The sequence below is a fragment of the Schistocerca americana genome, chromosome 4, assembly GCF_021461395.2.
Source record: "Schistocerca americana isolate TAMUIC-IGC-003095 chromosome 4, iqSchAmer2.1, whole genome shotgun sequence".
NCBI lineage: Eukaryota > Metazoa > Arthropoda > Insecta > Orthoptera > Acrididae > Schistocerca > Schistocerca americana.
The window spans coordinates 250,073,620-250,141,765 of record NC_060122.1 but is presented as its reverse complement, the minus strand read 5'-3'; the positions used below and the strand labels follow the sequence as shown (position 1 = coordinate 250,141,765).

At 42.1% G+C, this 68,146-nt stretch overlaps 1 protein-coding gene across 1 annotated transcript; it reads right to left on the bottom strand.

Moving 5' to 3' along the window:
* Window positions 1-7,952: 7,952 nt before the first annotated feature.
* LOC124613385 (sporozoite surface protein 2-like) lies at window positions 7,953-48,927 on the bottom strand. The gene is made up of 3 exons (XM_047142088.1): window positions 48,832-48,927; window positions 17,344-17,832; window positions 7,953-8,768 (listed from the first exon to the last, which is right to left on the bottom strand). Exons 1-3 carry the CDS (start codon window positions 48,925-48,927, stop codon window positions 7,953-7,955), a joined length of 1,401 nt encoding a protein of 466 aa, XP_046998044.1.
* Between the last annotated feature and the right edge of the window lie 19,219 nt (window positions 48,928-68,146).

Below are 68,146 nucleotides of genomic sequence, written 5' to 3'. Positions count from 1 at the left end.
GGAAATGGACAAAGAAAGGGAAAAGCAGAGATGGATGGTAACAAGGGAGAAAAGGAGGTTAGGACATATATTCCATTTCCACACATTTTAGCAATGTGTGCTTTTTCTTTTCTTCCTTTTCCATTTAAGCAGATTGGGCCACAGCAAAGCATGGCTGGGTACAGCTAGTATGTAATACCAGAATATGCACAAGTCCTACACATGGAATGAAAGGGTGCAAAGCTCACTCAATTAGAAACATTAGAAATTAAATAACAAGTGTGCATTCCTCACATTTACTACTGAATGAGGAAACCGTTCAATTATTCACCCCTTTCAGACAATGTTACAACCTCAACATAGGACAAGAACCTTGGTGCCATCATTCATAAATAGATAATGACAAAAGTTCCCACTCCTGTGCAAGTATGTCTATGCCCATTTACGTTTATTCATACTTGTTGTAAATGGAGTCCTAATGAATGTTCTAGAACACAAACATAGCTGTCTCAGTTGTCAACAGAAGTAACTTTTACAGTTTGAGGAAGAAGCAACAGATTAAATATGGTAGTTGATGTGTTTATCTCCATCTTTGGGAGCACTGTTTTCTAGAAAATGGATATATAACCAGAAACCTAGGTCATATAATAGTAGTGAGGTTTGTGAACAAGCGAAAAAAAGTGCTTCATTTATACGAGGTGTATGTCACTAACTTTTTCAACTCATCAGGAAATTTATTATACAGTTTTATTACCTGATAGAAAATGTCATTTTGAGCTTCTTTTTTTTTCTTTTTTTTCTTTTCTGCAAATTTAAATCCTGATTGGCTCTTGTTCCATGATTATGTATTTATGCACAGCAGTATTAGTAAAATGATTAGTAATATTTTCCCTGATATATAATACAGTTAATAGATGTACTCACCTGCTGAGTAAGGATACCAATTTTTTGTAACAGTTCCTTAAGGTAGGGCTGACTACTGCTTCTGGTTATTACTCTTAATTCCCCTATTCTGCACTTAAAAATTTTACCCATTTTTTGTGCCTCAGATCTCCAGAAAAGAATACTGTAACTAGTAAATGAGTGTATGTAGTATTAGGACATCAGCTGTTGCAAACTAATGCTAGAACTGTAAGAGCAAAAGATTATGATGACTTACTTCTTAACTGCATCTTTGTGTGTTCAGTCCATGTTAGTTGACAATCAATAACGCCCCAAAAATTTGGTACATGTTACACAGTCTATAAATTTTTCATCTGTGTGTAATGTGACAGAATTGTGTTCACTCTTTGCACTAATGTGCATACTGTTTGTTTTCTTTATGTCCAATATTAATTTACTACATCCTGTGCAATTGTAGCTATCCCTGTGAATTTCATTAACTTTCTCTAATAGGAGCTTTGGTGTTTTAACAGTGACTGTGATGTTGCTGTCATCAGCAAGGAGAAATTTTTATCTGTATCTGATATTGTCTGTAAAATTATTTATATATATTATGAATAGAGTTGGAGCAAATGTACTACACTGAGGGACACCTATATGCTTGTAACCTGGCAAATGCTTTACTAAAAAATTTTCATCAGATGTTTGAAGTCACTCTGTGCAAGACTGGAAATACTCATTTGCTATTCCCATTACACATAGTGTTTCTAGCATGTTTAACAGTATATTATGATAAACAGTGGTGTCAAAAGCCTTGGACAATGCTACAGATGTGTCTGTAAAACAGTCATCCTTGCCAAGAGTTTCACGTAACATTTTTGTGAAACCTGTAGTGATTGATATTATACTTCTCCTCTTTGGAAATTTAACTGTGCTTCATTATAAGGTTTTATCTATTCATGTCATTTATGAATCTGGCCTGTTGATTTCAATACTCTTTGCATTACTTTCCTTTAGGAAGAGCTCAACTTGTGCATGCTCTAGATACTCTGGTGAAATATCTGAACTACAGGGCTCATTTGCTTCAATTGTTAATGGGAGCTGTTTGCTCTCTATGCATGCCTTTAGAACAGAGACTTTAACTTCACATATATCTGCCAACTTCTTATTTTTTAATTTCTGTGTAGTCTTCCTGACTTCCAAACTCTTTTGTAGGAAGCAGCATCATTGTACCATGTAAGCCATTGTGGATGCTACACGTGTTTTAAAAAGATTTTGTTGCAGCTTCACTACAACGCCAGAGAAATAATCATTTACAAAATTTGCCAATCCATGAATGAGTTCCATTACTCTACGACTATCTTTGGTTTGTATGTTATTATAGTTGTGTCTGCATTTCCCAGATTCTTGTTTTATGTCATCCCACACTACTTTGGTTTGATTTGGCATTATTGTTTGGCAGAAAGCAGTAATCTCCTACATATTTTTCTGTATCTTTGATAATAACCAAGGAACTGTGGATTAATGTAGTGACTTTGTAGAGAACTGAGAAATTTAAGTGTCTGGGAGGACTTTCTAAAACCTGCAGCTGTAAGTCTGTTTTCTTTAGCTTCTGCTGCAGAAGTGGCTACTTTTCAAAAAGCCTCCTCATAAATTAATTTAGACAGTGTGCAAAATTAAAGAACTTAACACCTACAATGTTTTCGATATATACTTCATTCCAGGTTTTAGTTGCTAGTGCCCTATGAAAAGTATGTATTTTACATTCAAAGATAATCTTTTTGTAGGCCTGCTGTTTTGCAGGTTTTATCAAGGGTGCCATTATCTTAATTATTTGACAGTAATGATCAGAATGGCCAAGGTCTCTTATAAATACTTTACAGTTTTCCCTGTGCTATCTGGTCTAAAACTGACACTGAACTTTTGATATCCTAGTAGCAGTGCTTACCATTTGTGACACACCAAAAGTGTTCAGAAGGCTTAGGATGTTATTGCTGATTTCACCCATACATTAATATACAGGATGACCAAAAAGTCATGTTAACATATGAAAATGCACTAATTCACTGAATAATGTTAGTAGAGAGGTGATAATTGATACAATGCCTGTAATGACGTAAGGTTTTACTGAAACTAAAAACAAGTGTAAAAACTGACGAACATATGGTACTGGACAGCAACAGATCAGTGACACTGAATGAGAATTGTTTTTTATGAGCTATAGTGAAAGAGGGAGTCACATGCACCAGCAATAATGTCATGTAGACTTTGCCAGAAAAGGCATGGTTACCAAAGCTTTATCATCAGAAAAGAATCAATCACTTAAGCTTAATATTAGCAAAAGAAGGGTATTCCAGTGTGTAAAGCTCATGCAATGAGGATCACTGTGAAAAAAATTATCGCAAATTCTGAAGCCATGGAATGTTCAGAAGAGCAGCCTTATAGTGGACAATGGCACAGAAGTGCTACTGCTACTTGGACAGTTCTGGAAGGAATGGAGACTTTAGCAGGCTCATGCCTACATGGCAAGGTAGTGTTCCTGAAGTCACATATCACACCACCACTTTTGCACTACTGTTTAGAGATCACTAAGGTGTATCCTCAAAGTCCTGTTTCCTCATAAACTATTATCCATCAGTTCTGTGATGCAGAGAACATATGCTGTGTGAGCACTTCAAAAAATGGGGGAAAAGGACAATTGGTTGCCTGACGTGTTGTGGACCTATGAAGCCCATTTGACCCTAACTTCACCCTTGCTATTTGGAGCATGCTATTTTTTAACGAGGTACACTCCTGGAAATTGAAATAAGAACACCGTGAATTCATTGTCCCAGGAAGGGGAAACTTTATTGACACATTCCTGGGGTCAGATACATCACATGATCACACTGACAGAACCACAGGCACATAGACACAGGCAACGGAGCATGCACAATGTCGGTACTAGTACAGGGTATATCCACCTTTCGCAGCAATGCAGGCTGCTATTCTCCCATGGAGACGATCGTAGAGATGCTGGATGTAGTCCTGTGGAACGGCTTGCCATGCCATTTCCACCTGGCGCCTCAGTTGGACCAGCGTTCGTGCTGGACGTGCAGACCGCGTGAGACGACGCTTCATCCAGTCCCAAACATGCTCAATGGGGGACAGATCCGGAGATATTGCTGGCCAGGGTAGTTGACTTACACCTTCTAGAGCACGTTGGGTGGCACGGGATACATGCGGACGTGCATTGTCCTGTTGGAACAGCAAGTTCCCTTGCCGGTCTAGGAATGGTAGAACGATGGGTTCGATGACGGTTTGGATGTACTGTGCACTATTCAGTGTCCCCTCGACGATCACCAGTGATGTACGGCCAGTGTAGGAGATCGCTCCCCACACCATGATGCCGGGTGTTGGCCCTGTGTGCCTCGGTCGTATGCAGTCCTGATTGTAGCGCTCACCTGCACGGCGCCAAACACGCATACGACCATCATTGGCACCAAGGCAGAAGCGACTCTCATCGCTGAAGACGACACGTCTCCATTCGTCCCTCCATTCACGCCTGTCGCGACACCACTGGAGGCGGGCTGCACGATGTTGGGGCGTGAGCGGAAGACGGCCTAACGGTGTGCGGGACCGTAGCCCAGCTTCATGGAGACGGTTGCGAATGGTCCTCGCCGATACCCCAGGAGCAACAGTGTCCCTAATTTGCTGGGAAGTGGCGGTGCGGTCCCCTACGGCACTGCGTAGGATCCTACGGTCTTGGCGTGCATCCGTGCGTCGCTGCGGTCCGGTCCCAGGTCGACGGGCACGTGCACCTTCCGCCGACCACTGGCGACAACATCGATGTACTGTGGAGACCTCACGCCCCACGTGTTGAGCAATTCGGCGGTACGTCCACCCGGCCTCCCGCATGCCCACTATACGCCCTCGCTCAAAGTCCGTCAACTGCACATACGGTTCACGTCCACGCCGTCGCGGCATGCTACCAGATGTACCCTGTTTAAGAAATATCACAGTGTAACATTTAAACAAATACACTCTTGCCGCTTTCAGCCACCCCCATGAACCCACTCATGGTCCTAAGCTATACATAGTACAACAGTTCCTAAGAGCGAAATCTGCATCATACTTTCACAAGCAGATTTTATCACACGTATTTATTTTCAACTTTTTCTTTTCTGCCAATACAATATCTTTTATTACTTGATTAAGGAAGTATACATTAGGTAGTGCTAATACGGTGAGAGGAACTACAAAAAACTTTACCTATAGGCATTTAATATCAAGTTATTACGTTTATAAATTTTTGTTTGTAATGTGTAATATGTCGTGGACTATGGTTCGTGATGTGGTCAAACACATGGAGTTACGCAGTTTAAAATCTGCTAAACCTGAACGCTGGTGAGACGTTGTCAATTTCATGGGGGAAAAACACCTGTATTGAACCAAACATTGAAATAACTTTAGTGACTTGTCATTGTGCAGTCGAAGATATTGGTCTTAAGGTGACGTTTTATCACTGTCTTTTAAACACTGTAAGTAGGCTTTATAGGTTTTTTTTTTATTGGTAACGCCACGTAGCGCTCTGTTTGAAAATCACTGGCTGTGCTGTGTGCAGTCTGTGGCTGGTTTGGATTGTTGTTGGCTATTGTAGTGTTGGGCAGTTGGCTGTTAACAGTGCGTAGCGTTGCGCAGTTGGAGGTGAGCCGCCAGCAGTGGTGGATGTGGGGAGAGAGATGGCGGAATTTTGAGAGCGGACGATCTGGACGTGTGTCAATCAGAAAGAGTAAATTTGTAATATTGGATGTCATGGACTGATATATATATATATATATATATATATATATATATATATATATATATATTATGACTTTTGAACACTATTAAGGTAAATACATTGTTTGCTCTCTATCAAAATCTTTCATTTGCTAACTATGCCTATCAGTAGTTAGTGCCTTCAGTAGTTTGAATCTTTTATTTAGCTGGCAGTAGTGGCGCTCGCTGTATTGAGTAGTTGGAGTAACGAAGATTTTTTTGTGAGGTAAGTGATTTGTGAAACGTATAGGTTAATTTAGTCAGGGTCATTCTCTTATAGGGATTATTGAAAGTTAGACTGCGTTGCGCTAAAAATATCGAGTGTCAGTTTAGTGATGATCAGAATAAGTAAAGAGAGAAATGTCTGAGTACGTTTAGTTTTGCTCAACTGTTGGAAAATCAAATAACGTAAGGGGTTTACCAGCGCAGTAATTCACTAATTTTTCGAAGGGGACGTTTCATAACACCTGGACTAGACAAACAGGTTGTTGAACTGGGTGCCACATTGTATGTCTATCACGTCAAGTTGGAAGTAATGAGGTACATCAAAAGCCAAAAGCGGAAACGATCTGACAGATAAATTTAAATCAGTCTTCAGTTGCGAAATTTCTTTGCGAAATTGTGATGAAAAGTTTGAATTATTAAAACGTAGACATTTATGTCAGGTCCGCAAATGACTACCTCGACTTATGGAAAATGTTCCAGGCCATGAATCGAAAGCTGTTGTTTTCCCAAGGACTTCTTTTTGTTTGTTGGCATCAGTCTGTTAATCTCACGTTAATAAATGATTCTTCCACTGCATTAAGGCATTTCATGAATTCAAATAATACGTGATGACCACAAAACATTTTGCCACTACTTTACTTACCTTAGCCTCAGTTTTTGTCCTAATGGCTCCCTTCAGTTAAGTCACCATTCACCGCCGTTCGTTATGTTAGTAGGCAGTTTAGGTTTTTATGTTGGTAACGCCACGTAGCGCTCCGTATGAAAATCACTGACTGTGCTGTGTGCAGTCTGTGGCTGGTTTGCAATGTTGGAATTTTTGCTATTGTAGTGTAGGGCAGTTGTATGTGAACAACGCATAGCGTTGTCCAGTTGGAGGTGAGCCGCATAAGACTGGATGTCATGAACTTCGCTATTAAGGTAAATACATTGTTTGTTCTCTATCAAAATCTTTCATTTGCTAGCTATGCCTATCAGTAGTTAGAACCTTCAGTAGTTAGAAACCTTTATTTAGCTGGCAGTATTGGCACTCGCTGTGTTGCAGTAGTTCGAGTAACGAAGATTTTTGTGAGGTAAGTGATTCATGAAAGGTGTAGTTTATTGTTGTTAGTCAGGGCCATTCTTTTGTCTGAGTACGTTCAGTTTTGCTCAGCTGTTTGAAAATCAAATTACGTAAGAGTTTTTCCAGCAGCGTCATTCATAAATTTTTCTAAGGTGAGGTTTCAGTCAGAAGACAAGTGCATCGTATCGACTTTCTGGTTGGTGTCATAATGTTCTAGTAAGTGTTTTTCCAGCCTATAGTAGTGCGATGGAATATTAAAGCACTTTTCATGGTCTTTAAACGGTACAAAAAGTAAGGCAATTCCCATTCGGCACTGAACGATGTGGCATCTCCACATTTCATTTTTAGACAAGTGCATAGATGCCGCAGTATTCCTGAAGTAGAACGTAAATGAAATTTAACGTAAGCAGTATTGTCAGAAAACTGATTGGCGTCTGAGAAGGCGAATGTTTTGCTCTTCATCCTCAGCCCCAGTCACTGCTGTGCCCGGGAGCACATTCGGAGCACTCGCGCTCGTAGAGCGCTGTTTGGCAGGCCTTCACTAATACCTTAAACTGTATTCAAGTAAAAGGTGAGGTGTATAATAAAATATTTACACAAGCATTGTTTAAACGGCATAAAGTTAAAATTATTTATGTGGTACATTACACAACATTTCTGAAAATATTCAATGTGTCACACAGTTCAAAATATTCTACATAGAACGTAGTAATTTTTGAAGTCACTAAATCATGGACGAACATGGTCAATAGAGTGTAATGGTCAGGTATACTGGCTTGAGGGTGTAGAATGGACGCAGGGAGCTAATGAACTTGGTCCTTCGTAAGAATTGTGGCTACAGGCCTCAATATGGGATGTGGAGCGATGATGGCAAAGGTATATTTATAATATTATAATGGAAGGACATTAACTTTGAATTAGGATATTTAGAGATTAATAAGTCACTGGGATAGGGGACGATTGATCTTACATTTTAATCTGAAAAAACTAGTCATACATCAGGACTTCAACTGATGGGCCTTAAGTTTGGATCTGAAGGTAGAGGCTGGGCATTGAGATCTGAGGGTATTGGACGAAGATTAGGGTCAGATGGTATAGGTCTAAGATTGGGATCTGAAAGTATCGGTTTTAGGTTTGGATCTGAAGGGATCGGACGGACATTGGGATTTGATGGTAAGGGATGGAGGTTAGGGTCAGAGGGTATAGGTCTAAGGTTGGGATCTGCAGGTATGGGTTTTAAATTCGGATCTGACGGTATGGGGCGGAGGTTAGGGTCAGTAGGTATAGGTCTAAGATTGGCATCTGAAGGAATAGGTTTTAAATTTGGATCTGATGGGAGTGGCTGGACATTGGGATCTGAGGGTATGGGATGCAAGCTAGGGTCAGAGGGTATAGGCCTAATATTTGGATCTGAAGGTATCGGTTTTAAGTTTGGGGGACTTGAGGGTATGGGATGAAGGTTAGGGTCAGAGGGTATAGGTCTCAGATTGGGATTGTATGGAAGGGGTCGTAAGTTTGGTGCTATAGGAACCGATCTAGCACTCCTGTCTAAGATTACAGATGGGTGATATGAACTGGAGCGCGAAGTTTTGACAATATGGTTGATGAAATGGGGAGCTATATCATCACTTGCTCCCCGGAAATCTTGTTGATTGATGTGCTTAGAAATGTAATAGTCTTCATGTATTTTTTCACTGTGCCGTCTGAAGTCCGAATCACTTCCAATGGCAAAGTCGCTTGGCTCTGAAACTCCGTGGCGATCACCTTCATTATATTGTGCACGCACTATAGTGACATAGAATGCGAACACCTCTGCGATTATCTGGAATGACAGAAATATTTGTTAGTCTTTGTTAATGCCCACAAGTATGTTAGCAAAGTTTCTGTTTAGCTTTAAACAAAGTTCTAGGAACAAATTACACGTTTTCTAGCTGACAACCACAATAGCTCCATGAGTGAATATGACTCCGTGGCAAAGTTGTAGCTGTATGCGGTGCTGGTGTAAAGGTTAGATTGTCACTAACTGCGCAAAAAAAATTATGCAACGTTATTAGAAACGCATGAACAAACACTTGCGAAACGATTATATTCTGCTCTTAAACATGGCTGGAAACACGCATTACATCGCTGCGATACTACTGTTTTCTAATCCAAATGAGAAACTGTGAAGATATTTACTAACGTTATGTAGTCATCAGATATGCGGGACGTTAATTTATTATTGTTACAATAGCTCAACAATTTCGAGGAAAAATCAAAAGCAACTTTAAGCTCGTATCTGGAGTTTTGCGTCAACCACTGAACTCGCCTGTGAAAACTACAGACAGGAGCAGAGAAAGTTTAATTCAATCTTTCACTCTTTAACAGTCAGAAGGAGTTTAACGACCAAACATATTTAGAACGTAAAGGTCAGATTCATATATTGTAACTGTTCAGTGCATATCGTAACTCATTTTATTTTGGAAAGGAATATTTGATGGAAATATAGTTCGATTGTAGGTGAATACTCAGTCAATATCGAGGCACATGTATACGTAGCAAAATAGTTACAAAGTGCGAAGTGCCTCCATGGCCGTCGACCAAATTTATAAGCATATAATGACGGCTCACAAAATGTACACTGCTCACTCACATTCCAGTGTAACGTTACGTGATGTACAATGGGACTGTCTGTACACATCTTGTCCACTGCTGGATTAACTAAGTGATTTGTCTGAGTTTGTAACAGAAATCTTGGGCCTGGGGCTAATGGAGCAGTATATTTCGAGATAACGAATTTGAAAGCATTCACTGTACCATAAAAGAGGGTCGCGATTGTACGGGTGGCGTTCAGTACGTAACGAAACACATTTTTCTTTTAGGCGGCCAATTTCGGTTGAAAAAACGCAGAACTTATTTTGGGACTTTGTGTAATATTTCCCCTTCAGCCCCTATAGTTTCATGAAGTTTCGATGGGTGACGGCGCTATACGTAGCCTTCGAAATGCTTTTTTAATGGAAGTGCCTTCCAAGCAAAGAGCTGTCATTGAGTTTCATTTGGTGGTAAACCATAGAATTACAGATATTCATAGGCGCTTGCAGGATGTCTACGGAGACCTGGCAGTGAAGCACGGTGAGTCGGCGTGCAAGGCGTCTGTCATTATCTCAACAATGGACCGGTACTCGTCATCTCCCTTACAACCCGGATTTCGCACCTTCCAACTTGTATCTGTTTGACCCAATGGAGTATGCACTTCGCGTGAAGCAGTACATGGATGATGGGGAGGTTATTGATTCAGCAAGATGTTGGCACAGAGGTCGACCAGCAGAGTGATACATACAGGCCCTCCAGGAAAGATGACGTAACGCCACCGAATTGAACGCAGATTATATTGAAAAATGGAGTTTCGTAGCCAAAAGACTGGGAATAACACAGTGTAATGGCTTCCTCAATAAAACCAACCTACTTTCAGAAAAAATGTGTTGCTTTAGTTAATGAACGCCCCTCGAACAATGACGGTACTGTGACGCTGTAGAGCTACACGTACTTCTGACGTTCGAATAGAACGTCGGCTACTATAGGACATGAAGGCTAACTGTCTTCCTACATTGGAACATACCACAGCCCAAGTAACATATGGAACAACCTCAGTTGGATCCAGGATAACAAGTAAGCAAAAGGGGTCTTCGAAGTATGCGCTATGGATTCATGCTGATGACAGTAAAGAAACATTACTATTTTAAATTATTATGCGAAAATATCTGATGGAGAGAGGTCTAGCGTATGCTCTAGTGGCCTCCACTAGGATTATTCGTTCATTTTATGAGTACACCTCTCTTTTGTTTACGAAGCCGTTCTCGGAGTTCACTTTCGGCATCAAATAGTGATTATCTGTCTTGGAAAGGATAGGCAATCATAGGAAGGTATTACAGTTTGCAACATCCATAGAATTGTCTTCGTGTGATTGGACGAACAAGCTCAAGAATTCAAACGGTTTTCCTGGGTGTAAAATGCCTCGGAATGTAACCTTAAAGAATATCATGATATCTGTAAGAACTCTCCGCGATGCATTATTTAACAGCTGAGGAACACACTCCAAACAGCGTGGATTTTGATACTCGTATTTGTGTCCATCTATAAGCACCTGACTACGTCACTTCATGATCTATCAATAACTCCTCAGGGTACTAAAACGAAGTTAGAGTTTAACGTCCCAACGACGAGGGGATTGTTGGAGACATAGCACAAACGCATTGGAGAAGAATGGGGAAGGAAATTAGCCATTTCCTTTCGAAAGGAAATATCCCGGCATCTCCCTTAAGAGCACTGATTAGTGTAGCTTTCTATTTGTGAACTGTTACACAAAACAAGTTTTCTTCATTTCTATTCAACGTAGAGGCAAATGCTTTGTACAAAACGTCACGAGCTGTATTTACATAGTGCAGAAAGGACGAAAAATGGTGTAGGCTAGTTCAAATTGACCTCACGCATTCTATTTATAACTTTAACTGGAATTATTATTTTTTTGTAGTGCAAGAGTCGATTTCGCTGCACTTTACAAGAGATACTTCCATGTAATGTAATAAAAAAATAATCACCAATGAAATGAGGGCAACCTTTACTATTTATTTATGTCCGTAATGCCAAAAGATTGGAATACGTATCACATGTAAAAAGTCTCCAAAGGTTTGGAACTTTTTCAGTATTTTCCACTTTTGAAATATTTAAGGAAAACTGTTCTGCCCATTATAAAGTAAGTCGCTGGGTTAAGTAGAACACAAATTAAAGTGTGCTTGAAGTATTGCAAATCAAAGCTATGGGAAACTGAAGAAGCTATGTACAAGAGTTCAAACAATTCAAATAGCATCAGAACAGTCCAGCACCTTCAGCTACTTCAACCTAATGCACGGTGTCTTCCTTTTTTATCTTTCATCTTCTCGCTCCTGCGTTCAACCTTTATTTATTATTTGTAGAGAAAATCTCTGCTGATCTCCGTATCAGCAGTGTTATCGTCAACACTATTCCCGATCCATAACTCCTAACCCCCATCCCCCTGTTGTTTCTGCGCCACCAAAACGTTTTACATCACTCAGATTTTGAAAAAAATTGTTATTGGTCGTCTTCACTGCTTTTTGCGTAAGTTGCTCTATTCAAAAATGCCTTGTGAAAACCATATCCTTTCTCGGAACATTTCGGGCAAAATGTATGCCGTGATTGGTGTTTGTTGAAAGTTAAAAAAACTGCTTATATTGCTCTTACCAGTATTGCCAAACCTCAAGTAACACTGGAACAAATCACTCTCATTATCTGGAGTTATTCACGGCCGGTTAACGATTGCCACTCATTAATCTTCTACCTTAATCCCAACTATTTTGGCGCGTTTTCACAACATTTAAATTCGAAATTTCTTTCTATGCATATACTTTTGCTTCCCTCACCTCCACGAATCCTTTTGAGTCTCTGTCATCAAACCAGAAATAATAATTCAGATCTTTGAAAAACTTTAAAAACATATTTACCTTCCATTTCACCTCTTCAAACCATAAAACTTATGGAACCATTAAATAAATGGCTCGCAACTTCATAAGATAAAACTTTCAATGAAAACTTGAAAACGGATAACTACAAACACACATGTCTGAAGTCTGAGTCTCAAGTAGAATAATTTTGTCATGGGTGACTTTCCCAAGAATACCCGTTAAGTAAAACAGGGTGTCCTGCTGCGTGAAGAAGTCCGTAGCTGCCTGCTGTACGTCCTCGTCAAACAGGAATCGTCGACCTTTCAAGGCCTTTTTTATGGAGCCAAAGGCGTGATTATGGCATGGGGAGAGATTAGGACTATAGCGCTGGTGTTCGAGTGTCTCACACCTCAGTTGGCCTAACTTCTGCGTTACGACATTTGCGATGTGGGGCAGTGAGTTGGCATTAAGTAGCAGCACTCCTTGTTACTCACCATCCCACAATGGCGGTTTTCGGCAGACATGCAGCCCCTACCCCGTACACATTCTTCATCATCCGATAGATATCTACCCGTGTTTGTCCTTCGGCAACCAAGAAAAGAATAACATAACGTTGGTCGTGTTTGGACCTATTTGGTAATAATGACACCATAGTACACGTTTTCGCATTTATCGCACGCACCTTGGAAAGAACCGAATACCACACTGATCCCTTGCATACATGTTGATGCATATAAACCCCCATCCGAATCACGCTACGTTCCATACACACTGCAGTAACGCCCTCAAACGGAAACTTTTTTTCGCCCTTTGTTTGATATTGTCTTAAATTTCATTTCCCTTGTAGAGGCCCTATACTGTATATCTTCTTCCCACCTTTCAGCATTCCCTTCTTTGCATAGCACTGGCTTGCCATCTGAGCTCATGAGATTCATAAAGTTGCTTCTGTTTTCGCCAGTTTTCCTATAGGCAGCATCTATCTCTCGTCTAGTTATGTGTGATTCTACAGCCTTTCATTTATCTTCTAGATCTTCCCGCTTAATCTTTTCGCATTGTCTTTCAATCTCATTTTTTACACTCTCTTTATTCCCTTTTGCTTCATTTGCTACCATTTTCGTCAGTTAAATTCAGTATCTCACGTGTTATCCAAAGTTTTCTACTGTCTCGTCTTTTCACCTATGTAATTCTTTGATGCCATCCCTATTTCATCTCTCAAAGCTACCCAGTCGTTTTTTGTTGTCTTCCTTTCCCCTGTTTCTGTCAAACGTTGCCTAATGCTCCTTCTGATACCGTTAACAACCTGTGGTTCTTTCAACTTAGCCACGTACCATCTCTTTAATTTCCCACCTTTCTGCAAATTTCTCAATTTTACACTGCAGTTCATTACCGATAAATTATGGCTGGAGTCCGCTGAAAGAGTGGTTCAGTGTGGGGTGGCGGAGGGGTGAAATGGACTGCAACAGTCGTCGTGGGGCTGTGGACCACTGTGGCTGCGGCGGGGACGGAGCCTCTCCGTCGTTTCTAGGCACCCGGTTATCATACAATACATACAATACAATGATTGGAGTCCAGTTCTGCCCCTGAAAGTGTTTTACAGTTTAAAATCTGGTTCTGAAATCTCCATCATTCCATTATATATTCCTGAAACGGTTCGATGTCCTCAAGTGTCTTCCACTTACACGACCTTTTACATAATTCTTAAACCTTAGCGTTGATCCGTTTATGCTCTGTGCCGAATTCTAAAGGCAACTACGTCTTTCATCCCTTCCCCCTCCGCAGTCCTTGGTCCATGTTCTCCTACATTTCTTCCATCTATTCCTTTTCCCTACCGAATTCCAGCCACTTATCACAGCTAGCTGAGCAATTTCCTTTGTCTTATCGTACGATGTGTAACTTTCTTAATCATCTGCAGAACTAGCACCCATATAAACTTGTACTTCTGTGGTGGCTGTTGGCTTGATGACTGTCTTGGCTGCAATGATGCATTCGGTATGCTGTTCATAGTAGCTAATCGGCACTTCTGTTTTCTTATTTATTTTTACGCCTACTTGAGACTTAGGTACACTTGTCCGATTTTGTGTTGATATCTTTGTACTAAAATGACCAGAAGTCCCGATCTTCCAGCTGCTGCACTTTACTCTTACTATATCTAGCTTCAACTTCCCGTTCTCCTTTTTAAATCCTCTAACCTACCTGCCTTATTAAGAGAGCTAATATCCTACGTTCCGACCCATCGAATTCCTTGGCTTTTTAAAAAATGTTCAAATGTGTGTGAAATCTTATGGGACTTAACTGCTAAGGTCATCAGTCCCTAAGCTTACACACTACTTAACCTAAATTATCCTAAGGACAAACACACACACACCCATGCCCGAGGGAGGACTCGAACCTCCGCCGGGACTAGCCGCACAATTCATGACTGCAGCGCCGAGACCGCTCGGCTAACCCCGCTCGGCCCTTGGCTTTTCCTGAGGAAGACATCCTTATGAATAGTCCCAGTCCAGAGATCCAAATGAGAAGTCACTACCTCTAGAATACTTTGCGCAAGAGGATGCCATCATCATTTAACCGTAAGTGCAGCAGCCTGTCCTTGGGAGAATAAAGTCAGGCCCATAATTTTGCCTTGCTTTCAGCCTTTCGCATTACAACAAGACAATGTTGGCTGATGTTGCAAGGTCAGATCAATCATTTTGACTTTTGCCCCGGCAACTACTGAAAAGGCTGCTGCCCCTCTTCGGGAACCACGAATTAGTGCTGCCTCTTCACAGACACTCCTTCGCTGTGGTTGCACCAATGACATGGCTATCGGTATCTTTTAATCAGCATAGCTCATTTAGGTAATATTTTCAAATAATGCTTCATTTTTATTATACCTGCCCTACAAATCACAACATTTCCTAAAGGTATGTAGAAAAATTCCAACAGACGTTGTTTTTCTGAGGGTGGAGGGGGAGCAGGAGGTGCAGCCTTGGGAGTTCTGCAAAGGGCACAGGATCACGACAGTACGGCTCTGTTGAATGCTGAGGGTTATAAACGTCTGCCCCTGTGGTGGAGTAAAAACCTTGATCCATCGCATGAACAGCACTTTAACCAGTTCTCACTGACCAGTTGAAACACTGGTCACTGGTTACACCAGCTGATTCGTTTTCGGTGTTGGACCCATATGAGGCGGAGATGAACCCAATCACCATTTCAATGTGAGAAATAGATTTATTTATTTAATCGTATGGCTGGGGCCCCCCGTCGGGCAGACCGTTCGCCAGGTGCCGGTCTTTCAATTTGACGCCACGTCGTCGACCTGCAGTCGATGAGGATGATAAGATGACAACACCCAGTCCTTGGGCGGAGAAAATTGAGAAAGAGATGTGTGTTCGTTATTGCTATATCGTATTCTCGATTATCGCTGTATAGAGTGGTCCCCTGTTGAACGAAACAGCTTTGCAGCAACTCGTGACACTTGGCCAGCAGAACGCCAAAAAATTACTTTATTTCCCTTATGCAACTGAGTAGTTGGTAATTCGTCATGATACAGATGTAGGCCCCCGATATAGACTATGTGTGTGTGTGTGTGTGTGTGTGTGTGTGTGTGTGAGAGGAAGAGAAAGAGAGAGCATGAGAAGACAGCCAATTACTCGAAAACGACCTCTATCCGTCAGGTAGTTTCATAGGTTGCAAGTAATCAACTATAGAACGGTTTGGGGGACCTAAGTACTTGTAGTCTCAAAAAGAAGTCACTTTATCTACTATTTCGTCAGTATTTTGTTAATTGCTACAACACTTTATTACTGTGCTTCACTTTTTCAATAAAAACCAATTTTCTTCTGGGATCATTTATTAATCCCAGGATTACAACACTCCTAGCAAAAACTATTAAGTTAGTGCGAATATTAAATGTGTAGCCTACGGCTTACCTAAACTATGCTTCTAGGGATCCAGGATTTTATATTCACATTTTCTTTGTTCTCGTATCTGCTTAGTTAATGGGTCACTACATGGGTGTCCATACTTAACAAATGCTAACAAAATTCTGTGACAAATAATTAGCAATTGTATATAAAAAATAAAAAGCTTGTTCCAGCAAACAAGGAGGCATTACTTTATTACAGCATACTAATCAAGTAACTTTTCAGGCAACAGAAACCGTCCTGGAAAACTTTTGCAGATACTGTAACTTGTCAACAAGAAATTAAACAGGAAACTAGAAATTTCATTGTGTTTAGTAATGAGTATTGTATTAAGACTTTTGTATAACACACGAGACGATGAGTTCAGCGATTAAATGCATATAACATGAAAAATTGACGACTTACAGTGTGACTGATGTAACATATATCTGATGATTACTGTCCTTTACCAAAACTGTCCACGAAGAAAAGTAAAAGTGCTACCCAGCCTGACAGTAAACAGTATTTTACATTATGTATGAACAAACTATGTTCAGAGCTGTTTACACTGAGGTACAACATATAATGGGATCGATCTGTCCTGAGTTTCAGTGTGTTTTCATTACTACTATTGCGTGACTGGTAGCTTTCAACCATATTTTATGGAGAGGTTCCATATTCGTTCCATCAGGATGCCTTTCAAATAGTTTATATTAGCTCTAAAGTAGAATGCGTGTATTGAGTGGGGAAAGGAAAAGGGAGAAACTATAATAATTTGATAAGCAGGTTTTGTAGTATTGTTTCATTTAATTATAAAATACAGTATGGCTGCTATGAGATTTGAGTATAATTTACCCTTTTGAGCTTCTAGTTTGATTACAGTAACCACTGTGAGACAAACATTCAGACTAAGTGATTTTGCAAAATATTTATTATGTTATTGTACATAATGAAAGTTACAGTTAATTGACATAATATGCATTGTTTAGTCGCAGGCAGGCGAAGAAAGTCAATGATGGGCTAACTGCTGCCTGCCAGATCATTCACCAATTGGTCGCAAGAGGCCAGAGTTTACATTTCCAGGTCTGGTGGAGCCTGGGTCTCCTACACTGGCTGGTCTGTTGTATTCTGGGTCCTTGATTGGCCTCGTGAAGCCTGGGTCCCCTACTCTGCGTGGTCTGTTGTATTCTGGATCCTTGACAGGCCTGGTGAAACCTGGGTCCCCAATGCTGGCTGGGTCCTTGACAGGCCTGGTGAAACCTGGGTCCCCAATACTGGCTGGGTCCTTGACAGGCCTGGTGAAGCCTGGATCTCCTACACTGGCTGGTCTGTCATAGTTTGGATCTTTAACAGGCCTGGTGAAATCTGGGTCCCCAATACTGGCTGGTCTGTTGTATTCTGGGTCCTTGACAGGCCTGGTGAAACCTGGATCTCCTACACTGGCTGGTCTGTCATAGTTTGGATCTTTGACAGGCTTGCTAAATCCGGGGTCTAGATGTCGTTTACCTCCTCCAAACTGTGCGTTTGAGGTGGTGGCAAACCATGCCACCGTCGCTATAACCATCTGAAACAACAGATGAAATACTGTAGGTGCTATATTAAACTAATTTTCCATTTAGTATGAAGGTTCTAAAATAAGAAACAAATAATGCAGGTATTACCTTTCTACTGTCTTGATATACTGTATCCATCTGGAGACTATGGATTCAGTAACATAATTTTTGAAGAGATTGGGGAAAAAACTGAATTTACGAATAAATTCTTTCAATGATACCACAATCAGAGCTAAAATTTTAGCTATCGACGTGATTCAAATTTGAAGAGAAAATATAGCAAAAAATGAAGTTTTTAGCAACATACAGAAATTTCTGTGTCTCTCTATATACAATGAAGGTAACGACCTTAACTGAACGAATCTGGTAGTAGATCGTATGATCACTTTACTTCTGGATATTCCTTCCACTAGAAATGAATGTTTCGTTAACAACCAGAAAAAGCGTAGTGTAGTAGACCGACATATTAACTTTCAAGCTAAATTTAAGTACGCTGCAGTAGTAACATGGGAAATTGCGAAGACTATTATGTTAGCTTTAATTAAATTTCAGCTGCTGTGCTGTTTAATAATCAGTAAAAGGCCAGCCACATACAAGCCAACCATGTTTAAAAAGCCTGATAACTGAAATGTTCTACATAATTTGGCTGGAATACCTGCGCTCTTTTATGACTAGTGAACCTCTGGGGTTACGTCGCTAGCGCGCGTTAGAGCGTACGTTATTGGTACACAGCAAATCCTATTTCGATTACGGCTACTATTAGAGAATTTTGCTTCGAGAGAGAATCGATAAGGAAAGAGGAGAAAGGGGAGAAGGGAGTAATTAATTCGCCACTTTATGACATGCGAGGAAAGATTATTAGCGCTTCCCCGTATTGCAGGTTGACGTGAATAGCAGGGAGAGCAAATGGCTCCTTGCTGCCGTCGAATGATGCTTTAGGCAGGTGATGAAGCTTCCACAGTTTAAATATCTCAGTGCAGCCATTAAGAAAATGAAACTGAAACAATAGTAAACTGCCAAAAGATGAAACCTGCATATCGACTCAGCTAAAATATCTACAACAAGAGCTGTAGCTTCAGGCACAAAATTAACACATTACAAAACAGAAATTAATTCAGAATGCCTCTATGGATTAGAAACACTTACTCTAAAAAGGGAAACAGACATTGAAAACAGTGAGAAAAAAGAACGAAAAATCGTAAGAAAAATTCTAGGTCCAAAACTTATAGACGAAACATACCCGCTGAGAAGCCGTTAGAAAATAAAAAAATACACAAATATCCATAGAGACATTTGAAACGCAGGCTAAGATCACAAAAATGAACCCAGACTAACTTACAAATGGCCTATTTTCAAATGGTTCAAATGGCCCTAAGCACTACGAGACTTAACATCTGAGGTCGACGTACCATAGACTTAGAACTACTTAAACCTAACTAACCTAAGGACATCACACATATCCATGCCCAAGGAAGGACTCGAACCTGCGACCGTAGCAGCAGCGCGGTTCCGGACTGAAGTGCCTAGAACCGCTCGGTCACATCCGCCGGCAATGGTCTATTTTGTTTTTGCAGTAGAAGCAAAGCCACAACGGGATGAAGTGGGTCGGCGAGATCAAAACTGATCTACAATTGCGAAGAATTACCCCAGAAGACGGCCAAACGGTGAAATCTTCAGGCCCAGAATTCACACGTGACAAGTTACCGAGAGGAAAATCCAAAGTAAAAGACTTGGTCTGAAGAGAGAAAGGGAGCACACAGGAAGAGAACGAAAGAAATATGTCACCAAAGAAGGCAATGACTAACTCTTAGTACTTTGCGTAGTCATAATGGGCTTACTCGCTAATAAAAATAAACAATCTGTGCACTGTATCGTTTGAACTGCAGAAAGAAAAGAATAAGCTGTGTAAACTGTGCACTCTGCTTTTATGCGTCGATGAACTAACACAGTTTTTCCCCGTGTGATAGCAACAAACCGATGGGTCACTGGTGAAAAAATGCGTGAGCACGATATTAGGTTTGATCATTTGCTTTCATGTGAATAAGCCTTGAAATGCTTCGTATCAGCCAATTACTGATCTGGAGCTGTGTTACAAGTGCCACGGAGTAATACGTAGTACATAAGAATATATTCCAGAAACACGTCAGTGCCGCGTATTTCAAAATCCAGCACATTCTTGAACTGCAGTTTCTCTACATCAAGCTTACGACGACAGCTACAACTGCACAGGATCTTTATTTTTGCCTGCTGCAAATACATAACACATATCGAAATCCTGCAACAAAGTGAGGTGTAAACAATGCAGAGATTCTTGAAAGACTGCTAAATCAGATCACACCCTCAGATTCAAAAGTAATACAGTGCCTGTTTTCTCTTTAAAATGAAATGTTGTTCCAATCGTGAAACTGAAATTTGCCATTCTACGACAATATTGTCATTGCAGCAAAATGGTTCAAATGGCTCTGAGCACTATGGGACTTAACATCTATGGTCATCAGTCCCCTAGAACTTAGAACTACTTAAACCTAACTAACCTAAGGACAGCACACAACACCCAGCCATCACGAGGCAGAGAAAATCTCTGACCCCGCATTGCAGCAATACCATCATACAAATACATTGAAGAACCAAAGAAACTGGTGCACTTGCCTAATATCGTGTAGAGCCCCAGAGAGCATGCAAAAGTGCCGCAATTTCTAAAGCTGTGCTGGAGGGAACTGACACCACGAATCCTGCCGAACTGTCCTTAAATCCGTAGCAGTACGAGGGGGTGAAGATCTCTTCTGAACAGCACGTTACAAAGCATCACAGTTATACTCAATAATGTTAATGTCTGGGGAGTTTGGTGGCCAAAGGAAGTGTTTAAACTCAGAAGAATGTTTCTGGAGCCACTCTGCAGCAATTCTGGACATGTGGGATGTCGCATTGTCCTGCTGGAATTTCCCAAGTCCGCCGGAATGCACAATGCACATGAATGGATGCAGGTGATTAGACAGAATGCTTACGTACGTGTCACCTGTCAGGGTCGTATCTAGACGTATGAGGGGTCCCATATCACTTCAACTGCACACATCTCACACCATAACAGAGCCTCCATCAGCTTGAACAATCACCTGCAGACGTGCTGTGTCCATGGGTTCATGAGGTGGTCTCCACACCAGTACACTCCCACTCTCGATACAATTTGAAGCGAGACTCGTCCAACCAGGCAATATGTTTCCAGTCATCAACAGTCCAATGTCGGTGTTGACGGGCCCAGGCGAGGTGTAAAGCTTTGTGTCGTGCAGTCATCAAGGGTACACGAGTGGGCCTTCGGCTCCGAAAGCCCATATCGGTGATGTTTCGTTGACACTTGTCGATGGCCCAGCATTGAAATCAGCAGAAATTTGTGGAAGAGTTGCTTTTCTGTCATGTTAAATGATTCTCCTTAGTTGTTCCGTTGTTGTAGGATCTTTTTCCGGCCGCAGCGATGTCGGAGATTTGATGTTACACCGGATTCCTCATATTCACGCTACACTCGTGATATGGTCGCAGCGGAAAATCTCTATTTCTCGTTTCCTCGTAAATTCTGTGTGCCATCGCTCGTGCGCCGACTGTAACACCACGTTAAAAGTCACTTAAATCTTGCTAACCTGCCATTGTAGCAGCAGTAACCGATATAACAACTGAGCCAGACACTTGTCTTACATAGGCGTGGCCGACCGCAGCGCCTTATTCTGCCTGTTTACATATCTCTATATTTGAATACGCATGACAATACGAGTTTCTTTGCCACTTCAGTGTATAATTTGCTCCACATCCCTCCCTATATTTCTTCTAGTTTTTAGTAAAATAATAGATATACATGCTTACAGTAACCGTAAATTGACGGTTACACCTACTAATCAGTTCACTCTATAAAAGAAAATCTTGAAACGAGTCACAGGAAGAGCTTATTGCACTAGTTAGAACAACGTAAGGAAATGATTCTATCAGTTGTTAGTTGGTGTTTTATTGAGGGACTTTGGGTATGCCTTTGAGTCAGCAGACTTTATCTTAAGCATTGTTTTGTTGGTCTTCATTCACAAGTTGAACATCTTCGTTAATCGAATCAAAAGAAGCGGTTCGATATCCTGGTGTAGCGTAGCGCTAAGGTGTAATTTAAGATCGTTCATCTACATGCACAAAGTGGAAACATAAACACATTCCATTATTATGAGTAATACTCCTACACTGAACCTTGAGGTACAAATGACGTCATGTTTCTCTATAGAGCCTTTCGCGTCCCCTCCGTTATACTGGAAAGCACAGTGAAAAATGATTCAAATTACTTGTCATCTGTGATAGAGACACCTTAAATTTCCAGTTTTTCGGTCAGCGTATCAAGAAGGATCGACGTAGTCTATCTTCAGCCAGTTTAACGCTGTCGGACACATTGATAAGTGCAGTTGTGACACTATAGTGGCCCGACAGCTTGATATATGACTGTGAAATATCTCATTTGTCAATCAGTATCATGTCAGCTCGCTGTGAAATATGTATTCCGCTATGTTTGACAACGCTGGAAAATGACACTTTGATATATAGTGTATGAGACAGCGATGTTATAGTAGAATCCTTAAAAAGTAGGAGTGGTGTTCAGTAAGTAACGCATCGCAACGTAGCGTTATTGTCGGCCAGTTTCGGTTGAAAAAAATGCGTAAGTTGTTGTGGGACATAGTGGAAAATTCGCACTTCAGCGCCTACAGTTTCGTAAAGTTTCGATAAGTGGCGGCGCTATATGTAGCCTTCAGACTGTTGTCTGTAACAGAGGTGCGTCCCAAGCAGAGAGCTGTCATTGAGTTTCTTTTGGTGGAAAACCAGAGAATCGCAGATATTCATTGGCGCTTGCAGAATGTCTGCGGAGACCTGCGGCGAGGTGTCTGTCATCATCACAACAAGGTTGCACAAACCTGTCCTGTCTCCAGCGTGCTGGCTGGCCGCATACAGCTGACTCCTGCAATATTGATACATATGGACACGTCTACATCTACATCTACATAGATACTCCGCAATCCACAATACGGTGCCTGGCGGGGGGTACCTCGTACCACAACTAGCATCTTCTCTCCCTGTTCCACTCCCAAACAGAACGAGGGGAAAATAACTGCCTGTATGCCTCTGTACGAGCCCTAATCTCTCTTATCTTTGTGATCTTTCCGCGAAATAGAAGTTGACGGCAGTAAAACTGTACTGCAGTCAGCCTCAAATGCTGGTTCTCTAAATTTCCTCAGTAGCGATTCACGAAAAGAACGCCTCCTTTCCTCCAAAGACTCCCACCCGAGTTCCTGAAGCATTTACGAAACACTCGCGTGATGATCAAACCTACCAGTAACAAATCTAGCAGCCCGCCTCTGAATTGCTTCTATGTCCTCCCTCAATCCGACCTGATAGGGATCCCAAACGCTCGAGTAGTACTCAAGAATAGGTCGTATTAATGTTTTATAAGCGGTCTCCTTTAATTTCGTCGAGGTGATCGACGGATCACATCAGACACCTCACTGCTCAGCTGGATGTCTCTATTGGTAGTGTTGACGCACTTGTCTACCAGTTGGCGCACTCAAAGGCGTGTACCCGCTGGGTTCAAAAATGGTTCAAATGGCTTTGAGCACTATGGGACTTAACATCTGAGGTAATCAGTCCCCTTGAACTTAGAACTACTTAAACCTAACTAACCTAAGGAATGAGCAAGAGGGGAAAGAAACATTATCACGGATGGTATGAATGCTAGAGTGAGGAGTGCAAGAGATGGGCACGAGGGTATCTTAGGCTTACATGTACAGAGTCCACGTAGCCCAGAAGATGATACACCTTGAAGTCTGTATGAGAAACGGCTCTGTGGTAAGGAGCATTTGGTAACAAAACCAAAAAGCCTAAACATCACACAAGGTCTGGATGGCATGCAAAAAGTGTATCTCTTATAGACTGTATTTTGATTGAAAAATAACTGCAAAATAGACTCTTAGAATGGATGTTTACGTGCTGTCTAATGTTTCCTTGGAAAGCGATCAAAACAGCCCACTATCTGCTTCAGGTTCAATAAGATAAAAGAAGTGAGTAGGGGACAGGAGAAAAACCTCAGGACATGCAAACTGAAGGTCAGTGATAAAGTAGTGAAATTCTTATAATAACTGAGATCTGCAGGCGAATCAGCGGCGCAAGAAAATGGAAGAAATCTCCACAATGGAATGAGAGAGCAATACTGGCAGTCCTGAACAAGAGCAACACGTTTAGAAAATTCTGGCGAGACCGGACTGACTACAATAAGGAATTACACGGAATCAATAAGAATCAGGCAAGACTAGTTATTATGCAAGAACGAGAGAAATAGTTTAACAAATGGAGTGACGAATTGAGAGAGGGCGTTCACGTTCAAAATGTTCAAACGTGTGTGAAATCTTATGGGACTTAACTGCTAAGGCCATCAGTCCCTAAGCTTACACACTACTTAACCTAAATTATCCTAAGGACAAACATACACACCCATGCCCGAGGGAGGACTCGAACCTCCGCCGGGACCAGCCACACAGTCCAGGGACGTTCATGAAAATGATTAAATTCCATAAGAAATGATGAAAAATGGGAAAAAAGATTAGGGACCATCTAATTACCTAACGGACAATAATGGAAACCTCATTACAGATGATAATACGATTAAAGAAACTTGGAAGTATTACTTTGACACACACTAACCTATCGCATTAATGTGACCGCCTGTCCAAAGCCTGAATAATCACATTTAGCAGCACGGACCACTGCTACCCTTGCATGAAGACAGTCAGTGAGGGTCTAGATGGACCGATAGTGATGCTTGGCCACTCCGATCCCATGCCACCACCAACTGCGCTGGAGTTCTCTGTTGAGGACTCATGGCGCGGAGAGGTAGATCGAGGTGGTTCCATAAATTCTCGACTGGTTGAAAACTGGGAAATTTGGTGGCCAGAGGAGTGCGGTGAACTCGTCCTGGTGCTCTTCGAATAAATCAACTAACATTTTAATATTTTGTCTACAAGTTTACCGTGTGTAATTAGAAACCTTAAAACTAATACCACCCTGCGCAGAAATCGCTCTTTAACTTCCACTTTTTATCTGAATGGATAACTGGAACATAAAGTCAGCCCATGTTCATTCTTATGTGCATTATAATACGATTTGTCCCGAGATCTCATTCTCATAACCATATTACGAACTTATACCCATAGCTTTACATACATAAATCTCCAAAATAATATACATTATATAATTTTCCTACGTAATACTATATCCCCAAAACGTGATTTATACTTTGCACGTAAGCCCATGTTCTATCTCCACAACCAGCTAATATTTTTATTAGGTGTGACGGCCTCTATGCAACAGATTTTGTGCGAAGAATAATTACAAATAAACTACGCATATTACATTAGAAACGAATCCAGAATACTATAAGTAACACATTTAAACAACCCCTTGAAATTTCGCCTCCAAACTTAGCGTACAGTACAATCTTTCCTCTCTTTCGCAAGTAACCAAGTTAACTGTGTTCTGCTGACCTCCGCGCATCAAGGGTCGTGTGGCCAATATTCACTTCCTTCTTGCACTAAATTATGCATCCATACTTTATTAAATAAATCTTAAATTTACAAAATTCCCCCGTACGCAAAACTGAAATAACCCCCAAAATTCTTAAAACTACACATGAAATATATTTATTTACACACTTATAATCATACGCATGCCGTTCTTCTTTTACCAGCTGCAGTTCTGCCACTGTAGCCTCTTGTATCTCCTGAATCTCACTTTTTTGCGTTTTTTCGCCTGCTCTCATTCGAACCCACTTTCCTCGTTCAACAAAGAAATATTACGTTTACCGTCAAAATTTGTGACTTCTGTTGGGACACCGCTTTTTGGTTGGAAAAACGCACAGTTTCTTTCTTAATCAACATCGATCACTTCACTTACAGGATCAACATTTTAAAATTCACCGTCTCGAAACATTCTTCCTCATAAGATCATTTTTATCGTCCCTTCCTTTTCTTCCATATTTATGGTACACATTATAACTTCAGTTCAAACCTGAAATTCATTATCACCATCAAACAATTCATTAAACACTTCCTCCACCCCAGTTTCGACTTTCCTCTGTTCAAGACCTCTTGCTACTCGAACTTTATATTACTGTTGTGCCCACCAGTGAGGCAGTAACGACTTCAATATTTGGCCATAGCATCTCCAGCTCAAAAAATGGCTCAAATGGCTCTGAGCACTATGGGACTCAACTGCCGTGGTCATAAGTCCCCTAGAACTTAGAACTACTTAAACCTAACTAACCTAAGGACAGCACACAACACCCAGCCATCACGAGGCAGAGAAAATCCCTGACCCCGCCGGGAATCGAACCCGGGAACCCGGGCGTGGGAAGCGAGAACGCTACCGCACGACCACGAGATGCGGGCAATCTCCAGCCATTTATAGATTAGTCGCCTTCTTTCTTGGCGTACCATTCAGTATAAACATCATCCCCTGAAACAAATACTTTCCCCGGTATCAACTTCTATATTCTCCCTATCCGTTCCTAATCATTTGTAGGCTTTAAATCGCACTCAGAGTCCTTCGTTTTATTATCCTCGTAAGCATCAAATCTAATTTTCCCTTCCTCTGAAGTAATGCTATCAGTAGCTACAACATTCTCACAGCTAACCACAAAACTTAAAACTTCATCTCTCTTAAACAAATCCTCACTTTTTCCCCCGAAACACTACAAACTTCACTACAGTTAACTTAATTAATATCCACTGATAACTCATAAGATTCTTTAATTCAGACGTCCAAATTGTTGCTACTGCGCCGTTCCAGAATTCACACTGATCTCGAATTACACCAAATTCGGATCTACGTTTGTCTCCATTACATTTTCTCTACTCTCAGGCTGCTCCGCCAGTCTGCATTCTGATCTACTCCCTAACACATTACTTCCGTATTCATCCTTCCACATCCACTCATAATTCATGTTTTCACCAAGAGCCATCGGTTCATTCCGGCAATAGAAATATATGCACAAATTCCTTCCTCCGAGATATCTAGATTAGTAGCTTCAAATTTCGCAACACTGAACACCGAAAACATCAAATTTACCTCCCTTTAACAATAAATCACCCACATTCGCTGATACATAATAAAATGCATCGCCAGCTGAGGAGACCATTGCTACATGGCCTTCGCAAATGCCTTCATACCCTTCCATTAATATACCACAAAAATCATCTCCAGCTGCCGGGACTACGTCTTCGCCGCCTTCACAGGCAGCTTCACCTACTTCCTCCGATGGAAAATCAAATACATTCATACAACTGTTACTACAGACTAGTGCTTCATTAGAATTCGTCATACATTCCACCTACATCAAATTCAGATCCGCCTCAGCCTCTCTTTTGCTCACAGAATCTTTCAGCAGGCATACATTCATTCCATTATTCACTTCTCTTTCACAAGCCCCTTATCCTCATTATCAAATTTCTCTACACATTGTACAATTTTTCTTGCACCCTCTTTGCGGCTACGCTGCTTAAAGTGATGTCCCTTTCTTTTATTTCTTACAACCTTCATCTCCAACATTTGTGGCTTCTTTTCCGAATTTTCGATACCCATAGGATTTTTGAAATAACGTGTTCTTTAAAATGTCAGTATTCTGACGCTGAATTTCGTGAGGCTCCTGCCCTCTTCCCCCGCCCAAAATCTTCTTTCCCGGTTTTGATTTCTGGTGTGAGACTTCTCATTTCCATTTCCCCTTTGAAAATTATTGCTAGGGTGATTATTATTTCTGTTATGATCATTACAATTATTGTGGATGTTACTATAGTTCCCGTTCTGGTACCCATTTCCACTGTCCCAATTATATGGCTTGAATTTCAATGCCTGTTCAGGTTTCTTAGTATAATCTAAAAACTCATCTTTGGAATTTATCGGACTGTAGACCATATTCCACAGTAAAAATTCAGGTAAGCGTCTCTTCAGCGTCGTAACCTCCGTCAACACTCCCAGCTGATGATTTATTTGCGTCAAGTTAGCCATTTCACGGACACAAAAAACCACACCTATCCACTTCAGTGGCCGAAACTTGGTCTCTTTAGGAACTTATTCTGAGTCGCATTTGCTTCAGTTCACTCCATAATTTGTTCAGGAAACAACTTTCTAACCGTTTATAGGTAGTAAATGAAGCATTCATTGAATTTCCCCATGACTGTGCGTTGCCCTCAAGATGTCTTTTCACGAATTGAATTTTTGTCTCTTCTGACATTTCTCTCACAAAACCATCTCTCTATACAGCAACAAAATCAACTGGTGGTATTTTCCATCGTATGCAAAGCACTTCGTCGTTCCTGGTTTACCCCATGGAACACCCATTACGATAGTGGACTGACTCGCTGCCGAAGAATTTAATTCTTCCCTCACGTTTTTAAACTGCTATTCATGCTGCATAACTTTTTAAGTTAATACAGCTTAAAAATGTTCTCTCCTCTTAAGCACCTCTTTCTCACATTCCAAAGAGATTCTGGTGCTATGTGAAGTATGTTAGCGGCAAGAAACAATCAATACCTTCTCTGCACGATAGCAATGGAGATACCATCGAAGACAGTGCTGCCAAAGCAGATTTACTAAACACAACCTTCCGAAATGCCTTCACAAAAGAAGACGAAGTTAATATTCCAGAATTCGAATCGAGAACAGCTGCCAGTATGAGTAACGTAGAAGTAAATATCCTCGGCGTAGTGAAGCAACTTAAACCATTTAATAAAAGCAAGTCTTCTGGTCCAGACTGAATACCTATTAGGTTACTTTCGGAGTATCCTGATGCATTAGCTCCATGCTTAACAATCATATAAAACCGTTCGCTCGACGAAAGATCCGTACCCAAAGACTGGAAAGTTGCACAGGTCACACCAATATTCAAGAAAGGTAGTAGGAGTAATCCACTAAATTACAGGCCCATATCGTTAACGTCGATATGCAGCTAGATTTTGGAACTTATATTGTGTTCGAGCATTATGAATTACATCGAAGAAAACAGTCTATTGACACACAGTCAACATGGGTTTACAAAACATCGTTCATGTGAAACACAACTATCTCTTTATTCACATGACGTGTTGAGTCCTATTAACAAGGGATTTCAGATCGATTCCGTATTTCTGGATTTCCAGAAGGCTTTTGACACTGTACCACACATGTGGCTCGTAGTGAAATTGCATGCTTATGGGATATCGTCTCAGTTATGTGACTGGTTTTGTGATTTCCTATCAGAGTGGTCACAGTTCGTAGTAATTGACGGAAAGTCATCGAGTAAAACGGAACTGATTTCTGGCGTTCCCCAAGGTTGTGTTATAGGCCCTTTGCTGCTCTTTAGCTATAATAACGATTTTGGAGACAATCTGAGCAGTCGTCGTCGGTTGTTTGCAGATGACGCTGTCGTTTATCGACTATTAAAGTCATCAGAAGACCAAAACAAACTGCAAAACGATTTAGAAAAAATATCTGAATGGTGGGAAAAGTGACAGTTGACCCTAAATAACTAGAAGTGTGAGGTCATCCACATGAGTGCTAAAACGAACTCGTTAAACTTCGGTTACACGATAACTCAGTCTAATCTAGAAGCCGTAAATTCAACTAAATACGTAGGTATTACAGTTTCGACCAACTTAAATTGGAAGGAAAACATAGAAAATGTTGTGGGGAAGGCTAACCAAAGACTGCGTTTTGTTGGCAGGACGCTTAGAAAACGTAACATGTCTTCTAAGGAGACTGCATACACTACGCTTGTCCACCCTGTTTTCGAATACTGCTCAGGGGTGTGGGATCCTTACCAGATAGGACTGACGGAGCACATCGAAAAAGTTCAAAGAAAGGCAGCACGTTTTGTATTATCGCGAAATATGGGAGAGAGTGTCACAGAAATGATACAGGATTTGGGCTGGACATCATTAAAAGAAAGGCGTTTTTCGTTGCGACGGAATCTTGTAACGGAATTCCAGTCACCAACTTTCTCCTCGGAATGCTAAAATATTTTGTTGACACCGACCTACATAGGGATGGGGGATCGATCACCAAGATAAAATAAGGGAAATCAGAGCTCGTACGGAAAGATATAGGTGTTCATTTTTTCCGTGCGCTATACGAGATTGGAATAATAGAGAATTGTGAAGGTGGTTTGATGAACCCTCTGCCAGGCACTTGAATGTGATTTGCCGAGTATCCATGTAGATGTAGAAGTAGATGTACTACTCTACCTGACTAATTGTTAACTGGTTAAGTGGTCACTTTCTCAAGCGTGTTTTGCCTCAGCGTACAGTTCTTAACATAGCTACTCAGCATCCGACGCATTCGACTCTCTTAGCTTGGCATACTACGATAGACATTCCGCACTGTAAAAGACACAAGTACAGTACTGCTGCATTAATTTACAGCTTAAGGTGCACTTGCCGATGAGAGTAAACAACGTTATTCTCATGTCAAAACCTCATCTCTCATTACTCACTGTATACTCCCAATTTTACGAATGTTTTGGACGTTGAACTTACTATGCAAATCAATATGCAAAGTTGACTACAAAATTCTCGCTTGGTGGAGTTTTCACTCATGTGTTAATGCATTATTTTTTGATGCCACAGCATTAAATACAGACACTATTAGAGGTGTGTGTGTGTTTTGACTAAAAACGTTTTTAACAATTTTCTCTTGTACTTATCTTGCCGACAACATACATACGAAATCAAAGTCAGAAAAGTTTTGAGGAAAAGATGAGCTGTAGGAACACAGTTGTTACTATATCAAACTACTTATTGCTTGGAAATGTATATCAAGACCTTTTTTTTTTTTTTTGCAGTTATCGCCTCAAGCACATAATAAAATTTGTGGTATTTGTGTTTCTCTTAAATGAGAACGAGTGTAAAACATGCTCTCCGTAAACAATTAAAAATCAATGTTTGCTTATGCAATGTCATTAACAGATTAGAAATATGTAGTTGCTGAAGATGAGTTTTACTTCAACCGCTATTCCGAAAAACTAGAAAATTCGAAGTAATATCACCTGCTCCATTACGCTCCTCTTGCTTGTCATTCCAACAGATGGTAGCACTTGTACATGCTCATACTTCGATCTATGAGCCACGCGTGGAGCAAGACAAAGCTGCGCTCAAATTAATTATTTTCCACTTCTAAATGGCTCTATGATGCTCGCAAAGTGACACAATGTTCTTTCTATATCTAAAATGCCTGACAAAAACGTTAGCTACAAAATGGTTCAAATGACTCGGAGCACTATGGTACTCAACTTCTGAGGTCAGCAGTCCCCTAGAACTTAGACGTACTTAAACCTAACTAACCTAAGGACATCACACACATCCATGCCCGAGGCAGGACTAGAACCTGCGACCGTAGCGGTTGCGCGGTTCCAGACTTAAGCGCCTAGAATCGCTCGGCCACCTCGGCCGACTCGTTAGCAACACAATAAATTCAATGTCTGCATCAAGTCTCGCAGTGTTATTTTTCGCACCTTTGTACCACATACTGTGTGCACAAACGAGTAAACGGGTTAACAGTAAAGTGGGTAATATAGTCAAAACAGTCTGGCTCTTAAATGTCGTTGGAGACTCCAGTGTTCTAATGACAAAAAGTCGATAAATTCCTGCATACGAGTGCCCTTGAGTTTGGAGAGAAAAAATTTCAAATATCAAACAACTTGCAAGTCAGCCAAAGTCGTTGTCTTTAGCGTCGGGCAAATATTTCCAATCTAGCCGCAAAATGGTGCTCGACGTTTATCATACACTCCTGGAAATTGAAATAAGAACACCGTGAATTCATTGTCCCAGGAAGGGGAAACTTTATTGACACATTCCTGGGGTCAGATATATCACATGATCACACTGACAGAACCATAGGCACATAGACACAGGCAACAGAGCATGCACAATGTCGGCACTAGTACAGTGTATATCCACCTTTCGCAGCAATGCAGGCTGCTATTCTCCCATGGAGACGATCGTAGAGATGCTGGATGTAGTCCTGTGGAACGGCTTGCCATGCCATTTCCACCTGGCGCCTCAGTTGGACCAGCGTTCGTGCTGGACGTGCAGACCGCGTGAGACGACGCTTCATCCAGTCCCAAACATGCTCAATGGGGGACAGATCCGGAGATCTTGCTGGCCAGGGTAGTTGACGTACACCTTCTAGAGCACGTTGGGTGGCACGGGATACATGCGGACGTGCATTGTCCTGTTGGAACAGCAAGTTCCCTTGCCGGTCTAGGAATGGTAGAACGATGGGTTCGATGACGGTTTGGATGTACCGTGCACTATTCAGTGTCCCCTCGACGATCACCAGTGGTGTACGGCCAGTGTAGGAGATCGCTCCCCACACCATGATGCCGGGTGTTGGCCCTGTGTGCCTCGGTCGTATGCAGTCCTGATTGTGGCACTCACCTGCACGGCGCCATCACGCATACGACCATCATTGGCACCAAGGCAGAAGCGACTCTCATCGCTGAAGACGACACGTCTCCATTCGTCCCTCCATTCACGCCTGTCGCGACACCACTGGAGGCGGGCTGCACGATGTTGGGGCGTGAGCGGAAGACGGCCTAACGGTGTGCGGGACCGTAGCCCAACTTCATGGAGACGGTTGCGAATGGTCCTCGCCGATACCCCAGGAGCAACAGTGTCCCTAATTTGCTGGGAAGTGGCGGTGCGGTCCCCTACGGCACTGCGTAGGATCCTACGGTCTTGGCGTGCATCCGTGCGTCGCTGCGGTCCGGTCCCAGGTCGACGGGCACGTGCACCTTCCGCCGACCACTGGCGACAACATCGATGTACTGTGGAGACCTCATGCCCCACGTGTTGAGCAATTCGGCGGTACGTCCACCCGGCCTCCCGCATGCCCACTATACGCCCTCGCTCAAAGTCCGTCAACTGCACATACGGTCCCCGTCCACGCTGTCGCGCCATGCTACCAGTGTTAAAGACTGCGATGGAGCTCCGTATGCCACGGCAAACTGGCTGACACTGACGGCGGCGGTGCACAAATGCTGCGCAGCTAGCGCCATTCGACGGCCAACACCGCGGTTCCTGGTGTGTCCGCTGTGCCGTGCGTGTGATCATTGCTTGTACAGCCCTCTCGCAGTGTCCGGAGCAAGTATGGTGGGTCTGACACACCGGTGTCAATGTGTTCTTTTTTCCATTTCCAGGAGTGTATTTATGGCGGTTCTAGTGATGTTAGAGAGATTTATTTGGCCCTTGCCAATGGTAATCGATTTCTTGCATAACTATGTGTACTCCATATTCGCTTCAACAGTATACATTTCTCTTGAATATGAGTGACTTAGCTTGATTTTATATTTCTTAGCAAGAGTTGGTGATGGCTAGTCAAAAAATTGGTGGTGGCTAGTCAAAAGCTTGTTGTATTTGCGGGTAAAATCTTCTCCTAAACATTGTTCAAAACATGCGTGATAGGATGGAATGTGTTTGCAGAGGTCCTCGTGCACCAGTTTCACGCCGTTTTGCGCATTAAAAGACCTTTTCCCTTGCCATTTCTCTTTGGCAATCTGTAGGGTTGTTCCGTATGGTTCCATAGTCCTCCGTAGCATGTCGTTAGGATCATCAAACGGTAGATTATAAATTAGAATGTTAACTAAACCGAGGTCAGTGTGAGTAACTCTAACTTTGAAACTACTTTGTCACATGTTTCCTCCGTAGTTGATTTAATGCATATAGCGCGGTAAGCTACCTCAGTAGAGACAAGCATCCTGACAAAAAAATTTTAATTCCTTACACTTTCTGCCATTAAGGGGCGAATACAGCAGCAGGTAAGGTGACGCTGATTTCAAATCCTATTTTTGTTCTTCGTATGTGGCGCAAAATAACGCATTACAAACCTAACAATGTAGACTTTTAGAATAAGAAATTACATCGAAACCCATTTCAGTCGTTTGTAGATAACAGATGACTACTATATTCCGTCCAGATCTAGTATTTAACGAGACTGCGATCATTTAAGCAAGGTGGATTGTAGGAATATTGCTTGCATATGAAATATGCAAGTAAAAATATTGCCTCCGACAAGTGCTTTTTCAATTTCATAATAAGCTACTAAATGAGGTGTTATGAACAGATAAGTTGGCTGGCAATAACAGTGGAGCTAAAGCATCTTGACTAATAACTTTAATAAAAATTAAACTTATCCACAGTTAGCGATCTACCCCGCCTCCGCATGTGTAACGCTAACTAGCTGCAGCCGGACTACATGTCTGGCGAACCCCGGTAATGAATACTCAGATATATGGCAGAAACGGTCTTGCAATGCAAAAAAAGTCTTCCAAACATGGGATTTAAAGCGCATAGATTAAGAGCTACGAACACTTGTTCAATGGAAGAGATGTGTTCCACAGACGTGAAAATGAACAAGAGCCGATTGCTGTTCAGGTATACACTTCAGAGCCCATGTGTAGTGGATTTTTTTCTTGTTTTAGTCCATACTGCCTCCTCTCAAAATATGTAAAGGAAAGAGCTTGCACTGGACGAGATCTGTTTCAGTGTTGAAGATGAAGAAGCGCTCGTAGTTCTTAGGGTATGCATTTTACAGCCCATGTTTACTGGACTTTTTTGCTTCGGATGATCGTTCGCATTATTTCTTAGAATATTGGCCATTTCTCCTCGGACACCCTGTACACAAAACCCTTCTTCGTGAATCTATTTATTATGAAAAACTATATCAACGTCCCTACGTTTGCTTCCCAGATTAGCATTCACATGTGACAGAAGAAAAGTTGCAGTGGACTTTAATTTATAATACATGTAGATGGATAGTGTACAAAAAGTAACTGTTTATTAAGTAATATATATATATATATATATATATATATATATATAATGAACAGTTCGGTTTTATACACTATCCATCTACACGTATTATAAGTTAAAGTCCACTGCAACATTTCTTCTGTCACATGTGAAGGCTAGTCTGGAAAACGAGCATAGGGATGTTAATATAGTTTTCAAAAGAAATAAACATATTCACAAAGAAGGGTTTTGTGTACAGGGTGTCCGAGGAGGAATGGCCAATATTACTGGCCATTAAAATTGCTGCACCAGGAAGATAACGTGTTACAGAGCGAAATTTAACCGACAGGAAGAAGATGCTGTGATATGCAAAATGATTAGCTTTTCAGAGCATTCACACAAGGTTGGTTCAGGTGGCGACACCTACAACGTGCAGACATGAGGAAAGTTTCCAACCGGTTCCTCATACAGAAACAGCAGTTGACCGGCGTTGCCTGTTGAAACGTAGACGTGATGCCTCGTGTAAGGAGGAGAAATGCGTGCCATCACGTTTCCGATTTTGATAAAGATCTGACTGTAACCTATCGCGTATCACGACATTCCTGCTCGCGTTGGTCGAGATCCAACGACTGCTAGCAGAATATGGAATCGATGGGTTCAGGAGAGTAATACGGAACGCCGTGCTGGAACCCAACGGCCTAGTATCACTAGCAGTCGAGATGACAGGCATCTTATCCGCATGGCTGAAACGGATCGTGCAGCCACGTCTCGATTCCTGAGTCAACAGATGGGGACGTTTTCAAGACAAGAGCCATCTGCACGAACAGTTCGCCACCGTTGGCATCCGCATGGGCTATCAGCAACGGAGACCATGGCTGCGGTTACCCTTAAAGCTGCATCACAGACAGGAGCGCCTGCGATGGTGAACTCAACAACGAATCTGGGTGCACTAATGGCAAAACGTCATTTTTTCGGATGAATCCCGGTTCTGTCTACAGCATCATGATGGTCGCATCCGTGTTTGGCGACATCGCGGTGAACGCACATTGGAAGCGTGTATTCGTCATCGCCATACTGGCGTATCACCCGGCGTGATGGTATTGGATGCCAGTGGTTACACGTCTCGGTCACCTCTTGTTCGCATTGACGGCACTTTGAACAGTGGACGTTACATTTCAGTTGTGTTACGACCTGTGGCTCTACCCTTCATTCGATCCCTGCGAAACCCTACATTTCAGCAGGGTAATGCACGACCGCATGTTGCAGGTACTGTACGGGCCTTTCTGGATACAGAAAATGTTAGACTGCTACCTTGGCCAGCAGATTCTCCAGATCTCTCACCAATTGCAAACGTTTGTCAATGGTGGCCGAGCGACTGGCTCGTCACAATACGCCAGTCACTACTCTTGATGAACTGTGGTATTGTGTTGAAACTTTGACTCAATGCCCAGGCGTATCAAGGCCGTTATTACGGCCAGAGGTGGTTGTTCTGGGTACTGATTTCTCAGGATCCATGCACCCAAACTGCGTGAAAATTTAATCACATATCAGTTCTAGTTTAATATATTTGTGCAATGAATACCCGTTTACCATCTGCATTTCTTCTTGGTGTAGCAATTTTAATGGCCGGTAGTGTATATATATAGGGTGGTCCATGAGAAGTTTCGGATGAGAATATCTCGAAAACTATACATTGGGTAGAAATAGTGGGTAAGACAAGAAGACAAGTTTGTAAGCTAAATGGGGACATCAAATTTACTGCACATGCCCCCAGCCCCCGCCCCCTTGGGTGAGCGCTGGGCAACTTTGAAATCTTAAACGGAAACCCCCTTTTTTATTGCAGATCCGATTCTCCATAAAAAAAAATAATCAAGTTTTGTGTGAAACATTTTTTAAACCATTGACAGATGGCGCCGAAATCAAGAAAAATTAAAATGGGGAAGAACTCCGATTTATTTAGAATGATCCGGGAAGAACGCATCAAATCGATACAAAATGTGCACCAATTCTTTCATTACGCCAGATTAAGTTCCTTTTAATTTTTTTTACAACATGTATCCTACCCACCACAGTTTTTGATGGAGGGAGGCGGATTGGTATTAAAATGTCGTTAGGGAACTCTTCACAATTGCATTACTCACCCGACTGTGGCGATTCCGTGGCCAAACTGCTAACTATGGCTCAGTATAAAGGTCGATGCAATGCGATCAGACGTCACTTCACTTTCAGATTGTGAACCATAAACATCAACTGACGAATGTAAATTATTCATTAGCGCAACATGGCTCACTATCCCCCTGCAGAGACTGTTCCTGTGATGTTAATTTTCAGGTGAATGCCATAACACCGACGCTGCAGCTGCGCAATTGTATGCGGATCGTTTCCCAAACAGACGACATCCAAGCGAAAACATTATTCGAAATTCCACTCATCGAGCTCTAAGTGGATACACGCACCGTCCACCTCGTCATCGCGAATACAGCGAAAGTGACGCTCGTACCCATACCGTTCTCGCCTGTGTTCAACTGGATCCCGAAATTAGTAATCGTGCGATTCAGAGACAAAATGAAATGCCGAAATCATCATATCACACTGACACAGGCATTAACGCCGAAAGATATGCAAATACGCGTAGACTTCTGCCAATGGGCGTTGGAAATAATAAGAGGTGACAATGATTTTCTTAGATACGTTATGTTCACCTATGAAGCCACATTCAAAATAATGGCGAATTAAATCATCATGGTTGTCATTATTGGTCCGCTGTCAATCCACACTGGCACAGACCCAACACAAATGGTCGTTAATGGTCTGGTGTGGAATTTTAAACGGTCGCTTGATAGGACGGTATTTTTTTTGACCGAAATGTTACTATGATTATAAAAGACAGCCCACAACCAGAAACGATATGGAGCAACGCATTCGCAGAGCGTGTACAGCCATACCACGGGATGTGCTGCTCAAAACTGTGGACAACTTTCGCAGACGATTGACTTTATGCATTGAAGCAAATGGGGATAATTTTGATCAATTTCTTCGTGGTTGATTTCATTAATTAAGCACCCCAAATTGTGGCAGGCAAGGGGGGACACACTAATGAAGCACCTCAACGTGTGAGAGGCAAGGGATTCACACTAATGAAGCACCCCCTGGGAACATTATTCTACTACGTCCGTGTCGTTGCTCCTGGGTAACGCTAAAAGTAGGATACAGTACAGTTTGTACAAAAATAGCTTAATTTGGCGTAACGAAAGAATTGGTGCACATTTTTATCGATTTGATGCGTCTTTCTCGGATAATTCTAAATAAATCAGAGTTATTCCCCAATTTTACCTTTTTTCTCGATTTCAGCGCCATCTGTCAATGGTTTAAAAAAATGTTTCAGACAAAACTTGATTATTTTTTTATGGAGAATCTGAATCTGCAACAAAAAATGGGTGTTTTCATTTAAGATTTAAAAGTTGCCACCCCGCTCCACCCAAGGGGGCGGGGGCCGGAGGTCACGTGTACTATCATTTGATGTCCCCCTTTGAGCTTACGAACTCGTCTTACCCACCATTTTTACCGGATGTATAGTTTTCGAGATAATCTCATCCGAAACTTATGATGGACCATTCTGTATATATATATATATATATATATATATATATATATATATATATATATATATATATATATGGTGTTACAAAAAGGTACGGCCAAACTGTCAGGAAACATTCCTCACACACAAATGAAGAAAAGATGTTTTGTGGACATGTGTCCGGAAACGCTTAATTTCCATGTTAGAGCTCATTTTACTTTCGTCAGTATGTACTGTACTTCCTCGATTCACCGCCAGTTGGCCCAATTGAAGGAAGGTAATGTTGACTTCGGTGCCTGTGTTGACATGCGACTCATTGCTCTACAGTACTACCAGCAAGCACATCAGTACGTAACATCAACAGGTTAGTGTTCATCACGAACGTGGTTTTGCAGTCAGTGCAATGTTTACAAATGCGGAGTTGGCAGATGCCCATTTGATGTATGGATTAGCACGGGGCAATAGCCGTGGCGCGGTACGTTAGTATCGAGACAGATTTCCAGAACGAAGGTGTCCCGACAGGAAGACATTCGAAGCAATTGATCGGCGTCTTAGGGAGCACGGAACATTCCAGCCTATGACTCGCGACTGGGGAATACCTAGAACGACGAGGACACCTGCAATGGACGAGGCAATTCTTCGTGCAATTGACGATAACCCTAATGTCAGCGTCAGAGAATTTGTTGCTGTACAAGGTAACGATGACCACGTCACTGTATGGAGAGTGGTACGGGAGAACCAGCTGTTTCCGTACCATGTACAGCGTCTGCAGGCACTATCAACAGCTGATTGGCTTCCACGGGTACACTTCTGCGAATTGTTCATCCAACAATGTGTCAGTCCTCATTACAGTGCAGATCTTCTCTTTACGGATGAGGCTTCATTCCAACGTGATCAAATTGTAAATTTTCACAATCAACATGTGTGGGCTGACGAGAATCCGCACGCAATTGTGCAATCACGTCATCAACACAGATTTTCTGTGAACGTTTGGGCAGGCATTGTGGTGATGTCTTGATTGGGACCCATGTTCTTCCACCTACGCTCAATGGAGCACGTTATCATGATTTCATATGGGATACTCTACCTGTGCTGCGAGAACATGTGCCTTTACAAGTACGACACAACATGTGGTTCACGCACGATGGAGCTCCTGCACATTTCAGTCGAAGTGTTCGTACGCTTCTCAACAACAGATTCGGTGACCGATGGATTGGTTAGAGGCGGACCAATTCCATGGCCTCCACGCTCCCCTGACCTCAACCCTCTTGACTTTCATTTATGGGGGCATTTGAAAGCTCTTGTCTACGCAACCCCGGTACCAAATGTAGAGACTATTCGTGCTCGTATTGTGGACGGCTGTGATACAATACGCCATTCTCCAGGGCTGTATCAGCGCATCAGGGATTCCATGCGACGGAGGGTGGATGCATGTATCCTCGCTAACGGAAGACATTTTGAACATTTCCTGTAACAAAGTGTTTGAAGTCACGCTGGTACGTTCCGTTGCTGTGTGTTTCCATTCCATGATTAATGTGATTTGAAGAGAAGTAATATAATAAAATGAGCTCTAACATGGAAAGTAAGCGTTTCCGGACGCATGTCCACATAATATATTTTCTTTCTTTGTGTGTGAGGAATGTTTCCTGAAAGTTTGGCCGTACCTTTTTGTAACACCCTGTATGCGTTACACATCTCCCCTTAAACCATTGGACCGATTTACACTAAAGTAGGTACACGTGTTACTTACTGGGAATCATCGAAGCCGTGGGGTCCCACAACGTGCGAATAGCCGTAATTTAATCAAGCAGTATATGAGAATGAGAGCACTTAGAGACTTCAAAAAACTTCAGACATTATTTCAAACCTTTGCAAAGCTTTTTCCCATTTACAACCGCCAGGAAAGTGTAAAGGTTTATCGCTTACTACATTTTCGATATTCATGCAGTAAAACTGCCGCATTAGTCATGAAATTTAAATTTCTTGCCGGTCGGAGTGGCCGAGCGGTTCTAGGCGCTTCAGCCCGGAACCGCGAGACCGCTACGGTCGCAGGTTCGAATTCTGCCTCGGGCATGGATGTGTGTGATGTCCTTAGGTTAGTTAGGTTTAAGTACTTCTAAGTTCTAGGGGACTGATGACCTCAAAAGTTAAGTCCCATAGTGCTCAGAGCCATTTGAACCATTTTTTAAATTTAGTAATTCTTTGCTACTAACTTTATTTGCGACACTTTCTGCAGACAGTATTCACATATGGCACTGAATGTCCTAGCATAATTATACCAGTGTGTGACACTTAGCTTAGTACACATTACGTCAAATACTGAGATTCATGAAAAACTGCAACATCAGAAATGATCTTTTAATTTATAACTTCTTTTTAAATTTTTGGTAAGGTCTTATGGGACCAAAGTGCTGAGGTCATCGGTACCTAAGCCTACACACTACTTAATCTAACTTAAACTATCTTACGCTATGGACAACACACACACCCATGCCCGAGGGAAATCTCGAACCTTCTTCGGGGGGAGCCGCACGGACCGTGACAAGTCGCCTCAGACAGCGCGGCTATACCGCGAGGCATAACTTCTTTACTATTAACTTTATCCACAACAGATTTCGCAGACAGCATCCAAATACGCCGCTGAATCGTAGCTGGAAAAATGTATTATTTACGACACGTAGTTCAGGAGATATGACGTCAAGTACTGAAAGTTTGAAAAAACTGCGGCTTCATGTATGATTTTTAATTTATTACATTTTTACTAATAATTATATTCGCAACACATTTATGAGACAGTGGCCATACATAGCACCTGTAAAACTATGTCATTGTACGGTACATAGTTCCTAAGGTACGAAGTTATAAACTTTAAGCTGTATGAGAATGAAAATTCAGGGTGAAATTCGCTAGAGATACGAGTGAACTATGTGTACAATTACGTGTGAAATTTGTAAAACATAAGTGAAATATTTTTGACATTTACGTATGCACACAAAGCCACGGATACAAACCCTATTCTAAATCCTTGGAGGTATTTCAGCCAAGTTTTGTACACATATCAGTTATGATGTGAAAAGAAAAACCATGGGAGTAAGATCCTCCACCATCTTATTGAGGTAAGAGTGATAGCTTGGAGAGAGATGGAGGGAGGAAAAATTGGGCACAAGACAGGGGAAGGAGCGGATGAAAACAGGTTTGGGGAGGGGGGAGAAACAGATAGACAGAAAGAGGAGGGGGGATGGACAGAGGGAGGCAAGAGCAGGAGATTGACAGAGACAGGGGGAGGAAGAGATAAGCAGAGAGAGGGGTTGAGTAGATGAAGAGGCAGAGGGAGGAGAAAATGTATAGAGAAAGGAAGAAGGAAGGGTGGACAGAGAGGGGGGAGAGGAGGAGATGTATAGAGAGAGGAAATAGGAGGAGATGAACAAGGAGAGGAGGGGGGAGGGGATCGACAGAGAGAGGGGAAGAAGTAATGGACAGAGAGGGGGTGAACCATGAGATGGTCAGAGAGAGGGGGAAGAAGGTGATGGATTAATAGAAAATTCGAATAAATACATACCTGAGCAACGCAAAGTATTGAGATAGTTGAATATCAGAGCAGATAGCTGTGACCACTCACTTTTGAACTGGTTGTTTATATCCATAAACTAGTCTTCTAGCCATTTTAGGCTAATCGCCAGATGGTTCATGCAGATATCACGTATTTATTTCTCGTATCGTGTCGCTTGGTACAGATTCTCCGACAAGAAGATGGCAAAAGTAAATATTGAGGTCCTCAGACGACAAAACTTCTCTTTCTTTTACAACAGAAATATAATCTTACATTCTTGCGTTGCGTAAGAACTGAGTAACAACGTCCTTGAATGATATCTAAGCATCCCTCGCACTCAAAGTAATGTCTTCTTCCAATTTGGAATCGTAATTCATTTTTCTAATGTCAAGTACAACCAAGAAGAGTATCTTAGGCAGAAAAATAAGAACCATAGAGCTTGTCATGATAGTTCCGACGTATAACAACATGAGCAACCTTGTAACCGAAATATCAACTTTTCCAGTTACTATCACTTGAATATATATATATATATATATATATATATATATATATATATATATATATATATATACTGAGATTCATGAAAAACTCCAGCATCATAAATGATCTCATAATTTATAACTTCTTATTAAATTAGTGGTAAGGTCTTATGGGACCAAAGTGCTGGGGTCATCGGTACCTTAGCCAACACACTACTTAATCTAACTTAAACTTACTTACGCTATGGACAACACACACACCCATGCCCTAGGGACACATAACGTTATATATATACATTTATAAATATAGAGTGTCAAGTGGAAAAAATCTACATCTACATCTACAAGATTACTCTGCAATTAAGAATTAGGTGCCTGGCGAAGGGTGATACGGTTTATTTCCTAACGTATTATGATTCAACTCACCAAAAAGGACAAAAACAAACTATTTCCATAAAAGAAACTTTAGCAACATTGGCCTGTGTTATTTAAGATCTTACAAGAGAGCTGTTGTGTTTGGTGAGGGCCAGATACAAAACGACAGAAACTTGTGATGTGTCGGTAATACAGGTGGCTAATTAAGACAGACACCTATAAAAATATAACACGTTACAAGTTTATTAACACCAATGGTGAAGCTTCCATTAAGGCTCTAAGGCTCAGGTTACCCAAAAAATTCCAATATAATTCGTCCACACTGAATTTAATCCGGTCTGATCACATACCCTCGTAAATGTTTTCAAACATTTTACGTTTGAATCTGGCATATGCTCCCACCAGTATAAGGCATCACTCCTCCAGCTTTGCAACCAATAGCAGCTCGGAATCCCGTGCTTGTTACGAGCATGCGAAGTAAGACCGTTTCTTTCACGGGGCGGCATGGGGTATCTACAGCGTGATTATGGTTCTTAAAAGCTGACGTCTGATTTGTTTCAAATTCTCGCCAGTAGGTGGATACACACCTAAGTGCAATGACAAGTCGTTCAGCAGTTCCCTAACAGATAGCTCTGCTTCGCATTATCTAGCACGCTAGCAGCAAGCCGGGCAGAATGAGAAAGCATCAACTTTTAATTTAAGTGTTTATTTAAAACGCAGAGAACAAGATGGCATTCATAGGTCATAGGAAATAAATATGAATGCATCGTTGGATGTGGTTTCAAGATGACAGGGAATACCCTATGTATTTTTATTGTCCCTCAGATTAAAATTTAGTTACGTTACTTATTTCAAACATTGGTAGCTCCGTAGCGTGTCTGTGGATTTTCGTATCAACAGTAGTATACATGCTCCTGGTGATACCTGTAGTGGAATTTTGTAGTTAAAAAGGAGTAAGTAACAGACGACGTCGCACACGCACCCCCACGCCCCTCCGCTCCGTCTCGCTACCGCTGTCGTTATGTCCCGCACAAAGCAAGCCACCCACAAGTCCACCGGCGGAAAGGCGCCGCTCAAACAGCTCGCCACCAAGGCGGCGAGGAAGAGCGCGCACGCCACCGGCGGCGTCAAGAAGCTCCACGGCTACAGGCCCTGCACCGTCGCCCTGCGAGAAATCCGCCGCCACCGAAAGAGCACAGAGCTGCTCACCCGCAAGCTGCCCTTCCAGCGCCTAGTGCGCGAGATCGCCCAGGATTTGAAGACAGACCTACGCTTCCAGAGCTCCGCCGTCATGGCCCTGCAGGAGGCCAACGAGGCCTACCTCGTCCGCCTCAGCCATTAAGAAGAGACGATTGTTATTTTACTGACACTCCATGAGGATGGACAATGACCGACTAATAAAAAGAATATGGGGTTTCATCCAATCTAAGGAAACGAGGCCGAGATGGTTCGAAGAATGTGAAAAAGATCTTAGGCAGATTGGTACCTCAGAGAGAGAAATTCCTTAAAAGGAACAAATTTAGAAGATTGCTCAACAACTACCAAGGTGTTAAAATGGCACCAACGTCCAAAAAACGAGAGGACCCGCGTCCGAAGAACATAAACAGGCATTTCTTGGTGGGCTCAGAGGATGCTGGCAGGAAGTCAAAGCTGGAAAAAGAACAAGACCTAGACACTAACATGAAATTGTTTGTTACCACGCTATCCATAGAGGCTCATCTCGAAATAAAAAAAAAAACGGTTAAGTAGTGGTAGCAATTAACTGATTAGTGAAGTATATTTCAATGTGGCCCGTCGCGCATGATGTATCATGATCAATTTGTCTTGTCATCGCGTTGTCGAAAGAAAAACTGTAAGTTGTCTACTACACTACTGGCAATTAAAGTTGCTACATCACGAAAATGATGTGCTACAGACGCGAAATTTAACCAACAGGAAGAAGATGCTTTGATATCCAAATGATTAGCTTTTCAGGGCATTCACACAAGCTTGGCGCCGGTGGCGACACCTACAACGTACTCACATGAGGAAAGTTTCCAACCGATATCTAATACATAAACAGCAGTTAACCGGTGAAACGTTATTGTGATGCCCCCTGTAAGGGTGAGAAATGCGTACCATCATGTTTCCGACTTTGAAAAAGGTCAAAAAATGGTTCAAATGGCTCTCAGCACTATGCGACTTAACTTCTGAGCTCATCAGTCGCCTAGAACATAGAACTAATTAAACCTAACTAACCTAAGGACATCACACACATCCATGCCCGAGGCAGGATTCGAACCTCCGACCCTAGCGGTCGCTCGGTTCCAGACTGTAGCGCCTAGAACCGCACGGCCACTCCGGCCGGCGATAAAGGTCAGATTGTAGCCTATCACGATTGTGGTTTATCGTATCGTGACATTGCTGCTTGCGTTCGTCGAAATCCAATGACTGTTAGCAGAATATGGAATCGATGCGTTCAGGAAGGTAATACGGAACGTCGTGCTGGATCCCAACGGCCTCGTACCACTGGCAGTCGAGTGACAGGCATCTTATCCTTATGGCTGTAACGGATCGTGCAGCCACGTCTCGATCCCTGAGTCAACAGATGGGGACGTTTGCAAGACAACAGCCATCTGCCCGATCAGTTCGTCGACGTTTGCAGCAGCATGGACTATCAGCTCGGAGACCATGGCTGCGGTAACCCTTGACGCTGCATCACAGACAGGAGCGCCTGCGATGGTGTACTCAACGACGAACCTGGGTTCACGAATGGCAAAAAGTCATTTGTTCCGCTGAATCCAGGTTCTGTTTACAGCATCGTGACAGTCGCATCCGTGTTTGGCGACATTGCGGTGAACGGACATTGCAATCGTGTATTCGTCATCGCCGTACTGGCGTATCACCCGGCGTTATGCTATGGGGTGCCATTGGTTACACGTCTCGGTCACCTCTTGTTCGCATTGACGGCACTTTTAACAGTGTACGTTACATCTCAGACCCGTGGCTCTACCCTTCATTCGATTCCTGCGAAACCCTACATTTCAGCAGGATAATGCACGACCGCATCTTGCAGGTCCTGTACGGGACTTTCTAGATACAGAAAATGTTCGACTGCTGCCCTGGCCAACACATTCTCCAGATCTCTCACCAACTGAAAACGTCTAGTCATTGGTGGCCGAGCAGCTGGCTCGTCACAACACGCCAATCACAACACTTGATGAACTGTGGTATCGTGTTGATGCTGCATGGGCAGCTGTACCTGTACACGCCAACCAAGCTCTGTTTGGGTCGAGCGGTTCTAGGCGCTACAGTCTGGAACCGCGCGACCGCTACGGTCGCAGGTTCGAATCCCGCCTCGGGCATGGATGTGTGTGACGTCTTAGGTTAGTTAGGTGTAAGTAGTTCTACGTTCTAGGGGACTGATGACCTCAGCAGTTAAGTCCCATAGTGATCAGAAATATTTGAACTATTTGAACCAAGCTCTGTTTGACTCAATGCCCAGGCGTATCAAGGCCGTTATTACGGCCAGAGGTAGTTGTTCTGGATACTGATTTCGCAGGATCTATGCACCCAAATTGCATGAAAATGTAATCACATCTCAGTTCTAATGTAATATATTGTTCCAATGAATACCTGTGTATCATCTGCATTTCCCCTTGGTGTAGCAATTTTAATGGCCAGTAGTGTATTTAAATTATTACCTTGTAACACATGGTATTTCTGACTACCTCAAACTGTTTTGTGCGTGTTGATTTCAACACAAGATCCACTTAATTTTTTAACTGTAAGCACTGAATTCTTCTCACATCTTTCGTTGGAAGATAATCTTCTGGAGAAAAAACGATACCCGACGCCATGTCTGTCTATTGAGAAACCTTATGGAAAATTTGTATGACGCTTCCAAACACAATGGTACAATTCAAAAAAGTGGCTAAGTGGCAGCGTTGTAAGGAAAAAGCTTTTTGAATGGCGTAAGTGGGGAGTAGGTGAAGAGAGTAGTCAAACTTTCCTTTCGAAAGCTATAAAGAATGAATGTTGCATTTCACTTATTACAGCGGCTGTTAAATAGTCAGCTAGGTGCAGTAAGAACTGACAATGCTCTTTTAGATGCTACGGGACTGGAAGCTTTGAAACACTGCGCGAAGTTTGATCGAAACAGACGTATAATGAAGAGGCTTATTTCGGCTATATGCCTTTTAGCATGGCTAGAGTTAGCTCTTCGAGGTCGTGGCGGATCTGAGGTATCAGTAAAAAAAGAAAATCCTTTAAAACCCGAGTTCGAGTCTCGGTCGGGCACACAGTTTTAATCTGCCAGGAAGTTTCGAAACAACGGTTGTCTCACCTAGAAGTCAAATGAGTGTAATTTTTGGTTTTGTAAATAATGTATCATGAGAAATACAAGTGAAATTGATACGTGTTTATGACGTATCCAAAGACCAGAGTGCACAAGGCATAGACACTGTTTTATTGCAATTGCTGAGCAGTTGAAATATTGATTACAACAGATTAGTGTCCAAACATGCAACGGCTGCAGTGCAATGACAGCAAGAAATTACTGTGTATTCTACTGGCAAGCAAGCATATCCTCATGCCCTCTTTATTTATTGCTACGCACATCTATTGAACCTAGTCCTCCTCTATACTTGCAAAAATTACGCAAGTAAAAAATTTCCTATCAGGATTTCATGCATTTTAGTCGTTCTAGTAAAAGAAACGAACATCCGCGGGAAAGAGGATTTAAACTGCCAAGCCTTTGTGAAAATAGATGGAATTTTCATTCCCCACCATGACCCATGGACCTTTCCGTTGGCGGGGACGCTTGCGTACCTCAACGATACAGATTGCCGTACCGTAGGTGCAACCACAATGGAGGGGTATCTGTTGAGAGGCCAGACAAACGTGTGGTTCCTGAAGAGGGGCAGCAGCCTTTTCAGTAGTTGCAGGGGCAACAATCTGGATGATTGACTGATCTGGCCCTGTAACACTAACCAAAACGGCCTTGCTGTTTTGGTACCGCGAACGGCTGAAAGCAAGGGGAAACTACAGCCGTAATTTTTCCCGAGGGCATGCAGCTTTACTGTCATGGAGAGCTGCATCAAACCAGTCTCAGGACTGAAGACCACAACAACAACATCAACGACCCTGTACAAACCATTGTTCTTCAATACACAGACCTGCGAGCTGCACTTGATGATGTGATAAACAGTGAAGAGTGGGATGATAATTCTTTACACGACCAATTGGGCTAAATCGTACAATGGATGATCAAACTTTTCTTTTTCTACTGCAGCAGTACAATTCGATTTTCGAGCATACAATTATATTGTTTGACATATTGCAAAGCAAAACTTTGGAAACGGCATTACGGCTGTTGAACCATTAAGATGTGACGTAATTATTCAGAAATGCATAGTGGAGCCTTATGATTTCAGCACGATAATGTGAAATTAATTTTAACGAAACAGAAGAAGTAATTCAGAAACTGAGAAGGCTATAATTCGAAATACATAATTTACACTGTAGTAGTAAGTATGAAAAATAGATTCCGGGACTGTCATGAAACATATCTTACAGAACTTGTAAATAAGAAAAAGTTCTCAGGTTATAGTATTCCAAACAATTGCCCGATGTGAGAAGTTTAAAAACTATTTAAACTATATCGTTTCTATGACTGTGAAAAATTGATAGAAGAACTTTCGCTTGTTTACAGCAGTGAGGATAAACGTCTACAGCCTCTGGACCTCCTTAAATCCACTACAAACAATGGATTAAAAAACGTGTTCTCTAAATATGTGAAATTATTGTCGTTGGTTCTTGCAATTCATGCAACCACTACGTCTTGCAAAAGAAGCATGAATACATTAAAACGCGTTAAAACCTACCTTCGCAACATAATGTCAAATGATGGACTGTCACATTTGGGGATTTTGGTTGCACAGAGGGGAGATGTGAAAGTTTCAACCAAACGTCAGGAGTTCATATCTCGTGTTATCGATGTTTACGGCCAAAAAAAGGAACAGGACGACAGAACTAATTTATAAAAAGATGTAACGGTGAGTTACTGTGTGTTATACTTTTGTTAATGTATAGCTGTTTAATACTTTATGCATTTATTTATAACTATTTCAGTACTAATCTCGATCTTTGGGGATGGTTGATACTTCTCTGTCATTTCACATTCTCTGTTTCATTGCTTCCACTGTTGAAATCTTCTGCACTTTTTCACCTCGGTACGGCACTTGCTGCTTTGGGTCCTCGTCCTGACTTGGTTCAAGATGCACGAAGCTTCTTGGTTTTGGCTTCGTTGCAGCCATGTTACGCAATCACTAGAAAAGGAGATACCTATGACTTACGAATTGACAGACATCATTCTTCTGTAATACGTATTGGAACACCGTACAGTAGCTCCGTGCAGCGGACATGATTGCCAGGAAACGAGCTGGCTCCAAACACTCGCGATCATCGCTCGCGTCTTCTGTTTCAACAATGGAGATGCAGCCGCGGTAACCACGGAAACACTTGGTGCTAAGCCTGTGAACCGCTATGTTCGCCCTGCTCAGCGCTGCGCTTCGTGATTTAGCCGCCGGCCTTCTCTTCTGGTAAGTCGCCGCGAGCGTCTGCAGAGCCGCACGATTCGCAGTCTGACACTGTTAGGACAGCGCGCCGTCCGCCCCCCGGTAGTTGAGTGGTCAGCGCGACAGAATGTCAAGTCTAAGGATCCAGGTTCGATTCCCGACTGGGCCGGAGATTTTTCTCCGCTCAGGGACTGGATGTTCTGTTGTCCTAATCAACATCATTTCATCCCCATCGACGAGCAAGTCGCCGAAGTGGCGTCAAATCAAAATACTTGCACCCGGCGGACGGTCTACCCGACGGTAGGCCCTAGTCACATTTATTTAGCGTTCAGACTGCACAGTGCGCTGTTGCAGTCGCACAATTTGGCTGCAGATCATCAATAGTACAGCTGATAGGTCAAGGGCACTGTCCGATTCCACTCGCCGGCCGTGGTGGCCGAGCGGTTCTAGGCGCTACAGTCTGCAACCGCGCAACCGCTGCGGTCGCAGGTTCCAATCCTGCCTCGGGCAAGGATGTGTGTGTCCTTAGGTTAGTTAGGTTTAAGTAGTTCTAAGTTATAGGGGACAGATGACCTCAGAATTCAAGTTCCATTTTGCTCAGAGCCATCTGAACCTTTTTTTTTTTTTTTTTTTTTTTTTTTTTTTTTAAAATGCCACTCGTCGGCTTCGCCGAGTGACGTTCTGTGTGAGGTCATGAATTTACGTTGTGAAGGACGTGAGCTGTTATCTGTAGTTGCTTAGTAACTGGTGCGAACTGTACTGTTTATTCCAAACATGTAGCGAGTTGGAACGGCGTAGTTAGGCAGGAAAATGAATGCACCAATTACACTGTTCCTACAGAAGCAAGTAGCGATGGCACTTCTAATCTCTGTTCAACAAATATTTGGCTGTTCCTTCCAGTACATAGCAAGATTTCCGAGGATACAGTTAATCAGGAACCTAAGACCAAAGCTAAAATTATTGTGAATGAAACGATTAGCGAATCTAGGAATAATCATGTTTCTCACACATATTTGGTTGTTCTTCGAATGTGGTAGGTTTGTTTAGCGTGAGGTTAGGTAGGAACCTCAGAGCAGAGCTCTATTTATTGCGAGCGAAACGAGTAGTGATTAAATTAGTAATCTTGGTACTTACAAATTTTGTAGTGTTTTTCAGAATGTGACGTCATGAAGGTGCTGCATATTTGAAATGGACTGATTTGAAGCAGGCCTTTTATTGTTAGCGGTGGCGGTCTCTTGCGGTGTATGTTTGTGTTTATGATTTGATTTACAGTAAAGGTTTAGTTGAATGGGATCAAGTCTTTGGCAGTTGTGGTTTTTCTTTTTCGTGCTAGTTCTTATTTGCATTTTTTTAGGTACATACAAAGTCGATACAAACAGAATCCTTACAGGATCATGTGTCGTCTGTCTGTCTGTCTGTCTGTCCGTCCATCCGACTATCAAAACCTTTTTTCTCGGGAGCGGGCGGACGTACGATGTTGCAATTTGTGTCACATATTACGCTATACGGCCCCTTGTGGCCGTAAAAAAGTGAAGCTTCGTAGTCAACGCAGACAAAAGATACGTCCTATTACGTCACCAACACTGTGGAATAGCGATACGCAGAAACAAAGATGGCAGTAGTATCGCTCACACAAGTTTTAAAAGGGCAGTGCATCGACGGAGCTCTCATTTGTACCCAGGTGATTCATGTGGAAAGATTTCCGACGTGACTATGGCCGCTCGACGTGAATTAACTGACTTTGAACGGGAATGTCAGTGGAAGCTGGACGTGTTGGAAATTCCATTTCGGAAATCGTTAGGGAATTCAGTACCCCGCATTGTCAAGAACTTGCCGAGAATACTAAATTTGAGTCATTACCTCTCACCATGGACAACGCAGTGCCCGACGGCCTTCACTTAACTACCGAGATCAGCAGCTTTTGCGTAGGGTTTCCGTTGCTAATATACAAGCATCACTGTGTAAGAGAACTTCACGTTCCCTAAGGACGATAAAAATTTTATAGCTTAACCTACCCATTGTCATTATTGTTCGCGTTTGGTTTGAGGGACTTTCTGGACAATTCGAGAGCGAATGATTTGGCCAGCCTGATGGCCCATCGTGAAACCTATCGAATATTTGTGGGACACAACCTTGAGCACAGAATCCCTCTTACGATTACTACTTCGCAATTATGGGCGGTTCTAGAGGCAGCATGGCTCGGTATTTCTGCAGGGTCTTCTAACGGCTTGTTGAGTCCATGCCATTTAAGATACTGCACTACTCCAGGCAAAAGGACGTCCGGCACGGTATTAGGAGGGATCCCATGACTTTTGGTCACCTTAATGTATTTTGATACTCGCAGTCTCACTCATCAAAAACTACGAGGCATTTCGAGTCCACCTAGAATCATGAAATTTGGCAAGAAATAAAGTTTCGCAGTTCAAGTAAAGGGAAAAATCCGAAAATTGCGAGTTTATAACTATATCACACGAAAAAAAATCTCTTTGGTCTTTTCGTATCCAACTCTAATCTTGAAATTTAAACACGATTGAAAGTTTTGTCACTGTCAATGTCGGCAACGGGCAAATATCATTAAGGTCCTCGATTCTCGGATTTGACTAACTGTCTATACACGTAATTAAGTTTGTAGCGAACCCTCAGTGCGCTAGTCCCACACGCACCTGGCCAATTTTTTTTTAGATTGGATGTAATTCAAAAAATATAGCTAAATGTTTGCGATAAATTTCTGACCGTGTAAGGATCTTGCATTGAGAGCTGGAACTCAGGAAAATTGTCAGATGCGCGCAATCAGAACTTGCTGAAAACGCGCGGACGTAAATAGCAGCCACTAAGAAATGCTTTCGCGTGCTACTTACAGCAGTTCCAGCGAAGTTTCAAAGGGTAAAATGAGTAATTTCTTTAACGGTCACAAATGACTCATTTCAAAGTTTCTTCTGTGTAATTTTGACAATTGTTCTGTAGATATGCATATTATTCCCCCTGCTCAGCATGATTCTGCGACATCAGCTTGGTACTTACAGTCTCGTGAAAAAAACAGAGCTTTTTGTCTTTATGTATTTAAAGGCTTTCACATTATGTTTTTGAGAACATAAGTGAAGGGTACATACTCTTGCTCCTATGCACTTATTTATAGGATGAACGTGAAATGTACAGGAGGCATCTACTCCGATCACACTAGTTAAACGTTCAGACTCGACATTCTGACACTTCCTACGTAGGACGGCAACACGTAAAGAAGTAGTGTGTCAATCTGCTTTATCAATTCAGCACATAGTCGCGCGGTCTCAGGCGCCTTGTCACGGTCCGCACGGATTCCCCCTGTCGGAGGTTCGAGTCCTCCGTCGGGCATGGGTGTGTGTGTTGTCCTTCGCATAAGTTAGTTTAAGGTTGATTAAGTAGTCTGTAAGCTTAGGGACTGATGACCTCAGTAGTTTGCTCCCATAAGACCTAAAAAAAAGAACAAAAAAAAAAAAGAAAAATCCAGCACTTGCTGTGAAACTACATCGATTCGTTACATGTGTACAGTTGGAATGATTGTACTCGATTGTGATTACTCAAAGCAAAACAGCATTTACGATGTCAAAAAGACGCTGTGTGTTGGTCACAAGTACAAACATGATTATGAAGAAATTATAATACCAATGCCTAGCTGATGTGAAATCAAACGATTTTTCAGGTACTTGGGACGCTACATATTCAATATCAGTAATAGATACACAGCTACCCCATTTCATTGTTAATAGTTCTGATCTTTTCAATTTAAGCGTTTCCGTAAGATCGCAACTCAAGGACAACCTAGCAGTTTCCCGGTAAATGGTGCCAACATCGTGTCAGAGTGCACTAAAAATGTAGTTTAGGCACAAAACGTCGTTTTGCAAACATAGACACGTTACTGACAACTTCAGATGCTTCATTATGTGCGCTCCTCGTCAAATTTGATGCTACATTTCGGCGATGTGTTTACCGTATTCTGTCATACACTGTATGGAGTTGGAAATATCGTTGGAAAGCCCCAAAAATTGTTTAGTGTCTTCAGTTTCCATTTAAGGGAGAATCATTCTGGAAAGCTCAGTGAGACGTCGTCGTTCATGAATAATGCTATAATAGCACTTGGATACCACTGTTATAAAATTACGATTAGTAAGAGAATAGTGGTGAAATGGGGAATAATTCATAATTATAAATAAGCTCACACTATACGTTCTTTTGATGATTTTGGAATGCATACCGCACAACTACGCTCACAGTCGGGAAGACTGTGTATCGCCAGGAACACCTCCGAAGATGTTGAACGCAGCTCTGGACGAAACGTCAGGATCCGAAAAGTTTCTTAGATCACGGCCGTACAACCCTGAAAACTTACCAGCAACTCTCGCATGAAATATTTCTCAGGCTTCATTCTAGTTAATGGACTCAATGAACGCTAATGCTGAAGTTTAGTCTAAGCAGAAGTGGACCATGGCTGGAGTGGGGTTCTATAATAGCCTTCGCTCGTTCTACAATTTCTTATAGCCAGCAAGTAGGCCTAAAATAACTACGGCGATGCTTAAAGTACGAGCTAAAGTGTCTCTGGAATCTAATTCGATCGAGTGTCGAAGATAGAGTAACCGCGTATAAATTATTCGAAATAAAATGAAACGTAACGGTACCAGAGGTAGCTGCTTCCGCTTCTATACCTAAACCAAATCCGCAAACCTACCTGGCAGACAGTGGAGTAGTGTGCTTCTGATAACACTATCAAACCTCACCCTTCACCCTCCCACCCATCCCTAACGAGTTCTGCTCCATTGTTAAGTGTGGGGAAATTGTCTGCAAACCTCCGTTTGAACTCTCTTAGTGGTCATTTTGCGAGATGTATTCTTCTTGGAACATAAGCTCTCGGAATTTCAAAGATAAAATTATCCACTTTGCAAGACACCTCTGTTGGTGTTTTTTAAGCATCTCCGTAAAGCTTGCGACTTGGTCAACGAATCCTAACCCAACGAAAGGAGGAAGATTAGTGTTTAACGTCCTGTCAACAATGCAGACGGATTACGAAAGGATGAGGAAGGAAATCGGTAGTGTCCTTTTCGAGAGACCCGTCCCAGTATTTGGCTGGAGCGATTTAGAGAAATCTCCTAAAATCTAAATCTAAATGGGTGGAAGGGGATTTGAACCGTCGACATCCCACATGAGAGTCCAGTGTACTAACTGCTGTGCCGCTGCACTCTGTCCTAATGACATGAGCCGCTCTCGTTGGAGCTTCTGTATCACGTTTTACTAGACCCACCCTGATAAGATTCAAAGACCAATGATCAACCGAGCGAGGTGGCGCAGTGGTTAGCACTCTGGACTCGCATTCGGGAGGACTACTGTTCAATCCAGCGTCAGGCCATCCTGATTTAGGTTTTCCATGATTTCCCTAAAATCGCTCCAGGCGAATGCCGGGATGGTTCCTTTGAAAGGGCACTGCTGATTTCCTTCCGCATCCTTCCCCAATCCGATAAGACCGATGACCTCGCTGTTTGGTCTCTTCCCCAAACAACCCAACCCGCAATGATCAATACTCGATATTCCGTCGAAAGCTTGTTTCTTATGCCACTTCTTTCGTAGATGAATTACAGTTTCTTAAGTTTCTTTCAATTAATCTCTGTGTGTTACCCGCTTTTTCCTACTGTTAGCTATACGTCATTGTTCTAATTTAGGCCTCTTCAGACGGTTAATCCTAGGTACTTCCGCCTGTTACTGTTTCCTGTGATTTATTGCCAGTATATTAATGGAACAGTAATGGATCTCTTTGTTTATTATTAAGCAGTGCATTAGAGTTACTTAAATTAAGGCTCAACAGCCAGTCCAATCACCACTCGTCGATCCTCTGGAGTTCTTCTTGGATTTATGTAATCTTCACCTGGTGGGTAAGAGCATCATCCGCGAAAACCGTACTGGATCATTCGTATGTATCGAAATGGTAATTGCCCCATACACTCTCTTGGGTTACTTTCGGCATTTCCTTTATTTCTTTTAAGAATAACGTGTCGGATTCTGCCTACAAGGAAGTCTTGTATCCGATAATAAATGATGTTCGGTATTCGGTGAGCTCATATTTTATTCACTAATTACTTCCGAAATTACTTCACCATCTTTCATTCCGTTCCTTTAAAAACGACGTATTGAATATTCTATCTGAAAGGAAGTCCTGAGCCGGCCGGAGTGGCCGAGCGGTTCTAGGCGCTTCTGTCTGGAACAGCGCGACCGCTACGGTCGCACGTTCGAATCCTGCCTCGGGCATGGATGTGTGTGATGTCCTTAGGTTAGTTAGGTTTAAGTAGTTCTAAGTTCCAGGGAACTGATGACCTCAGCTGTTAAGTCCCATAGTGCTCAGAGCCATTTGAACCATTTGAAGTCCTGATACCAGTTACAAATCGGATTCGAAACTGTTTAAGCTCTTATTTTGTTCACTGATTGTAAGTACGGAACTATATCGAATTTGTTACGAAAACCAACAAACTCGGCATAAACCTGGGCGCCGTTGTGGACTCTATTGTAAATCTCGTAGACGAACAACCTAAGGTTAGTTTCTGAGAGTTCTTTTTCTGAATCTATGTCAATTACCACAGAGGAGATTTTCGTTGTCCAAGAAGGTCACAATTAGTCCAAATAAAACATGATCCACAATTTTACAACAGAATGACGTCAGCCATAGAATTCTATAATTATACGCCCGTATCCGACAACCTTCTTGAAAACGCGGTATGACCTGCACTTTCTCCTGGTCGCTTGATAGCCTTCGCTGTCGTTCGACATACGATGCATTGACGCTAAGAGCGAAGTAAGTTCTTGTTTATAATCTCTCTATGGGATGATTGAAAGGAGGAACTATATTTTGATTTTCTACAGTAAAACAGTTCCCAAAAAACTGAATTCTGCATCTCTGATTTCTCTCTATCATATTCCGTTCGGTGCTAATCTGTCCCTGAACGGTTGAATACATCCATTTTCTGATTTTACGTAACTCCAAGACTTCTTCAGGTTTCTAGTCGGATAGTCAGGCAGGATTTCTTCTTACTTTTAGACAGCAGAAGCAGACAGAGGAACAGACCTCTGGCGCAGAGACTCCCGTCAATAGCAATACGACGCAGGAGACAATGCATGGCTGACCTCAGTCCGCTCCGCGAAAGTAGGCTTGCTGAATATCATCCCTGTTAAGTGTGTGTCCCATTAATGACTCGACCCTGTAGTGATTGAAGACTAGACCAAGGCAGATGGAGGCTCACACGAAAGAGATGAGTTTGGTTCTACATCTGTAACTGCATCAACATCAGCACTCAGCCACTGTGAGGTGTTTGAAGGTGGACACACGATGTATCCTCCGGTGATACAATGGCAAGCGGTGAAGAGAAATAAAAGATCGTCAGTGCCCATGTCTATGTGCCCAATTCCGTCTCGTATTACTTTTGTCGTCATTATGCAAGGTTGAAGCATTCAGAAGGTTCCTTAGCTCGTGTCGGATCTCTTAATGTTCAGAACAAGGGCCTCCTAGATGTATAGTGCGTTACTGAGCACTTCTGCGACGCTCTTGCTCTGACTTAACAAATCTGTGACGAAATCCGATACTTTTCTTTGAACCTTTTCTGTATCTTCTGGTAATCCAACCAAATCAAATGAACAACCCAACAATTGTTGTAACTTGAATTTTGAAAGCGACTTCCTCCGTAAGTACATTTCACAGTCTTAGAGATCTTCTGAATAAGCCTTCGCCACGATTTGATTTATGTGTTTTTAAAATTTTGCATCTGTCTAGAGCAAGGGATCCCAAACATTTAGTCTGACGTAACCCTTTCAGAATCCAGGTCCTTTGATTCAAAACCTTGTTTCTTCTTATTCTTTCGTTTCACCCTGTTTGTGGTTCGCTGGAGCAATCATTTCTTTGCGCGTTGTTATTTTCTTAGGGCCCAGTATTTTTTCAATCTTTCTGATCTCCTTTTCCTCTCTTCTTCCGAGACGCAATGTTTGGACTTTTGTGTAGATTTGTCTTGGAAGCTTATATTTTCATCTTTAGTAATTAATTTAGCTGTTCGATCAATAAGTAAATTTTCTGAAGTCTTTAATTCTACTAGGTCTTTCTCAATTTCTTTAAACCAGTTGGGTGTCGTTTTGCGGTTACGGAAAAAGTCAAAGATTTGTTTAGTTAATCTGTTGGAATTCATTCTGAGAAGATAAAAATTTATCTTCCTTTTTCGCATAGTATCTGAAAGTTTTTCAGTTTTCTTGTAAAGAGTTTCATTTTTGATGTATATAATCGTATTGTCTTGAAATTTTGGTCCTATGATTTTTCTTAAAATTTTTCTTTCCCTTACACAAGTTTCTCCATTTGGCCTTGGAAATTCATCTTTAGTGTTTCTGCTGCATACAGTGCTTCTGGCATAACCACTCTCTTGTAATGTGTGATTTTGAACCCCATGAAAGTGAATTTTTGTTGTATGTATTTTTTGTTAGTTGGAAGGCCATATCAAGTTTATTTTTCCTGGAGTCCATTGCTTTGCTTTCCCCAACGTTCCAACTAATCCATTCTCCGAGATATATGAATTCTTTTAGTATTTCAATCTTTTGCTCTTGGACTTTCAGGTATTTGCATGAATGCTTGATGTTTGTCAATATCTTAGTTTTTCCAAAGGAGATGTGAAAACCTATTTTAGCTGCTTGTTTCTTTAGTTCAAGGATTTGCTTCCGTGCTTCTTCCTTTGTTTCAGCAAACAGGGCCAAATCATCTGCAAAAACTATGCAATTTACTTTATGGTTCTTCTTTGTGCAACCCAGTCTTATACCACTCTCAATATTAGTGTTCCATTCTCTGACTACTTTCTCAAGCGCACAATTGAACAGCAACGGTGAGAGCCCATCCCCCTGTCGCACTCCCGTTTTTATTTCAAAGGGTTCCGATAATTTGCCCATAAATTTAACTTTCGAATATGTATTTGTAAGGGTCGCTTTTATAATATTAGTTGTTTTTTTATCAAAACCCATTTCTTTCAGGACTGATAATAGAGATTCTCTATCAATCGAATCATATGCTTTTTTTAAATCAATGAAGAAGATTACATACGTCTTTGCCCTTGATGTTTGGTATGCCACGATGTTTTTGAGGTTTAGTATCTCATCCGAACATGATCTACCCTTTCTAAAACCTCCCTGGTATTCCTCGATTTGTGGGTCCAATTGTGGCTCTGCCCTGTTCAAAAGGACTTTAGAAAGAATCTTGTATGTTACATCCAGCAGTGATATTCCTCTGTAATTGTTGAGGTCTGTCTTCAAACCGTTGTTGTGGATAGGGTGGATGAGAGCTCTTCTTCATTCTGTGGGGACCTCTTCTTCTTTCCAGATTTTATCGAAAACACACCGAACGGATTTAATTGCATTTTTGTCAGCCTTTTTCCACAGTTCGGTCACTATTTGGTTTTCTCCGGACGCTTTGTTGTTTTTAAGTTCTGAAATGACCTTCTGTAGTTCTTCAGTCGTCGGAGGTTCTCAATCCGGCTTCTCATTCTTATTTGGGATAGATTCAAATTTTTCAAAGGTGGGTTCACAATTCAAGAGTTTCTCAAAGTAGCCTGCTAGTATTTTGCAATTTTCCTTGTTATTGTGAGTGATGGTCCCATTTACATCTCGAAATTGGAAGTTGGCTGCTTTGTATCTTGATAACCTTTGTTTGAAAGTTCTGTAAAAGCTTCTTGTGTTGTTTTTAGCAAATTCTTCATCCATTTTGAGGAGAGTTTTGTTTTCATGTGTCTTCTTAATCCTTTTTTTATTTTTATCTACCAGTTTTCAAACTGTAATGAAATTCAATCTCCTTTCTTCTGTTTTCTGTGACTGACAGTTTTGTCATGCCTGTTTTCTTGTTTCAATGAGGGCATCGCATTCCAATGACCACCAGGCACGTTTTTTACTTTTTATGTCAGGTGCTATCCGTTCGGGTCTAGTAATGAGGTTTTCTTTGATATCCTCCCAGCTTTTTATCTGAATGGTTTCTGTTGCTTTTGTGAAATCATCTGATTTTAATATCTATCCCGTGCTGTACTTCCGACCCTTAATTTGTTTCGTGCTGCGTTTCCTGTTTGGGATGACTTTGAACTTAATTGTAGAAAGATAGTGATCAGAATCCAAGTTTACACCCCAGAGTACCTTAACATTCATGTTTTCTTTGTTGGAAATCTTCTTGATTGCCACATGATGAAGTTGAAATTCCCCAACGCTACGATTTGGGGATATCCACGTCTTTTGTCTTCGTGGTAGTTTCTTCAAAGCTGTTGATTTAAGAATTGAATTGTGAGCTTGGCGAAGTTCTATTAGCCTTACACCATTTCTCTTTGTTCTCTTGTGTGCAGGATAGTCTCCAAATATTTTCTTATATCTTTTTCTTCACTAATCTGTGCATTAAAGTCTCCAAAAGGGATGATGATGTTTTTATCTGGAATTTTCTGAATAATGTCATCTAGATGATTCCAAAAGGCCTATGCTTCTTCTTTGTTTTTCCTGCTATCCTCATTTATAGGGGCATGTGCATTGATAATTGTGTAGATTTAGTTTAGGCTTGTGAATGTAAGACCTTGTTTAGTTTGAAGGTTAATAAAAAATTTTAAAATGAGGAAAACTTGTTTTATCTTCAATTATGTCAATTTTAAATCGTAAATAATGATACAGAAAACAAAATACATTTTAAAAAGTAATTAGTATCGTCAAAGAGTCGAAGAACAATAATGGCATGTTATTAATACATTTCGAGGAGCGCTTGTTCACTTGCAGCGGATCGCCAGGGCATCGCGGAGCACAGTTTGAGGAATCCTGCTCTAGAGCAACGTTGCTCGCTACTTGATGGTTCCGAGTGACTACTACGACGGAACATCAGCTTGGAGTCAAAGATACAGGCCTTTCTCCAATTTGCGGCCTTTACGTTTTACTTCTCTATCTTTTAACTAAAGAGTTAGGGAACAGTATTTTCCGCAAGTGTCAGCATCATCAAGTCAAAATTTATTTCATAACTCTTTTGTCATGACGTGAGCTTTCTTTACACAAATATATCGTCTGTGCCTAAGACCACTAAAAACTTCGACTGCCGGTTCCTGTATATATAGTGAGGTCCATTGATGGTGACTGGGCCAAATATCTCACGAAATAAGAATCAAACGAAGCAACTGCAAAGAACGAACCTTGTCTAGCTTGAAAGGGGAAACCAGAAGGCGCTGTGGTTGGCCCACTAGATGGCGCTGCCATAGGTCAAACGGATATCAACTGCGTTTTTTAAAATAGGAACCCCCATTTTTTATTACATATTTCTGTAGTACGTGAAGAAATATGAATCTTTTTGGTGGAACACTTTTTTCGCATTGTGGTAGATGGCGCTGTAATAATCACATATGGCTCACAATTTTAGACGAACAGTTGGTAACAGGTAGGTTTTTTAAATTAAAATACAGAACGTACGTACGTTTCAACAATTTATTTCGGTCGTTCCAATGTGATACATGTACCTTTGTAAAGTATCGTTTCTGAGAACGCATGCTGTTACAGCGTGACTACCTGTAAATACCACATTAATGCATTAACTGCTCAAAATGATGTCCGTCAACCTCAATACATTTGGCAAGACGTGTAATGACATTCCTATCAATAGCAAGTAGTTCGGCTTCCGTAATATTCGCGCATGCATTGACAATGCGCTGACGCATGTTGTCAGGCGTAGTCGGTGGATCACGATAGCAAATATCCTTCAACTTGACCCACAGAAAGAAATCCGGGGACGTCAGATCCGGTGAACGTGCTTCGACGACCAATCCAACTGTTTTGAAATATGCTATTCAATACCGCATCAACCGCACGCGAGCTATATGCCGGACATCCATCATATTGGAACTACATCGCCATTCTGTCATGCAGTGGAGCATCTTGTAGTAACATCGGTAGAACATTGCGTAAGAAATCAGCATATATTGTACCATTTAGATTGCCATCGTTAAAATGGGGGCCAATTATCCTTCCTCCCATATTGCCGCACCATACATTAACCCACCAAGGTCGCTGATGTTCCATTTGTTGCAGCCATCGTGGATTTTCCGTTACCTAATAGTGCATATTATGCCGGTTTACGTTACCCCTGTCGGTGAATGACGCTTGGTCGCTAAATAGAACGAGTGCAAAAAATCTATCATCGTCCCATAATTTCTCTTATGCCCAGTGGCAGAACTGTACACGACGTTCAAAGTCGTCGCCATGCAATTTCTGGTGCATAGAAATATGGTACGGGTGCAATCGATGTTGATGTAGCATTCTCAACACCAACGTTTTTGAGATTCCCGATTCTGGTGCAGTTTGTCTGCTACTGATGTGATGTGCGGATTAGCCGCACCAGTAGCTAAAACACCTACTTGTGCATAATCATTTGTTGCAGGTCGTGGTTGAAGTTTCACATGTGGCTGAACACATCCGGTTTCCTTAAAAAACGTAACTTTGCGGCAAACTGTCCGGACTCGTGGGTAATGTCGTCCAGGATACCTAGCAGCATACATAGCACACACCCGTTGGGCATTTTGATCACAATAGCCATACATCAACACGATATCGACCTTTTCCGGAATTGGTAAACGGCCCATTTTAACACGGGTAATGTATCACAAAGCAAATACCGTCCGCACTGGTGGAATGTTACGTGATACCACGTACTTATACGTTTGTGACTGTTACAGCCCCATCTATCGCATGAGAAACAAGTGCTCCAACTAAAACATTCATATGTCTTCATGTACTACTTGAATATGTAATAAAAAATGAGGATTCCTACTCAAAAAAACGTAGTCGATATCCGTTTGACCTATGGCAGCGCCATCTAGCGGGGCAATCATAGCGCCATCTGGTTTGCCCCTTCAAGCTAGACGAGTTTCGTTCTATGTAGTTTTTTCGTTAGATGCTTATTTCGTGATATATGTGGCCCGGTCACTTTCAATGGACCAATGGACCATGTTAAAAAAACAGAACACATTAAACGAATATAGATTGGACGTTCATGTTCACAGGATACGTACATTAGTATGTTCTGCAGAAATGGTTAGCATTTGAACTATGTTGGCCCACTGGTTCAAGTTCGACAGCGATATCGCGGTGCAAAACCACCTACAGTAGAGCGTCGATTATCCGACAGTTGGTCAACCGAACGACCGCTTAAACCGAATTGTGTACTCGCTCGCACCTGTTACCCTCCCACCCTACCGTCCATCATCCCCCTCACTCCCAAACCAAGTTTCCCACAGTAGTCGCCGCACTGGGCCACCGCTGGCGGAACATTGCTTCTAATGGGGCCTTCACAAGGCGCTGCTGACTGACCAAGCCGCCAGTCGCTGTGTTTCAACAATCAGCACACTTCTGTCGGCTTCGCACTGGCAGTAGATGTAGCGGCAGTATCAAAGCAGTTCACAGCAACAGCTGCGCCAGCTTAGAGTTGAGGCGTGCGGCTCCACGCAGTTTAAAGCATTGCGCGCCCCCAAGAAGAGCTTCTCAGTCACCTTCTGTTCTATGTTACGACCACTTATGTGCTGCTACGTGAAGAAGTGAACTTGACGATACAAAATGCTTAATTGTAAACGTGTTGTCCTTTCTATGAGGGACACGTACGAGATTACTAAAAGGTTGGAAGACGGTGAATCTGCAACCACTTTATCCAAAGAGTACAAGGTGGGGAAGTCGACAATTACGGATATAAAAAAACAAAAGACGAGCATAGCAAATTTTATAGCTATGCTTGATTCTACTGATGGATCAACAAGCCGTAAAACTATGAAGCTCCACTAACACAGATCTAGATGATGCTGTTTACAAGTGGTTTAAACAAAAGAGGTCAGAAGGGAAACCTAACTCAGGTCCCATTCTGTACAGTTCGATTATCCGAACAAACAAGTTTTCCAAACACCCATGTCCCGCAATTACATCGGATAATCGACGCTCGACTGTACTTGTAAAATATGTCGGCGGCTCTCGTTGTCGCTATAAACCGAAGGCAATGGATCAGTGTGACTTGGGCAGAAGTGCAGGATTCCTCATAGACGTATGCGCGGCCCTTACTGTCAGATCAGTGAGTTTGAAAGAGGGCGCATTACTAGCATGAGAGAATGTAATGCATCCATCCGGGAAATTGCTGACTGTGTGGGACGAAGTATTTGGACATTGCAATGGCAGTGTGCAGAATGGATCACGGTAGGCCGTAGAACACGACTTGATGGGCCAGGTCGCACCACCCGGAGCACCCCCTGAGAAGATCGACTCCTCATCCGAATGGCACTGCAGGGCAGATCTGCGTCCTGCTCGAAACTGGCGCAACAGTGGGACAGCGTAACACATCGCGCGCTATCAGTCGGTTGCCATTTATTGCGGCGGGTTACGCGCGCGTTGTCCACTTTTCCACCTGCCTTTGACGAATGTGCAGCAACATGCTAGACGGCAATGGTGATGGCAGATTGACGCACTTCTTATCGTGTTCCCGTCCTCCGTACGGTATTCCTTGTACCGACGTCACTGGCGAGGTAAATACACTACCGCCCATTAAAACTGCTACACCAAGAAGAAATGCACATGATAAACGGGTATTCATTGCACAAATATATTATACTGCAACTGACATGTGATTACATTTTCACGCAATTTGGGTGCACAGATCCTGAGAAATCAGTATCCAGAACAACCACCTCTGGCAGTAATAACGGCCTTGATACGCCTGGGCTTTGAGTCAAACAGAGCTTGGATGGCGTGTACAGGTACAGCTGCCCATGCAGCTTCAACACGATACCACAGTTCATCAAGAGTAGTGAGTGGCGTATTGTGACGAGCGACTTGCTCGGCCACCATTGACCAGACGTCTGTGTCCAGAAAGGATCGTACAGGACCTGCAACATGCGGTCGTGCATTATCCTGCTCAAAAGTGGGGTTCCGCAGGGATCGAACGAAGGGTAGAACCACGGATCGTAACACATCTCAAATGTAACGTCCACTGTTAAAAGAGCAGTCAATCCGAATAAGAAGTGACCAAGACGTGTAACCAATGGCACCCCATAGCATCACGCCGGATGATACGCCAGTTTGACAATGACGAATATACGCTTCCAATGTGCGTTCACGACGATGTCGCCAAACATCGATGCGACCATCATGATACTGTAAACAGAACCAGGATTCATCCGAAAAAAATGATGTTTTGCCATTCGTGCACCCAGGTTCGTCGTTGAGTACACCATCGCAGGCGCTCCTGTCTGTGATGCAGCGTCAAGGGTAACCGCAGCCATGGTCTCCGAGCTATTAGTCCATGCTGCTGCAGACGTCATCGAACTGTTCGTGCAGATGGTTGTTGTTTTGCAAATGTCCCCATCTGTTGACTCAGGGATCGAGACGTGGTTGCACGATCCGTTACATCCATGAGGATTAGATACCTGTCATCTCGATTGCTACTGATACGAGGCCGGCGTTCCGTATTACCCTCCTGAACCCACCGATTCCATATTCTGCTAACAGTCATTGGACCTGGACCAACGCGAGCAGCAATGTCGCGATACCATAAACCGCAATCGCGATAGGCTACAATCCGGCCTTTACCAAAGTCGGAAATGTGATGGTACGCATTTCTCCTCCTTAACGAGGTATCACAACAACGTTTCACCAGGCAACGCCGGTCAAGTACTGTTTATGTATGTGAAATCGGTTGGAGACTTTCCTCATGTCAGCACGTTGTAGGTGTCGCCACCGGCGCTAACCTTGTGTGAATGCTCTGAAAAGCTAATCATTTGCATATCACAGCATCTTCTTGCTGTCAGTTAAATTTCGCGTCTGTAGCACGTCATCTTCGTGGTGTAGCAATTTTAATGGCCAGTTGTGTATATATAATAACGGTTGTCTCACAAGTTTGTGTGTTGAATATTTGAGACTAGAAAAAAATATCATCCGCTGAATCATGAGGTAGCAAGGGCAAGAATAGAGCCAGAACCATCGCACAATCAACTTAACAGGTCATGCATCCGAGTTGAAGACACGAATAATACACAGAAGAAAGGAAAAAAGATTCGGGGGACTGTTTGTTATATGATGATCAGCTTGACTTTCTGAAAGTTGAAGGTACTACAGACGCAGTTTTCACGTTGTGATTGATAATGGAAGGAATGCTAAAGAAAAATCAAGTCACGTTCACAGCCTTTGTTGACCTAGAAAAAGAGTTCGACAATGTAAAATGGTGCAAGATGTTAGACATTCGAAGGAAAATAGAAGTAAGCCTTAGGGAAAGACAGGTAATATACAACTTGTACAAAAATCAAGCGGGAACGATAAGTATGGAAGACTGGGAACGAAGTTCCCTGATTAAAAAGGGTGGAAGACAGGGATGAAGTCTTTCGCCACTACCGCACACTCATTTCATGGAAGATGCAATGACGGAAACAAAAGAAAGGTTCAAAAGTAGGATTAAAATTCATGGTGCAAGGATATCAGTGATAAGATTCGCTGACGACGCTGCGGTCCTCAATGAATGTGCAAAAGTATTTCAGGATTTGCTGAAATGAGTTAACAGTCTAATGACCACACGTAATTGAGATTAGCCGTAAACTAAAAATGAAAACTGGGGACCACGAAGCAGCCGAAGTCAACGAAATATGCTGTCTTTGAAGCAGAAACACACATGACGTACGAAGCAAGAAGTACGTAAAGATCATACTATCGCAGGCTAAATAGACGTTCTTGGGCAAAAGAGACCAAAACTTGCTCAAATACAAGCCTTAATTTGAAGGAGGAATTTTTGTGAATATTCGTTTATAGCACTACATTGTATGAATTGTGGCGAAACCAAAAAAAAAAAGAATCGAAACATCTGAGATGTGGTGCAGACTGTTGAAAACCAGGCGGACTGATAGGATAAGGAATGAGAAGATTCTCCGGAGAATCGGTGTTGAAAAGAACATATGCGTAACACTGACAACAAGAAGGAATACGATGGTGGAATTAGTGTTAAGACATCAAGGAATTACTTCCATGCTGCTCGAGGGAACATGAGAGGGTAAAAACCTTAAGGAAAGAAAGAGAATATAATACGTCCAACAAATAATATGAGAACTTTAGGCGCAAGTGCAACTCTGATATGAATGATCAGGAGAGGAAATTGTACTGGCTCGTATCAAACCATTCAAAAGACTGATTACACACAACAAAGACTTATAAGAGTTTTGGTGTATCTTTATAATATACAGAGTTCTTAAAAGAAAACATATATTTGATGAGAAGAGGGGGCAGGAGGGGTCACTTTCATTGCCAACAAAAAACCTGTCCATCACAATATTCACCAAGAATGTGGCAGCATTTGAAGCAACAGTTTCTCAGTTCGTTGACGTGCATCCCGTGTAATAGCACCATACGGCGTAATGAAGGGGGACTGGGGGAAATAAAATTGGCCTAGAAAACAGAGTTCAAGGGTACAAAGATACACAGCAGAGGACAGGAAATATAGTGCTAACCTGACTAAGTTCAATGTGACCATTATTCATATCTTGGCACTTTTGCGTGCTGGTCAGCAAGTTGCAGAAGGGGGATCGAAGCTGAGCTGCTGGAATTGCTGCAATCTCATGCGAAATGGTCTGCTGCAGTTCTTTAAGACTACGAGGGTTATACAGGGTGTAACAAAAAGGTACGGCCAAACTTTCAGGAAACATTCCTCACACACAAATAAAGAAAAGATGTTATGAGGACATGTGTCCTGAAACGCTTAATTTCCATGTTAGAGCTCATTTTAGTTTCGGCAGTATGTAGAGCACTTCCTCGATTCACCGCCATGATTTCATACGGGATACTCTACCTGTGCTGCTAGAACATGTGCCTTTACAAGTGCGACACAACATGTGGTTCATGCACGATGGAGCTCCTGCACATTTCAGTCGAAGTGTTCGTACGCTTCTCAGCAACAGATTCGGTGACCGATGGATTGGTAGAGGCGGACCAATTCCATGGCCTCCACGCTCTCCTGACCTCAACCCTCTCGACTTTCATTTATGGGAGCATTTGAAAGCTCTTGTCTACGCAACCCCGGTACCAAATGTAGAGACTATTCGTGCTCGTATTGTGGACGGCTGTGATACAATACGCCATTCTCCAGGGCTGCATCAGCGCATCAGGGATTCCATGCGATGGAGGGTGGATGCATGTATCTTTGGTGACGGAGGACATTTTGAACATTTCCTGTAACAAAGTGTTTGAAGTCACGCCGGTACGTTCTGTTGCTGTTTGTTTCCATTCCATGATTAATGTGATTTGAAGAGAAGTAGTTAAATGAGCTCTAACATGGAAAGTAAGCGTTTCCGGACACATGTCCACATAACATATTTTCTTCATTTGTGTGTGAGGAATGTTTCCTGAAAGTTTGGAGGTACCTTTTTGTAACACCCTGTATAATGAAATAATAAAAACCCATTTGCATGAAAGAAATTACATTTTGTTTATTTTATGCAACTGATTGCTTATTATTTCATTATATACGACTACAGTTGATTAAGATGGAAAAATACTAAGCTATGAGGGTTTTTGCGATAAGTCTTAGACTTAAGGGCTTTCCACCCAAATTAATCGCACACTGACATATCAGGTGGTCTGGGTGACCAGCTAGGGCTGTGACCAGCCTGACCTCTGCTAAAAACTCCATCAGAGGTGAAGATTGTACAAATGTGCTCCAAGATTCGGCCGGCTGTATGGGCAGTTGCTCCATCCAATGCATATAACCACACTGGGTGTGGTTATATGCGTATATTCACGTCCAAGCTTATCTACTCGTCGGGGCCTTTTTTATTTGCTACACCCTGTATTATCCCCTATTCCTCCAATGCCACAAAGACGTAAAGTGTATCATCTGCAATATGCTTTAGAAAAAACAACTTTTTATGTAAGGGACTTCAGTCTGTAAGTCAAGTATGTT

Coding starts and splice junctions, on each gene's coding strand:
- LOC124613385 (XM_047142088.1), bottom strand. CDS start 48,927: ATGGCTGCAACGAAGCCAAAACCAAGAAGCTTCGTGCATCTTGAACCA. Junction 17,833..48,831: donor TGCCGTACCGAGGTGAAAAA/GTGCAGAAGATT, acceptor CTGTTGTTTCAG/ATGGTTATAGCGACGGTGGC. Junction 8,769..17,343: donor GCTCCACCAGACCTGGAAAT/GTAAACTCTGGC, acceptor CTGTCATTCCAG/ATAATCGCAGAGGTGTTCGC.